Below are 72,089 nucleotides of genomic sequence, written 5' to 3' on the forward strand. Positions count from 1 at the left end.
CAAAGAGACCACACTTCTGATGTTAGAGGATTCTCACTCGGTAAAGTCTGTTGAATTGAGCCTATCTGAGCCACTTGAGCAGACTCCGAGGCATGTTTCTTCCTCCCTTGCCCTCACCCCGATGGAGGATGCCACCTTCTCCTAAGAGAATGGGGGCGAGTCTGTTTCAGTTTCTCCAGCACCAAGTAGATGCCCCTCTAGAATTTTAATTGCTCCCTCAGGGTTGAGCAGCAGTTCCCAGAAATGTCATTGAGCCCTGAATGGCCACAGGAATAATTGATACTGTCAATTTCCCGTCCAGTGGTGAGAGAAGCCCTTTATTCTTTAGCGGAAAGCAAAAATAGACTGGTTTCACAGGGTAAGTGAGCCCAAAGAGAAGGCAGACCGAAGACTGAATAATTATAAATGCAGTCTGCAGTCCCTCACTAAATGTGGCACTGGATTAGGAACTTGGAACGTGAATCTAGAACTCTCTAGTTACTACAGTAGTGTAAACACCAAGGCAGACGCATTGGGCAATGCTCGCGTTCAGTTGAGCATGAGGTCGTGGATAATTGGAGGACAAGGCAGGCAGCGATGGAATCTCAGAGCTGCAAAACAAGTAGAGCTTTTTAGACTGAGTCTCTGTCTGCACATGGGAATAAGGCGATGGCTCCGTTAACAGAGGTCACAGTCAAAGATAACCCGAGGTACCAGGTACTGCCCATCTGCTCCCTACCCCACGCTCCTTCTCCAGGCAGAGCTCCCTCTGCGTGGAGGTGCACTCCTGTTCTTTCAGCGCCATCTCACATTCACGCCGCTCCAAACCTAGTAAACACGTGGACTAGTGGATCCTTCGGATCCAAAGCTCTTTCCCAGGCTTCCTCTTGTGCTTCCAGTCACAAAACAGGAAGAGCACAACCCAGGTCTAATGCGTTGTCAGAATCACATTTCCTTTCTGCAAAATGGAACCCGCGCCTGCCATACCTACCACAATTCTGAAATGAGAGTGTGGAAGGGAACTGTAATGTATTTTGAAACTATAAAACATAATGTTAATATCATATAATCTTCTTATAAATCAATTCTTTGCAAATTCAGACTGGGGACTTGGAACCTGTGTAGCAAGGGGAACTCATTTGTAAGGTAATTGGAGGAAACCCATCTGAATGGTGAAACTCACATACTGTGACCAGAGAACATAGCAGGTGATGCCAGGCGGTGGTCTAGGTCAGAAGCCATGGCCTACGGGTCTGATGAAGAAGTTGTTTAGCGAATGACAGCCTCAGAAGCAGCAGGAGCCTGAGCCAAACCCATGCTCATTGCCTCAGAGGGAAAAATGCGTTTAGACTGAAAGCAGACAGAGCCCCCAAGTCTTCCAGGCTTGTTTCCAGAGGCCTAAACTCCATAGGCACTGAGTGTGAACAGGTTGCCAGAAGCTTAGCCCAGAACTTATGCGTCCCCAGACTAGAAAAATTCTTCCATGATGGGGGCAGAGGTCGGGGGAAGACTACAAGTTGTAGAGGTAGAAGTGAGAGAAATGTACCCATCAGATTCCTGGCTAAACCCCATGAGTGGGGACAGGCAGCAGGCATCGCTGGGTAGCGCAGCTAGTGGGTGGTGCAGCTAGTGAGGAGTGGAATTGCTGAGTGATGCTTTTGTCTGGCTGCATATAAGAATCTCCTTGGAGGAGCTTTATAAAAATCAGTGTCCAAGCTGCGAGGACAATGGGATGTCCACATGCAAAAATAATCTCAGCCATATCTCACATAATATACAAAACTTAACTAAAAATGGATCAAAAACCTAAATACTAATATAAGAGCTAAAAGTATGAAAGTCAGAATAAAACACGGGGTAAATCTTTATGACATTCTTAGATATGACACCAAAAGCACAAATGATGAAAGCAAAAATAGATAAATTGGACTTAATTAAAATTAAAAACTTTTGTGTAGAAAAGGGCATTATCAAGAAAGTGAAGGACTTCCCTGGTGGCGCAGTGGTTAAGAATCTGCCTGCCAATGCAGGGGACACAGGTTCGAGCCCTGGTCTGGGAAGATCCCACATGCCACGGAGCAACTAAGCCCATGCACCACAACTGAGCCTGCGCTCTAGAGCCCGCAAGCCACAACTACTGAGCCCGTGTGCCACAACTGCCGAAGCCCACGCGCCTAGAGCCCGTGCTCCACAACAAGAGAAGCCACCGCAATGAGAAGCCTGCGCACCACAACGAAGAGTAGCCCCCACCCACCACCACTAGCGAAAGCCTACGCACAGCAACAAAGGCCCAGTGCAGCCATAAATAAATAAATAAATGTATTAAAAAGAAAGTGAAAAGACAGCCTACAGATTCGGAGAAAATATTTGCAAATCATAGATCTGAAAATGATCTAACATGCAGAATATATAAAGAAGTGTTGCAACTCACAACAAAAAGACAACCCAATTTAAAAATTGGCAAAGGACTTAAGGGGCTTCCCTGGTGGCGCAGTGGTTCAGAGTCCGCCTGCCAATGCAGCGGATACGGGTTCGTGCCCCGGCCTGGGAGGATCCCATATGCCGCGGAGCGGCTGGGCCTGTGCGTCCAGAGCCTGTGCTCCGCAACGGGAGAGGCCAAAACAGTGAGAGGCCCTTGTACCGCAAAAAAAAAAAAAAAAAAAAATTGGCAAAGGACTTAAGAGACATTTCTCCAAAGAAGATGTACAAATGGCCAATAAGCACGTGAAAGGATGCTCCACATCCCAAGGCACTAGATAAATGGAAATCAAAACCAGAGTGACATACGAGATACCACTTCTCACGTACTAGGTTGGCTAGAATAAAACAGCAACAAGAAGAAGAAACAACAAAACAGAAAATAAGTCCTGGTAAGGATGTGGAGAAATAGGAACGCTTACACATTGCTGGTGAGGATGTAAAATAGTTCATCCTTGTGGAAACAGTTTAGCTGTTCCTCAGAAAGTTAAACATAAGATTACCATATGACTCAGCAATTCCACTCCTGTGTATGTACCTCAAGGAACTGAAAATGGGCACTCAGACAAATACTTGTAATTGGATGTTCAGGGCAACACTATTCACAATGGCTGAAAGATGGAAACAACCCAGATGCCCATCCACAGACAGATGGGTAAACAAATTATAATATACACACACTGGAATACTATTCACCCATATAAAGGAATGAAGTACTGATACATAATACAACAGGGATGAACCTCAAAAACATGCTAAAAGTGAAAGAAGCTAGGCAAAAAAGTCACATATTGTATAATTCCATTTATAAGAAATGTGCAGAATCGGTAAATCCTTAGAAGCAGAAAGTAGATTGGTTGCCGGAGGGCAGGGAAATGGAGATTAACCACTTAATGGGTACAAGGTTTTATTTTGGGGAGATGAAAATGTTTTGGAACTAGATGAGGGGGACGCTTGCACTGGGTGTTGCTGAGTGGTTCTGTTCTATGAATTTCACCTCAATAAAAATAAATTCACACCCAAGACCAGGTGAACTCAGAGGAACAGTATTTCAGCATCAGTATTTTTTTAAAGTCTTCCAGGCCATGTGACCTTGTAGCTGTGGCTGAGACCTGCAGATCTAGGTGGAAAGGAATGCCGCTGTCCATCCAAGCATGTCAGAGGAGGGGGAAGGGCTGCGGCACACCCAGGATCGGGTGTCTCACTGATCACCACGGGGACCCTGGCTGAGACCAGATTGGCAGGTTCGTTCCCCTTCTTATGGTGCTGGGTAAGAGTCTAGAATCACACTGTAGTCCGGCAATTGAAGGGAGCCGCCCACCCAGAGGAAAGATGATCTGAACTGTAATTAAAGTGATATTTTGAGCACATCTGACTTTATGGGCTGACCTTAAATGCTATATGTCCTTGTACATTTTAATTCTACACCTGCTTACTCATGCCATAAAGTTCCTGCAGGATGTTGCTGAGGGGAATAGGTGTCTGGCTACCATTTATTCATTAACACGTTTATTGAGCTGCTACTAAGTGCTGGGCACTGTTCCAAGCACTGGAGTTATAACAGTGAACCAGCACATGATAACCTTGTTTACACTCTAGCGGGAACGCCACTCTGACCCTTGTCCATATTCTGATTGCCTGCAGCCCATGTGACCACGGTGTCTGTGTCTAGTTTAAGGAGTTCTGTTCCTATTTTTGGTTTCCCTCTGGTAGATGAGATAACCCCAAGGTTATGGTTTAACTGCGCCATCAGCCTTTAACCATCTTGTGCCACTTTCGTATAATAAGACAGCCCTCTAGAGTAAGGCTGGCAAACTTTTTCTAAAGGGCCAGATAGTAAATATTAAAGGCTTCATGGACCAAGGGGCAATACTGAGAGTACTGGGTAGGTGCCTACAGAAGCCTGTAAGGTGTGAACATTTACAAATGGAAAAGCCATCGTTGGCTCATAGCCCGTGTGACACGCAGCAGGCTCTGGAGGGTCCCTTGCTGGAAAGTGTTTCTGGCGGATCGAGTAACAGTTTACAGTCCTTCTCTCATCTTCGGTCTGAGAATGAGGTGGGCTCTCGTGGCTGCCTCGCTGCCGCAGGGAAGCAGTTCCTGGACCTGGTGCTCTGGCCGCCCTTGGGCATGAGGTCTCTCCATCAGGAATCTGTATGCAGGGCCTTCATTGTCTTCATCTGCATTACTCACCTTTCATTGGTGACTGCCCAAGGCTGCCTCCAGAACACAGTGAGATCTGCTGTCCTAGGCAAAGAGAGGAAGGGGATGGGAGGGAGGAAAAGTATTAAGCATAACTGGGGTTGTACCATATGACTTAGTGAGCTGATCAAAATTAATACTTTGTCATTTGGTTGTCATTAATTAATACGTTTTCTTCATCAGTGGGGCAGTTCAGTAGCTGCCTTTAACCATCTTTGTCCTATAACAGAACTTTCATTTTGGGGCAACTTTTAATAATATTCATTCGCATGTTTTCCCCTTGGACATTAAGAATAAGTGGAAACTTTGCCCAACGAGTAGACAAAGATCATTGGCTACATTAATTGAAGTTCAGAGTTTTGTCTGTGACTTCAGATGCATCAACTGAAGGCAGATTAAAAGGTTTAAAATGAATGTTTCAAACTCAATTGAATTTTTGAGTCTAAAACTCCAATACCACTCAGTGGTAAGCGAAAAGTGTTGCCTTTGTATACTCTTAGCATAATTGCATATGTAATTAATCAGCTTCAAAATAACCTGGGATAGAAGCAAAGGATTAAAACACCATTAAAACATCTCCTCTTTATATTCATCAATTCAGAGCTGCTCCATAGGACAGTCCAGTCTCATAAAAGGAAGTCCTGTCAACACTTTTTTGTATTCTTATGTCATGAATATTCCAGTGTTTTAAAAAGTCTTAGCTAAAAGTAGTTTGCTATCAGCTAGGGCTGAGTAGTCCTCTGCCTTTCCCCCCATTTTTATCTACTAAGGTCCTCTGTAAAATGAGTCATTCCTACCATGGGCTGATGTGCTGGCCTCCCGCTCGTCTGTACTGCGGACCTGTCCTCCTCACACCTTTCACCCTGGAATGCCTTCCCCTCCCTCACCCTGGGAGCCTGGCATAAATCTCACTTCACTCTCTTTTTCTAATCTCTTCAGCACACAGAAATTCCTGCCTCCTCAATTGCCGTCACTTACCTCCAGGTTGAGATTTTGCGGTTTTGGAGGCAGGGGGCACTGATTTGTAAGCTCTCATGTATTCCACAACCAGTAACCTCTACTTAGACACCTGTTAGGTTTAACTGGAATTCATTGCTATGCCTTTTCCAAATCCTTCAATGCTCATGTTCTCATTCAAATATTTGAAGATGAACCATGTGCTGGATGTTAGCAAGATGGAGGGAACAGAGGCTGCCTCTCTTAAAAAAACTCACAGTCGGGCTTCCCTGGCGGCGCAGTGGTTGAGGGTCCGCCTGCCGATGCAGGGAACCCGGGTTCGTGCCCGGGTCCGGGAAGATCCCACATGCCGCGGAGCGGCTGGGCCCGTGAGCTGTGGCCGCTGAGCCTGCGCGTCCGGAGCCTGTGCTCCTCAACGGGAGAGGCCACAACAGTGAGAGGCCCGTGTACCGCAAAAAAAAAAAAAAAAAACAAAAAACTCACAGTCTGCTGAGATGAGTGTTATGAGAGAGACTTGCCAGTGTTCAGAGGCGTGGAGAAGGGTCCCAGAGAGGAGCTTATGTGGACTGTCATGGTCCATGGCTGCAGGTGACTCCTCAGTGGTCTTGGGGGGTGCAGACCTCATATCCAGGGCCTCACATCCAGCCTAGTGTGTTCTCATCGCTGTAGAGCCCAGGTGTGTTTCCTCGCCTGTGTGTCACAGGACGAACTGGTCCACTGAGAAGCTCTGCGAGGGAAGGGCGGAGTTACCTCTCAGTACGTTTAGGCCGGCGTTTCTCAACCTCAGCACCGTTTACCTTTGGGGCCCAATAATTCCTTGTTGGGGGTGGTCCTGCACCTTGTAGAATGCCACCAGCCTCCTGAACTCTGCCCACTAGGTGTCAGTAGAGCACCCCTTCCCCCCACAAGCCCCCATTTTTAATGAAAAAGCTGTCTCCAGACGTTCCAAGTGTTCCCTAGGGGAGAAATCCCTTACAGAATCTCAGAAGTTCACAGTGTAGGCTTCCACAGGTTTGGTTTTTTTTTTCTAGAAACTTAAAAGTGTCATTTTACTCAGTATTTCCTAAACTTATTTGGCTATAGATGCAGAACACTTCTGTTCGCATAGCAGCTATTAATATTCCTTGGAATTAGGGTTTTATTAAACACCTTGAAAAAGATCTGGTTTCTTCCATCTGTAAGGGTTATGATGGAAGGTCATATGCTGAGGAACAGTATTGCTAAGTGCTACTCGGAGAGCATCCATCAGAGGACTTTCCTGAAGCAGATGCTGCAAGGAGCATGTCTCATCTACCCTAAGCTTGCTTTCCTTCAAACTGTTCCTTGGAAACCCCTTCTCCTTCTGCAGGTGGGCGCACTGACATCGGGACAATTTGCATTCTCTTCCCGGGGAGGAAAAGTGTGGGAGGAGGTAGTCTTATCAGTGTCCTACTGGGACTCCAGTGCCCCATGCAACAGCCAGATGCTCTCCTCTAACTGCAAACCCCTCTGGGGACACTTTCTTCTGCTTTATCTTCTTCGAAGGCTTCAACTGTTGTCTTAAAGGCCATATTTCACTATATAAGAATGTTGTGGGGAGATTTCCCCTTCCCACCCCAAACCCTAAGAACAGCCTTGAATCTGCTAAGGGGAGCATGGCTGAAATTGTTTGTTAGCATCATCTTATCCAGGTGAAATCCTGCACGGGTACTCACACACTGATATGTCTCAGCTGGACTTTCATGTGAAGTGTCAGAAGATTCTCTTCTCCTGCAGATCTTGGGCCCAGGCAAGAAGAGATTTGGGGTTGACAAGTTGTTTTACTCCATGAAAAAGTACTTTTTCTGCTCTACATAGAGCATTAGGGAAACCAGATGTATCCCCTTGAATATTTATGGTTGCACAGCTTCTGCCATGAATAATTCATCACACATAGTACTGTCTACCCATCAACAAGGCTGCACAGGCGAGGATAAGGAACAGAAAAAGCTCCCTCCTCCCCCTTTCCCTGGAAGCCCCAGTGCCCGAAGCAGACAGATGGCGAGCCGCATGCCTTGCTTGGATCACCCTGTGAAAGAAAATAAAACACACTTCGTTGGAATTTTCTACAACAAGCCTTTATTACTTCAGTAAATCACGGGGGGCAATCGTCAGGAAAAAAGCATTGCTTTTCCAGCCAAACTTCTAAGAGGAACGTTTGGCTTCTTTTCTTATTATGGGGCCAGATATCGTTACTAAATCAGTCTATTTCAAATACATAAGGAAGCTTTCTGCCTCATAGAAGTGAGCTCTGTCTCCAGCTTATATAGCTCTTAAAATTACAGATATCTTTGTTTCTGATTGTAATCACTGCAAGAGTGTTAGAAGATATTTTAAAAGTTAAGATAAAGAGTCACCTATAACCCTAACACATAAAGATAAGTACCCTTTATGTCTTGCTCTGTAACTTTCTAGGATATACAACCCTACTTATATAAATATGTGCTTAAAAACAAAAGTATTTTTAATACATCTTTATTGGAGTATAATTGCTTCACAATGCTGTGTTAGTTTCTGTTGTACAACAAAGTGAATCAGCCATATGCATGCATACATCCCCATATTCCCTCCCTCTTGAGCCTCCCTCCCACCCTCCCTATCCCACCCCTCTAGGTCATCGCAGAGCACCGAGCTGATCTCCCTGTGCTATGCGGCTGCTTCCCACTAGCTATTTCACATTTGGTAGTGTATATATGTCCATGCCACTCTCTCACTTTGTCCCAGCTTACCCTTCCCCCTCCCCGTGTCCTCAAGTCCATTCTCTACGTCTGCATCTCTATTCCTGTCCTGCCCCTAGGTTCTGTAGAACCTATTTTTTCTTATATTCCATATATATGTGTTAGCGTACGGTATTTGTTTTTCTCTTTCTGGCTTACTTCACTCTGTATGACAGTGTCTAGGTCCATCCACCTCACTACAAATAACTCAAATTTCTTTTTATGGCTGAGTAATATTCCATTGTATATATGTGGCACATCTTCTTTATCCATTCATCTATCGATGGACACTTAGGTTGCTTCCGTGTCCTGGCTATTGTAAATAGTGCTGCAACGAACATTGTGGTACATGACTCTTTTTGAATTATGGTTTTCTCAGGGTATATACCCAGTAGTGGGATTGCTGGGTCACATGGTAGTTCTGTTTTTAGTTTTGTAAGGAACCTCCATACTGTTTTCCATAGTGGTTGTATCAATTTACATTCCCACCAACAGTGCAGGAGGGTTCCCTTTTCACCACACCCTTTCCAGCATTTATTGTTTCTAGATTTTTTGATAATGGCCATTCTGACTGGCGTGAGCGGAAACCCCATTGTAGTCTTGATTTGCATTTCTCTAATAATTAGTCATGTGGAGCATCTTTTCATGTGCCTCTTGGTCATCTGTATGTCTTCCTTGGTGAAATGTCTATTTAGGTCTTCCGCCGATTTTTTAACTGGGTTGTTTGCTTTTTTGATGTTGAGCTCCATGAGCTGTTTGTATATTTTGGAGATTAATCCTTTGTCTGTTGTTTCATTTGCAAATATTTTCTCCCATTCTGAGGGTTGTCCTTTTGTCTTGTTTATGGTTTTCTTTGCTGTGCAAAAGGTTTTAAGTTTAATTAAGTCCCATTTGTTTATTTTTGTTTTTATTTCTGTTACTCTCGGAGGTGGGTCAGAAAAGATCTTGCTGTGGTTCATGTCAAAGGGTGTTTTTCCTTTGTTTTCCTTTAAGAAAAGTGTCTGGTCTGCCATTTAGGTCTTTAATCCATTTAGAGTTTTTTTTTGTGTGTGTGTATGGTGTTAGGTAGTGTTCTAATTTCGTTCTTTTACATGTAGCTGTCCAGTTTTCCCAGCACCACTTACTAAAGAGGCTGTCTTTTCTCCATTGTATGTTCCTGCCTCCTTTGTCGTAAATTAGGTGCCCATATGTACGTGGGTTTATCTCTGGGCATTCTATCCTATACCATTGGTCTATATTTCTGTTTTTGTGCCAGTACCATACTGTCTGGATTACTGTAGCTTTGTGGTATAGTTTGAAGTCAGGGACCCTGATTCCTCCAACTCCATTTTTCTTTCTCAAGATTGCTTTGGCTATTCAGGGTCTTTTGTGTTTCCATACGAATTGTAAATTTTTTTAGTCTAATTCTGTGAAGAATGCCATTTGTAGTTTGATAGGGATTGCAATGAGTCTGTAGATTGCTTTGGGTAGTATAGTCATTTTCACAATATTGATTCTTCCAGTCAAAGAACGTGGTATATCTCTCCATCTGTTTATGTCATCTTTGATTTCTTTCATCAGTGTTTTGTAGTTTTCTGAGTACAAGTCTTTCGCCTCCTTAGGCAGGTTTATTCCTAGATATTTTATTCTTTTTGTTGCAGTGGTAAATGGGAGTGTTTCCTTAATTTCTCTTTCTGATTTTTCGTTGTTGGTGTATAGGAATGCCAGAGATTTCTGTGCATTAATTTTGTATCCTGCAACTTTACCAAATTAATTGATTAGTTCTAGTAGTTTTCTGGCGGCATCTTTAGGATTTTCTGTGTATAGTATCATGTCATTGACAAATAGTGACAATTTTACTTCTTCTTTTCCAATTTGTATTCCTTTTGTTTCTTTTTCTTCTCTGATTGTGGTGGCTAGGACTTCCAAAACTATGTTGAATAAGAGTGGAGAGAGTGCACATCCTTGTCTTGTTTCTGATCTTAGTGGAAATGCTTTCAGTTTTTCACCATTGAGTATGATGCTTGTTGTGTGTTTGTCATATATGGCCTTTATTATGTTGAGGTAGGTTCCCTCTGTGCCCATTTTCTTGGAGAGTTTTTATCATAAATGGGTGTTGAATTTTGTCAAAAGCTTTCTGTGCATCTATTGAGATGATCATATGGTTTTTGTTCCTTAATTTGTTAATGTGTTTTGTCACACTGATTGATTTCCATATGTTGAAGAATCCTTGCATCCCTGGGATAAATCCCACTTGATCATGGTGTATGATCCTTTTAATGTTCTGTTGGATGCTGTTTGCTAGTATTTTGTTGAGGATTTTTGCATCTATGTTGATCAGTGATATTGGTCTATAATTTTCTTTCTTTGTGATATCTTTTTCTGGTTTTGGTATCAGGGTGATGGTGGCTTCGTAGAATGAATTTGGGAGTGTTTCTCCCTCTGCAATTTTTTGGAAGAGTTTGAGAAGGATCAGTGTTAGCTCTTCTCTAAATGTTTGACAGAATTCGCCTGTGAAGCCATCTCGTCCTGGACTTGTTTGTTGGAAGATTTTAAATTATGGTTTCAATTTCATTACTTGTGATAGGTCTGTTTATATTTTCTAATTCTTCCTGGTTCAGTCTTGGATAATTGTACCTTTCCGAGAATTTGTCCACTTTTTCATGGTTGTCCATTTTATTGGCATATAGTTGTTTGTAGTAGTCTCTTATAATCCTTTGCATTTCTGCAGTGTCAGTTGTGATTTCTCCTTTTTCATTTCTAATTTTATTGATTTGCATCCTCTCCCTTTTTTTCTTGATGAATCTGCTGAGGGTTTATCAATTTTGTTTATCTTCTCAAAGAACCAGCTTTTAGTTTTATTGATCTTTGCTATCATTTTCTTCATTTCTATTTCATTTATTTCTGCTCTGATCTTTATGATTTCTTTCCTTCTACTGACTTTGGGTTTTCTTTGTTCTTCTTTCTCTAGTTGTTTTAAGTGTAGAGTTAGATTGTGTATTTGAGATTTTTCTTGTTTCTTGAGGTGAGATTGAATTGCTGTAAACTTCCCTCTTAGAACTGCTTTTGCTGTGTCCCATAAGTTTTGGGTCATCGTGTTTTTGTTGTCATTTGTTTCTATGTATTTTCTTATTTCTTCTTTGATTTCTTCAGTGATCTCTTGGTTATTTAGTAGTGCTCTGTTTAGCCTCCATGTATTTGTGTTTTTTACAGTTTTTTTCCTGTAATTGATTTCCAGTCTCAAGCGTTGTGGTCAGAAAAAATGCTTGATATGATTTCAATTTTCTTAAATTTTCCGAGGCTTAATTTGTAACCCAAGATGTGGTCTATCCTGGAGACTGTTTGGTGTGCACTTGAGAAGAAAGTGTATTCTGCCACTTTTGGGTGGAATGTTGTATAAATATCAATTAAATCTATCTGGTCTATTGTGTCATTTAAAGGTTGTGTTTCCTTATTTATTTTCTGTTTGGATGATCTGTCCATTGGTGTAAGTGGGGTGTTAAAGTCCCCTACTCTTATTGTGTTACTGTCGATTTCCCCTTTCATGGTTGTTAGCATTTGCCTTATGTATTGAGGTGCTTGTATGTTGGGTACATAAACATTTATAATTGTTATATCTTCTGCTTGGATTGATCCCTTGATCATTATGTAGTGTCCTTCTTTATCTCTTGTAACAGTCTTTATTTTAAAGTCTTTTTTATCTGATACGAGTATTGCTACTCCAGCTTTCTTTTGATTTCCATTTGCATGGAATATCTTTTTCCATCCCTTCACTTTCAGTCTGTATGTGTCCTTAGGTCTGAAGTGGGTCTCTTGTAGACAGCATATATACGGGTCTTGTTTTTGTATCCATTCAGCCAGTCTGTGTCTTTTGGTTGGGGCATTTAATCCATTTACATTCAAGGTTATTATCAACATGTATGTTCCTATTGCCATTTTACTAATTTTTGGGGGTTTGTTTTTGTGGGTCTTTTCCTTCTCTTGTGTTTCCTGCCTAGAGAAGTCCCTTTAGCATTTGTTGTAAAGCTGGTTTGGTGGTGTTGAATTCTCTTAGCTTTTGCTTGTGTGAAAAGTTTTTGACTTCTCCATCGAATCTGAATGAGGTCCTTGCTGGGTAGAGTAATCTTCGTTGTAGGTTTTTCTCTTTCATCACTTTAAGTATATCCTGCCACTCCTTTCTGGCCTGAAGCGTTTCCACTGAAAAAATCAGCTGATAACCTTATGGGGATTCCTTTGTAAGTTATTTTTTGTTTTTACCTTGCTGATATTAATATTTTTTCGTTGAATTTAATTTTTGTTAGTTTGATTAGTATGTGTCTTGGTGTGTTTTTCCTAGGGTTTATCCTGCATGGGACTCTCTGTGCTTCCTGGACTTGGGTGATTATTTCCTTTCCCATGTTAGGGAAGTTTTCAACTATAATCTCTTCAAATATTTTCTCAGACCCTTTCTTTTTCTCTTCTTCTTCTGGGACCCCTGTAATTCGGATGTTGGTGTGTTTAGTGTTGTCCCAGAGCTCTCTGAGACTGTCCTCAGTTCTTTTCAGTCTTTTTTCTTTATTCTGCTCCTCGGCAGGTATTTCCACCATCTTGTCTTCAGCTCACTTATTTTCTTCTGCCTCAGTTATTCTGTTATTGATTCCGTCTAGATATTTTTCATTTCCGTTATTGTGTTGTTCATCTCTGTTTGTGTGTTCTTTAGTTCTTCTAGATCTTTGTTAAATATTTCTTGTATTTTCTCAATCCATGGCTCCATTCTATTTCCGAGAGTCTGGATCATCTTTACTAGCATTACTCTGAATTCTTTTTCAGGTAGACTGCCTATTTCCTCTTCATTTATTTGGTCTTGTAGGTTTTTACCTTGCTCCTTCATCTGTGACATATTTTTTTGCCATCTCTTTTTTTTTTTCATGAGTGGGATTGTGTTCTGGTCTTACTGGATGTTTGGCGCTGAGATGAGGAACTCCGTGTGACCTCACTCCGATGAATATTCCCTGGGGTCTGTTAGTCCAGTGGTTCAGACTCGGAGCTCCCACCACAGGAGCTTTGGCCCAACCCCCGGCTCGTGAACCAAGTTCCCCCAAGCCACGCAGGGTGGCAAAGAAAAAAAAAAAGAACGATAACAAAGTAAAAAATAAAATTAGACCAGGAATCTAACAGGTATGTTAGAAAGAATATAAAAATAAAAGTGTATGTGAATCAACATCTGCAAGGTACAGTATCACCATAGTTAAAAAGAGGAGGAGAGAAAAGATAAATAAATTAATTAATTAAAAGGGGGGAAAAGGCCTAATAAGCAAGGGTGAGATTTGGGTGGTGGGCAGGGCCTATGCTCAGGACCCACAGGGCTGGAAAAGGCCCTGGGGGCTGTGGGGGGCGGGGCTTAGGCTCAAGGAGCAGAAGGGCCCAGGCCTGCCCCCCACCCCTGGCCTCAGAGTGCGGGGACCTCTCCTGGGAGCCCAGCAGACTTCCTGCGCCCGAGTGGGCGGGGCAAATGCCCACCGCTCCTCTCTGGTCCTGGAGGGCCCCTCCTGAACTTCCCGGCCTCAGGGGCGCCAATCCTGTCTGTCCCCCACTTCTCCCCACCCTCAGTTCTCCACGTCCTACCGGTTCACCTTGGGGTTCTTCCTGTCTCCTCGGGCGTCAGAGTCCCCCACCAGCGCGGCAGGCGCCCTAGTTGTGGGGAGACACTAACTCCGTGTCCCCCCACAGCGCCATCTTGACTCCTCCGAGCTTACGGGTTTTATTACAACAGTTATCTTATCGTCTGGTTTTCTTACAAGCTGCCTCAAAATGTTCCAAGGACCAAGGAGGGGATTTTTTTTCTTGGCTAACTTAACACTTCAAGTAAAGCACAGAAGCATAGCTAGGATAGGAAGTGGTGAATGAAATGTTTATTATTTTTTAAAGTAGTCAGCCTTCACCAGGGAGGAATTACTAGTTCAGGCTAGTTCTTCTCTTCCCAAGGTGTTTATATTAGAAGCCTACTTTCTTTTGTATCTAGAGAGAGAAAATTCATAATTTTTAGGATGTCATCACCTCAGAAGAGTCTGCATTGGGATTGTGGCCACACGGAGCAGAGAAATACTGCCTCAGTACTCGTGAGGCAATAACTAAGCCAGCATGCTTTATGGCTCCTTGTTATCCAGTGATGGGAGAGAGGAAACCGTCTGAGCACAGTGTCTAGTTTCTTCTATTAAGACTCTTGCAGAGAAGGCATGCACTTGATGGAAGGGTCCTATTGCTAAACCAGTTTGAAAGCCAGTCACTTGAGCTATTGATCTCTGCCTAGAGGAGTCACACCAAAATCATCCCTAAAATGAAAGCCAGCTGCCCTGGGATGGGAGCCCACCTCACCGGCTTATCCTTCCACACCTCGCTCGGCCTGGGCTTTAAGACAAAGCTGGGGTTGGGCCCTGTGGGTCAGAGAAGACGTCTCCTTCAGTATATTCTTCACTTCTTGCTCCCTTCAAATCACAGACAGGGTAAAATTGTAGGGGGTCTTCTTTTAAATGGCTTTTCTTTTTCTATGTGTGTAAACAGGTAGAGCTCTGGCTCCCATTCCCAGTCTGAGCCTTTCGGGAAGGTTCTCCCTCAGCATCAAGGCTCCATTTATCTTCTAAAGCCAGGCTCCGGATTCTCTTGAATAATCCCCCAAGAGTGAAGTCTCAACATTCCTTGCTTCTCCTCCCCTGACGGAAAACCCTGAGGCCCAGCATCCCAGGAGCGGTCCGTGCAGGGTGGCCCTGATCAGTGGGGAGTGTGATTTGAACAGCCACTGGCAAGGTGGCATATTTTGGGTGATATGGGTATTGCCCACCACCCACAGTTGCTGGGAAATGCTACAGCCAACTTCTCAAAAGGAACTGCCCTGCTGATTTCTAAATAAGTTCAGTCTGGGTTGTCTGTGCCTTAAGCCACGTGTTAAGCCCCACATCCTACTGCTTGCTGTGGAACTCGGTGCTGACTGAGGGGTCAGAATGGCCATCAGTAACAGGTGAAAATCCTTATAAGTGCTGTGTGATGGAGCAAGGCCTGCTGGGAGAGGGGCTGTGTAATTCTGGCTTCTACTGCCAATGCAGTGACCTTTTCATGGGCTTAATCTCGGAGTCAATTCAAGTTTCCTAATGGCCTACCGTGAATTTCGAAGAATTCATGGGAAAGGAAGGTGGCTGCCAAAGGAAGATGAACCTCTGTCCCAGAATCTGCTGTGAGTCAGGAGCAGGAAGCGACGGGTAAACATGCTTTTCTTGCTCCAAGTAGCAACACTCAAACTTTGACTTAAATATGAAGGGAAATGTATGATCTCTCAACACAAATTTGAGGGGCAGCTGGGCTTCAGGCATGAAAATTACAGTTTCGTTCCTTCCATCTGTGGAGAGAGAATAAGCCGGCCCCCTCTTTGTGAAAGGAAAGCCGCTCAGGTTCTCTAGAGGTGATGCTTACTGAGGGCTCGGGTTTGAAGACTAGCTCTGCCTCATTGAGACTTAGCCGTTAGTAATCGTTCCTCAGGATTCACAAGGCTCCCCACCTCAGCTGAGGGCACGTCATAAAGATGACAGTCTTCCTAAGTCAGTTTAAGCATGCGGGCATTTTTTAATGCAATCCTCATTAAAAATGCCGACAGCATTTTATCTGGAGCCAGACAAGTTGATAGTAAGGTCCAGCTGGAAAATAGTATTTAACAATAATGGGAAAACCGTGACCATGAAAAACAATAAGAACAATACCTTGATACCTACCGGGAATCCTAAGAAACCCTGAAGGCTGTGTGGGCAAAGAGCCTGGCACCGGTGCAGGAGGAGAGGAGTGGCCCAGCGGAGGAGAAACTAGCGCCCGGGAAGAGAGAGTGTTAGGCTTCACGGCTGGAGCCGACGGCTCAGGGCTGCAGGTGTTGAAGCCGCTCTGCTGCACGGAGGGCTTCGTGTTCTGCTTCTTGGTTGTGTTGAAGCTCACACAGCCTGGGGCCCTCTTCCTGGCTGTTAAACTTTGCAGCCTTGTACGTTCTCTGTAAATCACACGTGTGTATGCGTGCGTGCGTGCACGCGCACACACACACGAGTCATCTTCACGTTCACTGTATTTTCAGTGACCTTAAGAAACCGTTGGCCCACTTCTCTCTCATATACACCTGCTGGCCTTACTTAATACCACAACTTAATGGACAGAAGAGCTGGGCTGTTATTTGTGTTCCTCCAGCGTGGCTTTGGGCTAACCGACGGCACTTTTCTCCAGCTGCACTTGTGAAACGTCCTGCGCGTGGCAGGAGTTATTTCCCTAGGTCCTTCCTTTCTTTGAACTGATCAGAACATTAGATTGGTCCTAAAATACAGAAAGAAATTTCAGCTCATAAGATAAATGGTGCATTGTCAAAAGGATTCTAAAAGACTATATTTAAACTGGTCCTGTCAAAAGGCTTCCTTGAGAAGGGATCGTATTAATTAATGGCGTGGCTTCTTGCTGACCCTAGACCAGCAGGGTGGTTATAAACGTCGTCTGTTTGTCTTACCTGTCCTGCGGCCCCCGTAGTCCAGCCATAGGAATAACTAAATGTCCTGGGGAAAACCCTACCCACCTCGAGGAGCAGGAAAGAGGGGGAAAGCCAAGTGAGAGATGGCCCCTCCTACTCACCTCTGCCCCCTCATGCTGCAGCCCACCTTCTCCAATCTGGGGCCAGGACCTCCCTCGCATCTTAAGGTGCCTGGTCAAGACAGAGGCACCCTTGGTGGGAGACAGGCAGCCTGCCTGAGGCCAAACAGGGGGCCTTGGTGAGCCAGACCCCCTTCTCCTTCAGCTCACGGTGAAACTCCGACCTGTGGGACTCCGACCTGCCCTCCTTGCAAGTGAGGATACACCCCCTGCAGGAGTGTGCCCGGCCTGCCTCAGCAAAGCGCCACAGACCTAGCAGTTTAAACAAAAGAACTTCATTCTCTCGCACTTCTGGAGGCTAGAAGTCAAGGTCAAGGTGTGGGCAGGGCCAGTTCCTCCTGAGGCCTCTCTCGGCACACGGACTCCATCCTCCCCGTGTCCTCACAGGGTGTCCCTCTGTGAGTGTCGTTGTCCTGATCTCCTCTTGTAAGGACACCAGTCTTACAGGATCAGGGCCCACCCGTATGACCTCATTTGCCTTAATCACCTCTTCAGAGGCCCATCTCCAAGTACAATTAGATTCTGAGGAACTGGGTGTTAGCACTTCAACATATGAATTCTGGGGGCACATAACTCAGCCCTGACAACCCCCAAGCTCCGTTTCCAGCAGAGCCGACTGGAGAGAAGGTGGAGACGGGAAGACTGAAGTGACCATGTTAGGCCACCACTCTCAAGGCCTCCCGTGGATGTCGGGGACTCGGCACTCTTCACTCCTGTAAACAGAAGCATCCAGAATACAGCCAGAGGCAACATCTCTGCCCAGAATATACGCAGGAAGTGTGAGCCGCTCTGCAGCCAAAGGGCACGACAAAGCAGTGCTTCCGTGCTGCTGGGACAGACCCTGCAGCAGCCAGACACGGGCCACCCGGGAAGGACACAGCCCTCGTCAGGGCTGAAGGGCTCCCGAGACTGTGCAGGCCCAGCCTCTGAGCCGCGCATGGCCCTGTCCCCTGTGTCACTCAGAGCCTGGCTGGGACAGAGGGAACTCAATATGAAGAATTGCGCATCAGGTAGCAGAGAGCTGAAGGGGCCAAAGGCTCGTGTCGGTATCACAGAGGCGGTGACTAGAGGATCAGCTCATCTCAGGGCTGTGGGGAAACAGGACGAGCTGAGAGGAGAGCCCAGGCGAGCCACCGCTGAAGCCTGCGAGGAGGGCCGCACGATGACTCACTATAGAGAGACCCGTGGAAAAGGGTGCTGCCCCCCGGAGCTTGGGGGGCCTCTGCAGAGCTGGGATTAAGACCTCTGAGGGGAGCTGCGGCTGGCCGGTGCTGGCATCTTCGAGGGAATCCCACGAGGCTAGGAAAAACAGCAGCGTGGAACCCACTGCTGATGGCATCACCCCGTTGCTGCTGGGGTGAAGAAGCACGCTGTGGTGATGCTGGCAGGGCAAGAAGTCCTCCTTCCCCTCCAGTCTCACAGCTGCTCTCCGGTCCTCCCCAGGGCAGAGCGTGATGCATGGGGGGGCTGGTAAAGCAGGAACGTCGTCCGCAGAGTCTGAGCTCCGGCCGCACAGAGCAGAGCTGCTCCTGCCACCAGCAGCGTGTTTGCAGAGTGAACAACAATTTAGAGAAGCTTATTATGAGGCGTCAGGGAGAATCTCCAGCCTATCATTTCATAGAAGATGGGAAGGGCAATGGGAAGATGGGAAGGGATGGGCAGCACACTTCGCCGAAAGTCATGTGGTTTAGGCATTTGTGGTACAGAAGTTAACCTCAAGTATCCTTGCGTATCAGCACAAGGGGGCCAGGTCACTTTATTGACGTGATCTACAGCAGCTGAAATAAAGGGCGCAGGAGAAGTTCGTCTTAGATACCTGTTTGAGGACTTGCTAGAAATCCGCCCACTTCTCTGAGTACTTCATCCAGTAGAAGTGGTTATGACATCATGGCACAAGGAGTAGGGGCTGAGCTTTTCACGTTACCTACTGTTTATGATTCACACTGTTTACCTGATAAGACACTAGCAGTCAAAAGTAAGTGAAAGTGTTTCACAAATACTGGAATCTCACCCTGGACACCCAAGCTCAGTCACCATTTGCACCTTGTAATATTTCCTACCCAGACATAAAGAATTTTCGGTATTGAAATAGAAGCAAAATAACTCAGTAATTGCCACTTCCTCCTTCTTGTGTTTCTTGCTCTGGGTCGCACATTTGGAGTGTGTTTTATACGATGTATGCGTTAAGTAACACCTGGGAGGTGCTAAATATATATTGAACAGCAATAGTAAAGGGACTTACTCATCTTATGGAAATACTAGTAACCTCAGTGGGAGATTGAAATTGATATTAATAACATATGTCTCCAACGAAGTGTACAGAATCCTGGAGAAGTCAAGGAGTATTAGAAGCCACCAGACAATGTGGCACATCCTCCTAAAGCTTCACTTTAGTAAAAAGTTTGAAGGAAATAAAGCTTTTTTTAAAACAGTAAGCATAGGTCAGACACTGAAATTATAGAGTAAGATGAAAAATTTCATGTGGGCTTTCAGATAGAATAGACTTGAAAAAATTTTACCCTTGATTCTGATGTCGTATCTCCAGGTCCTCATGTCTGAATTTATTCTTCTCTGCTGTGGGGGACTTAATGAAGTTTTGGAAGTGGGGAAGGAAACTTGAATAAGTGAACAGTTTGTATTTTAAAATATTTGTGGGTTTAGTGCTTCAAGTGATACATACAGAAAGAAGGAAAAATCTAAGGATTTTTCCAAGTAAATTCTTCAAGGAATTGCTCCAATGTGTAGATAAGATATCTGCATTTAGCACTGTCAGTCACTATCAGACTTCACAAGTGGTGTAACATTTCCTTATCTGATCACATTCTTTGAATAAAAGCCATCTTTGCAGTAAATGCAAGACTAAACTTCAAAGCAAGACCACAGATGGACATAAATTTCTTATTTTTAATATCTTAATTGATATAGCTTAGTATGTACAAAATAACACATATAATAATATATATGTGTTGTAATAATTCAAAGACTTATAATACATAATTTTAAATCCATGCATTCAGAGAATCAGGAACATAGCAGACCACAAGCGGTTTTATTGTCCAAGGTCTTTTTAAAGTTTTGTATAATGGCTAGGGTTTTGTAAGATCATATAAACACTGCATCTTCATTTAATTGTCTTGCCTCATGGTTATATAAAAGTGTTAATTTTCAGAGGACTGAGGCCACCTTTTACCATTTTCCTGCCTTCTCATTAGTTACCAGTGTTGGCCTCACAGCAGGTATTTACCTACCAATGAATAATAGCAGCTATAGCCAATTAATCAGCGATCTCCCTGCAGTGCACGTGTTTGCTGAACATGCCTTCATAGTCCTTGGGTATGAAACTATATTTAAGAATTCAACAACTTCGTGACAGTTGTGTTACTCTAATTTCATGATCTGAGGATAAAAGTCTTTGTTCAGCAACATTTGAATAAATCCCACACAAATGGAACCCATAGTAAGTAAGCAAGTTTGACAGATTCTGCAGAACTAGTAGATATTTCTGTGTTGTGAACAGTTGCTTTAAAATAGAAGGAGGTATTTGATTTGACTTTTAGTTCCTGTTCCAAGTTGATGGCTTGCGTTTTAGAATAAACTCGCCAATTGGAACATTTGTCTCCTCAGTAGGTTTGGGGGGGGGGTGTGTGTGTGTGTGGTTGCCATAAATAAAACCATAAAGCCGTATTGCTTGGCCTTGCAGGTGCGGCTGTGTACTTTAGTATGTCTGGAGACAATCCTTTGTGGCCAAATATTGGGACACACACAGTAAGTATTAGGGTATACTTCCTAGGACTGTAGGATGGAATACTCGAAGTGGGGGCTCTTCCCGGAAACTTGCAATTATGGTTTCCTGTTCCCCAGATGTCCCCATTGTGACTTCTTATTCATTGTTTCCTGTCTGTTCTCAACCTGCCTATATGGATTTATCTCCTCCCTTTCATCTGCCTGGTTGGACTTCCCTGGGACCAGGACAGTAAGCACGCTGGAGTGGGTTTTGTAAAGAAAGGGCACTTTGTGGGCCAAGTCCGTGGCTGTTCGGTGAGGAGTGAGGAATAGCAGATAAATTGGATAAACGGGGTCCCCAGTACTGCCTGTGGAGACTCGCGTTCCTGCCCGGAGTGCAGAAGTGAGGTGCTCAGCGCCGAGGACCACCCTGGGGAACTTGAAGGCTTGTCTCTTCCAGGTGGTGCCGGGTGGGGATGGGGAAATAGATGGAGCTCGGGGAGACTCCCTGCCTGTGCCGGCCTCACAGTCACTGGCGCCTGGAGAAGAAGTTCTTGAAGGCGCTGTTGTAGGTCTTGTTGAAGGCCGTGTAGATCAGGGGGTTGAAGAAAGAGTTGGAGTAGCCGAGCCACAGGAAGACGCTCTTCCAGGTGGCGGGGATGTCACAGGAGCACAGGGGGCTGATGAGCTCCGTGGTGAAGAAGGGGATCCAGCAGAGCACAAACACCCCAATGAGGATGCCCACCATTAGGGCGGCTCTCTGCTCCTTCTGTTCTCTCCACGTGGCCCCTTCTGTCTGGAAGGTGACAGTGGCGTGGCGGACGGTGAACACCATCTCGGGCTGCCGAGTGGAGGCCTTCACCTGGAAAAGGTAAGCAGAGGCTTCAGGAAGAGCCGCCTCTTCACGCCTGCTGGGTCTGGGCGGGCTGAACCTAGATGCGGGTGGGCGTGAGCCCCGCACATCCACTTCAAGAGAACGTCCTCAGTTGTCCGGTGCAGGGGCCGGGCAGCATGTGGGGACCACCCTCGGCTATGAAAATGTGCTGACAGAGCTGGGTGTTCGCTTACATCTTAGAAATGGAGGGAAAATAGGAACGTCTGCAATAATGCAACGACGATGGAGTCCCTGTTGCCGTCTGTTCAACAGGGAACAACAGAAGTAAGCAGGTCATGCGGTGTCTACAGTTTATGACCGCGGAACACGAGTAATCAGGAGCCCGCTAAATCCTTATCAAACCCCGTACACGCAGGACCCAGTATTCCAAAATCGAGAACTTTCTGGGTTGCTGTGAATCCCCTCTAAAAAGTTAGAATTTTCTAGAACTTTTCTTCTGGTATAAGGTTCCTACTGCTGTGCTTCCAGAACATATTCTACTGTTTGGGACAGTTCACTCACCAGGATGTTTATCTCCCTGTTTATTCTGTGTTCCGCCCCCTCCCCCGACTTTTATGGAAAACAGAGGCTCTAAACTCAGAGTCCCTCCACGTAGGTTCTCTCAAGTCCTCTGGAAGGCAGGTTCCCACTGAACTACGTTCTCCAGCTTCACACCCCTTCTCTAAAGGGGTGGAATTCCTGGGAAAGGAAGCTCTTTCCTCCATTCCAGCCCTATTTTTTAGATCTTTGGGGAACTGGAATAAGGGGTGTCTGATGATGAGGCCCCCTAAATATAAGGAAATTGCAGTGGGCTGATTTGCTAAGTGAGCAAATTAGTTTCTCCAGTCACAATGTGGGACAGTTTCTGGGTCGATCAGTCATTCACTAGTGGTGAGACTACCCTGACATTAAATCCTCTTCTTCCCAACTCCAGCCTTCTGTGACCCCCGTACGCTTGAAAAGGAGAATTACCCAGCTTGCGCCCCAGCAGCTTCCCTATCGTATAGAGTAAGTGAGCTGAAAATAGGAACACTATAGTTAAGGGAATGTTAGCTCATGTATGAATTATTAAATTTATGCGATAGCCTTCCTGTCATCTGTTTGAAAAACAGTGAAACCCCAAGCATTATACAATTAAACAGAAGATCGTGAATATTGAAACAAATAGTTCCTTTTTCTGCAACCCTTAAAAGCACATACAAAATAAGAAGTGAAAATTTCTCTCTCCCAGTCTCACCCCTGGATGGAACCATAGTTACCTTTCTTATTTATTAGTGTGTATCTGGGAATGCATTTCATGGAGTTAATTTATAGAAATGCAAACACAGTTTTAGTTTCAATTTTCAGCATAAAGAAAATAGGGAAAACTACCCATTTCCTTAATAAAACTCAATCCCAAAATGGCATCGAGGCAGCCATTTCCCAAAGATGGCAATGGAAGAATAATTCTGGTTCTGACTCTTAAATCCCTAAGAAATTCTCCTTCCTTTCAGACCTTTTCGCTGCTAAGACTGGCCACTCAGGGTTGTGACGCCATTGTGACCACCCGTTAATTCTCTATAGCACACCTGGTGTAAAAGTGGAACATTTAAACCAGACTCAAAGGCCCTGGGGTAACAGTAGAAATAAATACAGCAACACGTAACTAGGTATTCTGGCTTTTGAGCTACGACGCACTCTAGGGAATCTCTCCACCCCTCCCGTCCCCGCTCCCTGTCTGCCTTCCCTGTGGTCAGTGCCTTTTCAGGTTGACTCCAGAAGCCCATGCTTAGTCCTTCAGATACTCAAATTCCAGTGGCAAGACACAGTGAGCCCCACGATTGGACTACCAGTGTATGCCCAGTCTTCTATGAAGGGTGAGATACACCCCCAGTGCTACATGTTCTATTAGTAGGAGTTTGCTCTTGCATAATGGAAAAAGCTGCAAAGTTTCCATTCTGAGGAGCCGTCTTCTCTCCTAATGATTGACACTGAGAATGTCTGCCTCTTTTGAGACTCTGCTGGTACCTTCAGACACAGTCCTGACCTGTATCCAAAGGGGCTGCCGTATCAGAATGTAGCACAGTACCTCATCATTCGCCCGAGAGACACAGGATCACAGGGTTGTTTGCTTTCCAGGTGTAGCGTAGGATATGAATATTTCTATAGCCCAAGTATTATAAGACAGTTTTATGGAAACCCATCACTTCCAATCTTGGTCCTCGTAAGGGAATGTTAAGTGCCGTTAAGTGTGGGCCTGCTTGTGTGGGTATTTGGCAGCTGTACTATGAAATCCTGGATTCTTCCAGTATAAAGTACCCGGGTTCTTATGAGCTGTTGCCAAACATAGCATGCATTCATTGTATCTACAAGAATTTTCCACTGTGTGATAGTTCTAATGTTGCATAAGTGTACTCTTGAAGACTTCCCAGTTACTCTATTCCTAAGCTTGTCTTCAGGATGATTTCTCTCTGTCAGTAGGACCCACAGGCATTCTACCCACCGTCCTTTTCACTGAGTTCTTAGCGCAACACTCTGGGAGCACATTCGCGGGGCCCCTTTCCAGCAGAGAATCTAAATTCATTTTTAACAGTTCTTTTAATGTTCCATGGGGTCTTCTCCCACTTCTTAGAATTCTATTTTGAATTCCAATTAAACTTTTTTTCCTAAATACATTGTTTTTATGGTTTGCTTTGAGTAAGGAATTTTCATAGGTTAGAGAACTCCATGTTTCTCAGAAAAGCACACTCTCTATGACCTTGGTGAGAAACGATGAGCATTTTATGGGTCCCTCTCTTGTGTGTGTGGCATTCAATACCAGCTCCCTTGGTGAGAGTGTCATTGGTCTGAAGTGGCTCTTCCGGGACAGCAGAGGCTCAGCTGCGGGGAGGGGCTTTGCCGTTGGGGAGTTTCGGGCTCCCGATGCCGGCAGGTGGTTGATTTGGCTGCTCACCCTATGGCTCTCTGACTTACAGACTCCTTAGCTCTTTGCTCATCGACGACTGCAATAAGGCACTTAATCAAGTCTGGAGAATAGACTCTATTGATTACTCTGTCAATTACTCATCATGGTCATTAGTAGATTCACAGAAAGAGGTAACGGGGCAAAAAAAGGTGAACATTCAAGCCGAATTGCACCTTTCCCATCTATCTTTGAAGTGCTGTATCATTTAAAGCACAAACCTCACAATTTAAGATTCACATGAAAAAATTTTCTAAGTGAACACTTAGCCTCACATCTCCAAATAAGCGAATTTTGGGGGGAACGTGTACCTATGAGTTAGACTTCTCATTCTTCCAAAATGGTTATGTGTTAAATAACTATTTACTGGTTAATCATAAATCTAGCATGTTCTTTTATTTCCTCAAACTATTCTGCTTCACCTCCCTATTAATATCGCAGATAATCAATAGATTATCATCAGTAGTGCGTATTGAAATTAAGGGGTGAAGACTCTTACCTTGGCAGTGTGGCTTCAGGTGATTTGCAGGTGGGATCAGGTCACTGTCACGATGTAAGATGTACTGATGATTCAGGATGTTCAAGCTGGAAATGATCTTACCCATTTAAGGAGGGCTCCACGAGGGGCAGAATAAGAACGTCCCCACAAACTTAGCAAAAGACCAACTATTCTGTAGCTGTGGCAACAAAGAGCCTTGCTACTTGCTTAAACCCCTTCAGTGGATCAAGGACAATGCAGCTCTGTGAATATACACCTGCAAACCAACCAGTCGGTGTCAGCCCTCACTTCTGAACGTCAGCCAGTTAGGGCAGGACTCACCCCAATAAGTGCATCTCTGAGCTGCAGTCAACCAACAGCAGTCTCACGCAGTAACCCCACTCTGGGGGTGTCAGCTCACTGCTCCCCTCCATGTCCTCCAGTCCCTGAACTCAACGCTGTCCCCAGTCCCCATAGATGATGGGCATTCTGCTCTGTCAGACGGTGCCTGACAAGTGTAGCTTTCTCTTACTGTATAGTAAGGAGTATTTTTATTTCAGATACTGTGTGGTGGTTGTATCATCCTTGGACATTCTAGAGAGTCCACCGAGATCATTTTGTGGATCCTCCCCAGGATCCTCGGACTGCAGGTGCATTCACTGTACCCCCGACTCCAGCTGCCTTTGGATCTGCAGATGCACATCATTCTCAGTGAGCTGAGTTCCAGCCAGCTCCACCGGGCTCTTCTCACTCTGTGTGTTTTGTTATACAAGGATTGTAACCAAGTGTCTTTGAATAAGATCATTCAGCTTAGGTCTTTGTATCAAGTAACTAGACCTTTGTTTGAGAGGTGCACCATTTGGTAATTGACTTATGTTTTTTGTGTAAGGCTATTAGATCTCTTGTCTTGGAGGTATACCATTTAGTGAAAATTTTTATGACATAACCTACTTACTATATTGTTGTTTTCTTTGTTTTTGCTGTTGTTTGTCTAAATATGCAAAGCCTTGTTTTCATAGGTTGGTTGGTTTGTTTTTTGTGCTGGAATACCTTTTTTTTTTCTGTTGAATATAAAAAGGATTGTTCTGTAAGGCATTGGCTTGATAAGCTCTAATCCATTCCAAGGCAGATCTGAAGGCTAATGATTTGGGGACTGTTAGACTTATGACCAATTTGTGAAAAAGCAATTGATCAAACTTTGCTTTGGGTTCTTCACAAAACTTAAGTGAGGGCACTTGCTATCTTGTCAATTTATGAAAAAAAATGTCACCTTGTCTAGTTGGTATTCCAGCTCATTGGATTGGTGGTCATATGGCCCCCTCTTGGCCTGTGGTGAAGGATTTGAGACACCATTCACAAGCACAAACTGTTGGCCAACTGTAGTGGCCTTTTTCTTGTGTGTCATGGTTTGTCTAAGTCAAAGTCGCAAGCTTCTCCTTTGTGAACTTCTGTTTCCTATTTTAAATTGCACTATAATGCTAATTCTTGCATTTCTCTTGATAAATGTGAAAGAAAATTTTTTTACTTAATGAGGAATTTCTGAAAGTCAAAATCAATAAATTAACATATTTAAGATCAACTCTAGAAAAATTAGAAGACAAACACTAAACAGTTGAGAGTCAGCTTCTTTACTTCTGCTAAGACCTTAAAACAAAATTCTAACTCTAAGTTAGTCTCAAAGATTTTGTAACTTTCCAAAACCTCCCCACCTTGCACATCTACATTTCCCATATTTCTACTCAGCTTTACCTGACCTCCTAAATGAACTATCCTTTCTTCAGGGATTTTCTCAGGAAAAACAAAATCACATTGTAAAATTGCCAGACAAGAAGTCAAATCTATAGAATTTCAGTTAAAACCTTGGTCTAGAGCTAAGATATAGGCTATAATTAAGAATTTTTCTAAACTTCAGGGAGAAGGGCAAAAAATTGCTGTAGAATTTAGACTTCCTCTCCCGTTGCGGAGCACAGGCTCCGGACGCGCAGGCTCAGCGGCCACGGCCCACGGGCCCAGCCGCTCCGCGGCATGTGGGATCTTCCCGGACCGGGGCACGAACCCGTGTCCCCTGCATCGGCAGGCGGACTCCCAACCACTGCGCCACCAGGGAAGCCCGAATTTAGACTTTTTTTAAGAGTATTGAACAAAATTCTTATTGTCCTGGACTACAGATCAGCAGCAACTAGTTAATTAAAATCTCCCTCAGATGAGGAAAAGTATTTAAAACTAGAAGGATAGAAAAGAGAAGAGCTGTATAACCCAGCTGTGGAAATTTAAAATATAAAATACATAAAGCAAGTTCAGAAGGCTTTTTTTAAGAGAAGATTAAATAAGGATTCAAAATTATAAACTAAGTATAGAAAATAGACTTCAGAAAACTTTCAAGCAGTATTCTGATGTAAACCCAACAGCTGAAGTATAATCTTGTCCTGTCTTTCTATAAATGGGCTCAAACCTGAATTAGGGAATTTAATAAGAAAAAATAAATTTAAATGTGAAATTGCCAATTTAGAAAATATCCAATATGGGGCTAGACATTGCCATATATCCTTAGAAAGTAAATAATACAAGATATGGCTCTCTAGATAAAACATTCAAAAGCACCTCTGTTTTCAAAGATTTGGGAGCCTAGACAAGAACACCTGTAAATATTGTCAGCAGAAGAATCTTTGAAAGAATCAATGTCCCCTATCGGCTAAAGATCAAAATGACAACTATCTAAAATCTGTCCAGTGAAGTCACTCCAAGGCAGATATTATCACCCAACAACTTCCTGTCCTTCTAAACTTCTAAGGGGAATTGCCTATAATTACAGATGTACAACAGTACAGCTTTCTTGTTTATATGGGTGTCACCATAACTACCATTATCCCCACAATTATAAAACAATAGCTCCTTCAGCCTAAAATTTTAAAGCCATCTGAAAAGGAAACATGCAAATCAACTTGTAATAAGTTTTAAAAAGTTGAAAACAATGATTGGTTGTACAGATGCTGAAATAAGACCATGAGAGACAGATTTATGGTGTGGCTATTTGAAGGGCTTAAGGGAAAGTAAACCTTAGTTAATACAAAAATTCAAGCAATGAAAATCTTTAACAATCCTGTGTGCCAGCTTGTAACTGATATTTCAGGATCATTATCAGAATACTTTAGTTTCTGTAACACAACTGCAAATTTAATAAGTAGAACCCGCTTCCAGATAAAGTGTACTGCTGTCCTTACACATTATGAGATTATAGCTGGTCTGTACATGAAAATGGGTACACTGTATATAACTCAAGACATTACTGAAGAAATAGCACTGATCCTGGAGTCCTTACGGACAAAGGACACCACAGACAGAAAAATAGATTAGACCAGAATGCATGAGAGTCCAGATTGATTCTTCCTAGGTTATCATGAATGTGCCTTTTTGTACCAACGTGAAAAGGCTGGGCCGTACTCAGGTGGATTAATTCAACCGCATGACACCTGTCTAAGAACTATTGCCTACTGAAGCCCACCCCTTAATTCAGTAATTAAGGCTTTGACTCCTTGCCTCAGAGAAATTACAGGCATCAATTAAACTAGTGTCAGCACATCTTCAGAACTTATATTAAGCCTTTGAATCTTACGTTATCATATGTAGTAAATCCCCATTGCTAACTGAAACCAGCCAACATTTTTCTACTGATCGGTTCACTGTGATTCAGTATCTGTTGTCCAGAGCTTTAAAGGCTTCTGCACAGTGCTGTTCTGACAGACGGGTATGTTGATTGCTGCGCAGTCTGAACATCAGGCCTCCACAGATAAAACTTCATCTTCAAGGAGGAGCAACAACAGTGGTGGCGATCTGGACAGTCCTCGATGGTCTCTCTTGAAGCTTTGGCTGAATGAGGACCCAGATCAGGGGGATGAAAACTAAACTTAGGGCGAGTCTGCATGTTCTGCAGCCTGGGTCCAGTCTTGAACGTACTCTGTCGGTCAAGGGCAGTTCCTCTCAGGGGACTTGGTCTTGCAAGCCGTGCCAGTCCCTCACTTCTGAAATTCAGGCATCCACGGACGGACTCACTCCAATAAACTCCCACTGGAGTAACGCCCAACAAAAGCTGCTCATACAGACGATGTCAACCCACTCAGACCTCGAAAGTGCCGCAATCCCTTACACTGGCAAGGCACAAATCCAGCTCTGTCTTCACGTCAGCTCTTCAGTAGTGGTTTCATCAGACTTTGTCAAGGGTGCAAGGCCTGCCTCTCTTGTGTTTCCTGTTTTCATCTTGGTATCTGACAAGGGTTAGGCTTTCAGTATGTATTTGAATAAAACTCTGAAGATACAGAACAGGGAAGAAGCGTTGTGTTTCCCTAGGTAACATAGCTAGTTGGTGGTAAAACTGTATTTAGAAACGTTGGCACCTGCTACCACCGAGAAGTCAGGAAGCCTGGTTTTTAATTAACCCTTCACAGTAACATGAGGACAGAGGCAGTGCCGCATTTTATGCAGAGCCCTGGATCACTTAGAGGCTTTGCAAAGCCAAGGGACCCATTTTTGAAAGTTATCCGGCAGAGAAGGAACATGAAACAATGCTTTGCTTCTGCTCTCTCCAAAGCTGAGCAGTGAAAACCCCTCTTCCTTCCACACTAAGCCCTCTGAGACAGAAGTATAATTGCTTTTCCCTTCTAAAGCTGTTTGGTATTAATTATAAATTGTGTTTACCTGGATAAGCGCCCTGGCAGAAGAGGATCTGTGTAAGGAGGGCCTTGGTGGGCAGCCAGCCTCCTGTTCCTGACCTGGAATCGGGGTGGATGCACACACACACGGGCATTCCAGGCAGTTTGGCAGCACTCTTACCCATCAGCACTCTGTGTCCAGTTTAGAAATCTAACAGGTCAGGGTTTCCCAAATTTGGCACTATTAACATTTTGGTCTGAATAGTTCTTTGTTGTTCAGGGTGTCCTGTGTGTTGTACCACGTTTAGCAGCATCCCTGCTCTCTACACGCTAGATGCCGTTAGTACCCTGTCCCCAAGTCTTGGTAATCAAAAACATCTCCAGACATTCCAGATGTTCCCTGGGGTAGGGGAGGGTAATTTGGGTGAGACTTTTGTTCTAGATAAAAGGACAGGTGCCCTCTGACCCCTTTTTCCTTCTTGTTTCTAGAATGATGCCCTCCCCTTTCTCCCATACCTACACCTCTGGTTCCTCTAAGCTTGACTGACTGGTTATACTTGGAATTAGCTACTGACTCGAAAAATACAATCATATTGCAATGTTCACAATGCATGTCTCTCTCACTAGACCAGACTCTTCATGGGCAAAGATGATGTCTTTATCATTCCTTGACCCCTTGCAGCAAGCCTGTAGTATGTGCTCAGTGTGCTTAATTGAATTTCCTTTGTTGTCCCAGAACCAGGAACAGAAATGGGTGCTGCATAGTATTCTGATCTAACGTAAATGTGTGAAGCAGGTTCAAGGGATCACCCTTGGCAATGAGTGCGGTAGGGGGTGGGCAGCCTGCACAGCCGGTGGATTCATGTGAACTCTTATGGTCCCTGAATCTTGAATCATAGGGTCAGATTACCAAGAGTGAACAAAAAGCAGGAAAGCGTGGATGGAGAGAAGATGAGAAAAGAGCCCTCACGGGTGCTGTAGCAGTTGCCGTACCTTAAATGCCACTTGTAAAGAGCTGGGGAAGTGTCTGCCTTAGCGTTTTAATTTCCTCCTGCAGCTTTACTCATGTCCCGGGAGGCAAGCAAGTGGTCCTCAGCTGCACGGACAGTCTGATCAGGGGTGGGGACAGGCCCAGAAAGCAGCACCACAGGCAGCGGGTGCATATAACAAGGGCAGAGGCTCTGAGACAGGTGTAAACAGTATCTTTAACCTTGCGTGAGGACAGGAGGATGCTGGGCATGACAGTAACCCAGGAGATACCACACTTCGCAAAATTAATTGGCAAAGAGAAAATAGACTGGGTTGAAACACTAACCTGCTTTGCCTGATGTATGGCAGTCTTCCTGCCAAGTCAGATGACCGTCCCTCCCTTCCCACCTCCTCAAACACCCCCCACTGTAAATGCAGGAAGCTGCACTTTTCTCTAGTGCAGCCCCAGACACCAACTTCCTCAGGCGTTCTAAAGGATGTTATAGATCCATAGAATTTTCAAGCCTAGTGGGACCCTGTAGAATTCTGTAGTCCAGATCCCTCATTTTATATATAGGGAAAGAACCCATGAGAGATGACCTGCTCTGTGAATCTGAGCATGTCAGAGCAGAGTCTGTGATGCTTTCTTTCTCTCTCCCAGTCTACCTCCGTCCCTTCCCCACCAGCCCCCACCAAAATACTAAGAAGTCCCACTTTCTACGGATGTGTGGGGAGATGTGCTGGGGATGAGGCCTGTGCAAATGCAAGCAAAGTTTTTTAAGGATCACGTTAACACCCACCTCCACAGCTTCGGAAACGGGGGAGACGCTGTTGGCCTTCCAGGGGCCCACGCGGAACTTGGCCGCCTTGTAGATCTTCCAGTATACGAAGAGCACCACGCAGAGCGGCAGGTAGAAGGCGCCCACGGTGGAGAACACGGTGTAGGAGGGCTCGCGGCTCACCTGGCACTCCTCGCTGCCCTCAGAGTAGGTCTCCCCCCAGCCGAAGAGCAGCGGGGCTAGGGAGATGACTGCGGAGAGCGTCCAGGTGAGCGTGATCATTACGTTGGAGATGCGCTTGCGGGCACGGAGCGTGTATTCCAGGTGACGGGTGATGGACCAGTAGCGGTCCAGCGCGATGGCCGTCACATTCCAGATGCTGGCCGTGCAGCAGAGCACGTCGCATGCGATCCAAAGCTGGCACAGCCGCCGGCCCAACTGCCAGCGGCGCCCGGACAGCTCGTGCACCAGGCTCAGCGGCATGACCAGAGCAGCCACCAGCACGTCCGAAATGGCCATGGATGCCACCAGGTTGTGCGGAACGCGATGGAACGTGCGCACGCGGAGAATGGTCGCCAGCACCAGCAGGTTCCAGGCGAGCGTCGCGGCCACCAGGAAGCCCAGCAAGGTGAGGACGAGCACGCCGAAGACGGAGACCAGGGGCAGACTGGCGCGCGAGTCTTCGGCGTCGAAGCTGCGGTTGGTCTCCAGAGGGGCGGGGGTGGGGAGGGTAAAGTGGGTGAGGTTCGGCGGCAGATCCATGTCTGGGCCAGGAGACGGGCTCGCCGGTGTGCGGAGAAGGGGCGCTCGGGAGGAGGGGTGGTGACCACTGTGTCGGAAGCCACTCCGGATGTTTGTCACCTCTGGCCAGTGGCAGGGTTTCTGGAGAGTGTCTTGGAGTTTGCCCCGACCCCCCGCCAGCGAGCCTCCGTGGGAGACGGTGTGTCGGAGAGGAGAGGAGGGCGCTGGGCTGCGAGCCGCGGCGGGTCTGAATCCCTCAGGCGCTGGGAGAGCAGAGGCGAGGGGCTGTGTCTCGCAGCCGGGGCCCGTCTAAGCTGTCACATGACCAGGGCTCTTCGCCTCGGCGGAGACAGCAGTCTAGTCGCCCAGAGTCGGGCATCTCCCAAGTGGAGGAGGAGCTGGGCGCCCCCGGAGCGTGTGGGCGCCGAGAGACGGGCTGGTGCGTCAGAGCGGCAGTTCTCGCCGCGCGGCCTCCCTTCCCGCCCCTCTCGCCCGCGGCGGCAGCGGGCTGCAACCTCAGCTCCGTGCTGGGGAAGCCAAGCAGGGACCTGCTTTCTAGGTCCTGCCTTCTGCTGTTCCCCCGCCCCTTCCCCGCCCCGTCTGGGGCTGCGGCTCCGGCTCCGGAGAGCGAATGCTGGCGCGCCCACCCAGACCTGGCTTACCGAGCTGGGGATCCAGCCTACGTAAGGTATCAGCTGATAAGGCCGCCTCGCGCCCGGGGTTCGCGGCGCCAGCGCTGGCGCTGTCCCCGGTGCTGTCCCCGCCCCAGCGCGCTAGGCTTGGTGCTGTCCATGGTGCTGTCGCTTCTCCCCGAAATGAGTTCCCCCGGTGGAACAAGTTTACCAAAGAACTTTCCTTGAAACGTTTCTCTAGCCACCGCCTACCCACGTCCTTCTAGGGGCGGTCTGGATACCTTGAGCGGGTTCTTAGCTTTCCACAGGTCTTAACCTTTGCTACGTGTGTTCCCAGTTAAGGGTCTAAGATGATTTCGCTGGCTTTTTTTGCTCTGGGTGAGTTCAGTGCATGATTGCGTTCTTACACAACACCTGGTTCTTCCCTTCAAGGGTTGTTTTCTTTCCAGGAGAAAAAGCAAGATAGCAGTTGCTGCTGCCCTAGAGGTGACTGAGGTATTGGAGCTAGAACGTTTAACCCGTTTCCTCCGAGTCACAGAGAAGGTGCACAGTCTCCAGTGCGTTCTGTCACGTTTGCTTTTTGCAAAGGGAAAAGCTGGATACAAGTTGCTATGAAAGCTCCATCTCACTCGCAGAAAGAGAGGGCGCGCGTAACTCTTCCCCACACACACTCACATGACCACACGTATCCACAGCAACTGAGAAAATATCAAAAGTTCCTACCCAGAAGCTGTGACGAAAAATAGACACATGATATAGCAAGATATAATAAATTAAAATCAGGAAAGTGAGATGACAGAAAGGAAAGTAAGGTGGCATTAAGCTTTCCTTTTTTTAAAAGTACATACAATGGGTGTCATGGAATCCTGTACATTTACAAGTGGTTGGCCACAAATTTGGTTGGAAGCTTTTTAGCTATTTGAACATGAGAAAAATGTTTTGTTACAAGATTCCATTTCTAACAGAGTAAAACAAGCATCAGGAGACTGCGCTGAGAAGAGAGAAGCTCCTCCACTGGAACCCAGAGGAGAGGACACTGTTAGGAAATGTTGAAGAGAACGTTATTCATTAAATAAAGATTGTTCGCAGAGCCGCTTCACCAAATATCTCGTAAAAACAGCTGACAGTGGCTGCTTTGCGCACTGCTACTCTGCGTGGCTCTAGTCAGGGGGCCGACGTGCTCATTTAGAGCACATCCCCTTTTTGGAGTCACAGAACTAATTAGAAGGAGATGTAAATGATTGATCCCCTTCTTTCGGGGGAAAAAAAAAAGGTCTGAACCATTCTGCATTCCGTTGCCAGGGCCCATGACCAGGAGGAGTGGATGAGCTGCATTTCTGGTAGTCAGGCCTTGATGATGATATCTCTGAATACAGAGCTTGGAAGGCATCATGGGCTTGAAATTATATCCCCCCCCACCCCGCAGCACTGCCTGGCACAGCTGTCTGTACTGATAGTGAAGTGAGTAGCTGTCCAATAAGGGACCGAGCCGGGGATAACTGAGTATACTGTGTGCAGATCAGAGCATCATAAACTTAAGAACTGAATGGAACATTCTAACAAAGAAGAGATCCAATGGAGTATTTCCAGAAGAACCAAATTCTGTTGAGAAATTCTGGTTTATCTTCTTATACAGACACAAAGGAAAAATGAGAGCATTTCAGCTTTTTAATCCTAAAGCATGGTCACACTTTCAGCTTGAAAAAATGCAAACAGGTGTAAAACTCCCATCTGCCATAAAGCACCTCTGAAATGCCAGTTTTGAGGAAAACATTTTCTTTTTTACCACCTATAGGCTGAACTGTATCCCTTCTCTCTTAAAACTCACGTGTTGAAGTCCTAATCTCCAGTACCTCAGAATGTGACTGTATTTGGAAATAAGACCTTTAAAAAGATGATTAAGATAAAACGAGGCTGTTAGAGTAGCTCTAATTGAATCTGACTGGTGTTCTTACAGGAAGAGGAAATTGGACACAAAGAGACACCAAGGATGTGCGCGCACAGAGGAGACAACGTGAGGGCACAGCAAAAAGGTGGCCATCTGGAGCCAAGGGGGAGGCCTCGGGAAACCGCCCTTGCTGACACCTTGCTTTTGGACTTACAGCCTCCTGAACTGTGAAACTGAAAGGAAATTTCTGTGGCTTAAGCCACTGCATGGTATTTTGATATGGCTGCTCTGGCAGATGAATACACCATCCAGCAAAAGATACTTGCAAAAGGGCTTCCCTGGTGGCGCAGTGGTTGAGAGTCTGCCTGCCGATGCAGGGGACACGGGTTCGTGCCCCGGTCCGGGAAGATCCCACATGCCGCGGAGCGGCTGTGCCCGTGAGCCATGGCCGCTGAGCCTGCGCGTCCAGAGCCTGTTGCTCCGCAACGGGAGAGGCCACAGCGGTGAGAGGCCCGCGTACAACAAAAAAACACAAAAAAAACAAGAACAACAAAAGATACTTGCAAAAGATGCAACCAGATTACTAAATAAGTAAGGTGACATGCTGTGTGGTGGTTTTACAGACATATTAACAAATTATAGGACACCTACTAAAACATGTCTTTATAAAACATACTCTGTGGCCATTCTAGCAATAATTAGATTGCAGGCTCAATTGCCTCTTGAAGTTACTTACAGTTTGTGGTTAAGCCAAATAAGCACATAGAAAACTGCTTATTTTACGTTTTCTCATTTTCTTAGTGGGAAAGTATGCATCTGTTTCATTCAAGTAGGAGCTGATTCTGAACTAAAAGTTTGAAAGTAAGAAAAAACTGGAAACACAGAACAGAACCTTATTCTACCCCACTTGCAAGGATCTGATGGGTAAGATTATTCCTACCACAATTTTATGAAATCAATAATTCGTTAAAAGGTCATTCTTATTATATAAAATCTATATTATATACCAGGCATTAAATAAGTGTACCTGTATGATCATACCACAAAAATTTTGTGAGAAATTGTTATCCCTATTTTATAATTGAGGAAACTGAACCTTGGAGATAAAGTAACTTGCCCCCAAATCACATAGTATTTGAACCTGAGTGTGACTACAAGCCTGTGCTCTTTTTTTTTTTCTCATCACCAACCATTTATATTGTGTATTCCATCTCTTTTCATAAGTGTCAAAGGGAAAAAAACAACAATACCACCAAATGCTAGCAACCTCTCATCCTTAACCCTTCAGACAGAGGGAAACGCTATCACTAATAAAAATAGTAAGTGTATTGTTCACATAACCATTACATGGAAATGTCTGTTCTCTCATAACTTGGATGTTTAAGGTTGGATTATGGAAGCTCAAAGTGTTCATTAACATTACAAACACAGGGCTGTGGCAGTAGGCCTGGTGCATAATCACATGGATAAACTCCTTTCACTTATAGGATCAGGAGAACTCACGTTTTCATCTTCACATAACAATACAGACCTGTGCTTCATTTTATAATCACAGTATGATGACCGTCTCTGAATACAGAAGAATCATAAGGTGTAGAACGTCAGTATTTCCTGGGTCTTGGGCTCATTATACCTCTGAGGGCATACCAGAATGAAACGGCTTGGTGGACCAAACATTACAACATTTTAGGAACAGGCTGAAGTAAGACAAATAACTTCACAAATTCAGTTGAGAAACAAAGCTCTATAAGACCAACATCAGCAAATTACCTGATGATAAAGCAATATTGCCATTCCACCAAAGAAGCTTCTTTATAGAACCTTGTACCAGCCACATTCTGGGGTGATTTTTTTTTTAACATCTTTATTGGAGTATAATTGCTTTACAATGGTGTGTTAGTTACTGCTTTATAACAAAGTGAATCAGTTATACATATACATATGTTCCCATATCTCTTCCCTCCCTCCCACCCTCCCTATCCCACCCCTCTAGGTGGTCACAAAGCACCACGCTGATCTCTCTGTGCTATGCGGCTGCTTCCCACTAGCTATCTATTTTACATTTGGTAGTGTATACATGTCCATGCCACTCTCTCACTTTGTCACACCTCACCCTTCCCCCTCCCCATAACCTCAAGTCCGTTCTCTGGTAGGTCTGTGTCTTTATTCCTGTCTTAACCCTAGGTTCTTCATGACATTTTTTTCCCTTAAATTCCATATATATGTGTTAGCATACGGTATTTGTCTTTCTCTTTCTGACTTACTTCACTCTGTATGAAAGACTCTAGGTCCATCCACCTCATTACAAATAGCTCAATTTCGTTTCTTTTTATGGCTGAGTAATATTCCATTGTATATATGTGCCACATCTTCTTTATCCATTCATCCAATGATGGACACTTAGGTTGTTTCCATCTCCGGGCTATTGTAAATAGAGCTGCATGAACGTTTTGGTACATGACTCTTTTTGAATTACGGTTTTCTCAGGGTATGTGCCCAGTAGTGGGATTGCTGGGTCATATGGTAGTTCTATTTGTAGTTTTTTAAGAAACCTCCATACTGTTCTCCATAGTGGCTGTACCAATTCACATTCCCACAAGCAATGCAAGAGTGTTCCCTTTTCTCCACGTCCTCTCCAGCATTTATTGTTTCTAGATATTTTGATGATGGCCATTCTGACTGGTGTGAGATGATATCTCACTGTAGTTTCGATCTGCATTTCTTTAATGATTAATGATGTTGAGCATTCTTTCATGTGTTTGTTGGCAGTCTGTATATCTTCTTCGGAGAAATATCTATTTAGGTCTTCTGCCCATTTTTGGATTGGGTTGTTTGTTTTTTTGTTATGGAGCTGCATGAGCTGCTTATAAATTTTGGAGATTAATCCTTTGTCAGTTGCTTCATTTGCAAATATTTTCTCCCATTCTGAGGGTTGTCTTTTGGTCTTGTTTATGGTTTCCTTTGCTGTCCAAAAGCTGTTAAGTTTCATTAGGTCCCATTTGTTTATTTTTGTTTTTATTTCCATTTCTCTAGGAGGTGGGTCAAAAAGGATCTTGCTGTGATTTATGTCATAGAGTGTTCTGCCTATGTTTTCTTCTAAGAGTTTGATAGTCTCTGACCTTACATTTAGGTCTTTAATCCATTTTGAGGTTCTTTTTGTGTATGGTGTTAGAGAGTGATCTAATCTCATACTTTTACATGTACCTGTCCAGTTTTCCCAGCACCACATATTGAAGAGGCTGTCCTTTCTCCACTGTACATTCCTGCCTCCTTTATCAAAGATAAGGTGACCATATGTGCGTGGGTGTATCTCTGGGTTTTCTATCCTGTTCCACCGATCTATCTTTCTGTTTTTGTGCCAGTACCATACTGTCTTGATTACTGTAGCTTTGTAGTATAGTCTGAAGTTAGGGAGCCTGATTCCTCCAGCTCCGTTTTTCGTTCTCAACATTGCTTTGGCTATTCGGGGTCTTTTGTGTTTCCATACAAATTGCGAAATTTTTTGTTCTAGTTCTGTGAAAAATGCCAGTGGTAGTTTGATAGGGATTGCATTGAATCTGTAGATTGCTTTGGGTAGTAGAGTCATTTTCACAATGTTGATTCTTCCAATCCAAGAACATAGTATATCTCTCCATCTATTTGTATCATCTTTAATTTCTTTCATCAGTGTCTTATAATTTTCTGCATACAGGTCTTTTGTCTCCTTAGGTAGGTTTATTCCTAGATATTTTATTCTTTTTGTTGCAATGGTAAATGGGAGTGTTTTCTTGATTTCACTTTCAGATTTTTCATCATTAGTATACAGGAATGCCAGAGATTTCTGTGCATTAATTTTGTATCTTGCCACTTTACCAAATTCATTGATTAGCTCTAGAAGTTTTCTGGTAGCATCTTCGGGATTCTCTATGTATCGTATCATGTCATCTGCAAACAGTGACAGCTTTACTTCTTCTTTTCCAATTTGGATTCCTTTTATTTCCCTTTCTTCTCTGATTGCTGTGGCTAAAATTTCCAAAACTATGTTGATTAAGAGTGGTGAGAGTGGGCAACCTTGTCTTTTTCCTGATCTTAGTGGAAATGCCTTCAGTTTTTCACCATTGAGGACGTTGTTAGCTGTGGGTTTGTCATATATGGTCTTTATTATGTTGAGGAAAGTTCCCTCCATGCCTACTTTCTGCAGGGTTTTCATCATAAATGGGTGTTGCATTTTGTCGAAAGCTTTCTCTGCATTTGTTGAGATGATCATATGGTTTTTCTCTTTCAATTTGTTAATATGGTGTATCATGTTGATTGATTTGCGTATATTGAAGAATCCTTGCATTCCTGGGATAAACCCCACTTGATCATGGTGTATGATCCTTTTAATGTGCTGTTGGATTCTGTTTGCTAGTCTTTTGTTGAGGATTTTTGCATCTATGTTCGTCAGTGATATTGGCCTGTAGTTTTCTTTCTTTGTGACATCCTTGTCTGGTTTTGGTATCAAGGTGATGGTGGCCTCGTAGAAGGAGTTTGGGAGTGTTCCTCCCTCTGCTATATTTTGGAAGAGTTTGAGAAGGATAGGTGTTAGCTCTTCTCTAAATGTTTGATAGAATTCGCCTGTAAAGCCATCTGGTCCTGGGCTTTTGTTTGTTGGAAGATTTTTAATCAGAGTTTCAATTTCAGTGCTTGTGATTGGTCTGTTCATATTTTCTATTTCTTCCTGATTCAGTCTTGGTAGGTTGTGCATTTCTAAGAATTTGTCCATTTCTTCCAGGTTGTCCGTTTTATTGGCATAGAGTTGCTTGTAGTAATCTCTCATGATCCTTTGTATTTCTGCAGTGTCAGTTGTTACTTCTCCTTTTTCATTTCTAATTCTATTGATTTGAGTCTTCTCCCTTTTTTTCTTGATGAGTCTGGCTAATGGTTTATCTATTTTGTTTATCTTCTCAAAGAACCAGCTTTTAGTTTTATTGATCTTTGCTATCGTTTCCTTCATTTCTTTTTCATTTATTTCTGAATCTGATCTTTATGATTTCTTTCCTTCTGCTAACTTTGGGGTTTTTTTGTTCTTCTTTCTCTAATTGCTTTAGGTGCAAGGTTACGTTGTTTATTCGAGATGTTTCCTGTTTCTTAAGGTAGGATTGTATTGCTATAAACTTCCCTCTTAGAAGTGCTTTTGCTGCATCCCATAGGTTTTGGGTCATCATGTCTCCATTGTCATTTGTTTCTAGGTATTTTTAAATTTCCTCTTTGATTTCTTCAGTGATCACTTCGTTATTAAGTAGTGTATTGTTTAGCTTCCATGTGTTTGTATTTTTTACAGATCTTTTTGTATAATTGATATCTAGTCTCATAGTGTTGTGGTCAGAAAAGATACTTGATACAATTTCAATTCTGTTAAATTTACCAAGGCTTGATTTGTGACCCAAGATATGATCTATCCTGGAGAATGTTCCATGAGCACTTGAGAAAAATGTGTATTCTGTTGTTTTCGCATGGAATGTCCTATAAATATCAATTAAGTCCATCTTGCTTAATGTATCGTTTAAAGCTTGTGTTTCCTTATTTATTTTCATTTTGGATGATCTGTCCATTGGTGAAAGTGGGGTGTTAAAGTCCCCTACTATGAATGTGTTACTGTCGATTTCCCCTTTTGTGGCTGTTAGTATTTGCCTTATGTATTGAGGTGCTCCTATGTTGGGTGCATAAATATTTACAATTGCTATATCTTCTTCTTGGGTTGTTCCCTTGATCATTATGTAGTGTCCTTCTTTATCTCTTGTAATAGTCTTTATTTTAAAGTCTATTTTGTCTGATATGAGAATTGCCACTCCAGCTTTCTTTTGGCTTCCATTTGCATGGAATATCTTTTTCCATCCCCTTACTTTCAGTCTGTATGTGTCTCTAGGTCTGAAGTGGGTCTCTTGTAGACAGCATATATATGGGTCTTGTTTTTTTTTTTTTTTTTTTTTTTTTTTATTTATTTATTTGGCTGCGTCAGGTCTTAGGTGCAGCATGAGGAATCTTTAGTTACGGCATGTGGGATCTAGTTCCCTGACCAGGGATTGAACCCAGGCCCCCTGCATTGGGAGCGTGGAGTCTTAACCGCTGGACCACCAGGGAAGTCCTGGGTCTTGTTTTTGTATCCATTCAGCCACTCTGTGTCTTTTGGTGGGAGCATTTAGTCCGTTTACATTTAAGGTAATTATCGATATGTATGTTCCTATTCCCATTTTCTTAATTGTTTTGGGTTCGTTGTTGTAGGTCTTTTCCTTCTCTTGTGTTTCTTGCCTAGAGAAGTTCCTTTAGCATTTGTTGTAAAGCTGGTTTGGTGGTGCTGAACTCTCTCAGCTGTTGCTTGTCTGTAAAGGTTTTAATTTCTCCATCAAATCTGAATGAGATCCGTGCTGGGTAGAGTAATCTTGGTTGCAGGTTTTTCTCCTTCATCACTTTAAATATGTCCTGCCAGTCCCTTCTGGCTTGCAGTTTCTGCTGAGAGATCAGCTGTTAAGCTTATGGGGATTCCCTTGTGTTTTATTTGTTGTTTTTCCTTTGCTGCTTTTAATATGTTTTCTTTGTATTTAATTTTTCACAGTTTGATTAATATGTGTCTTGGCATGTTTCTCCTTGGATTTATCCATTTATCCTGTATGGGACTCTTGTGCTTCCTGGACTTGATTAACTATTTCCTTTCCTATATTAGGGAAGTGTTCAACTATAATCTCTTCAAATATTTTCTCAGTCCCTTTCTTTTTCTCTTCTTCTTCTGGAACCCCTATAATTCGAATGTTGGTGCGTTTAATGTTGTCCCAGAGCTCTCTGAGACTGTCCTCAGTTCTTTTCATTCTTTTTTCTTTATTCTGCTCTGCAGTAGATATTTCCACTATTTTATCTTCCAGGTCACTTATCCGTTCTTCTGCCTCAGTTATTCTGCTATTGATCCCACCTAGAGTATTTTTAATTTCATTTATTGTGTTGTTCATCGTTGTTTGTTTCATCTTTAGTTCTTCTAGGTCCTTGTTAAATGTTTCTTGCATTTTGTCTATTGTATTTCCAAGATTTTGGATCATCTTTACTATCATTATTCTGAATTCTTTTTCAGGTAGACTGCCTATTTCCTCTTCATTTGTTAGGTCTGGTGGGTTTTTATCTTGCTCCTTCATCTGCTGTGTGTTTCTCTGTCTTCTCATTTTGCATAACTTACTGTGTTTGGGGTTTCCTTTTCGTAGCCTGCATATTCGTAGTTTCCATTGTTTTTGGTGTCTGTCCCCAGTGGCTAAGGTTGGTTCAGTGGGTTGTGTAGGCTTCCTGGTGGAGGGGACTAGTGCCTGTGTTCTGGTGGATGAGGCTGGATGTTGTCTTTCTGGTGGGCAGGTCCACGTCTGGTGGTGTGTTTTGGGGTGTCTGTGGACTTATGATTTTAGGCAGCCTCTCTGCTAATGGGTGGGCTTGTGTTCCTGTCTTGCTAGTTGTTTGGCATAGGGTGTCCAGCACTGTGGCTTGCTGGTCGTTGAGTGAAGCTGGGTGCTGGTGCTGAGATGGAGATCTCTGGGAGATTTTTGCCGTTTGATATTATGTGGAGCTGGCAGGTTTCTTGTGGACCAGTGTCCAGAAGTTGGCTCTCCCACCTCAGAGGCACAGCACTGACCCCTGGCTGCAGCACCAAGAAAGAGCCTTTCATCAAAAAGAGGAAAAGGGGAAAAAATCATAAATCTTGCTCTCAAAGTCCACCTCCTCAAATTGGGATGATTTGTTGTCTATTCATGTATTCCACAGATGCAGGTACATCACGTTGATTGTGGAGCTTTAATCCGCTGTTTCTGAGGCTTCCGGGAGAGATTTCCCTTTCTCTTCTTTGTTCGCACAGCTCCCGGGGCTCAGCTTTGGATGTGGCCCCGCCTCTGCGTGTAGGTCGCCGGAGGGTGTCTGTTCTTCGCCCAGACAGGACGGGGTTAAAGGAGCCGCTGATTCGGGGGCTCTGGCTCACTCAGGCCCGGGGGAGGGTGGGGCACGATGCGGGGCGGGTCTGCGGCAGCAGAGGCAGCGTGACCTTGCGGCAGAGGGCGGCGTGACGTTGCACCAACCTGAGGCCCGCCGTGCGTTCTCCCGGGGAAGTTGTCCCTGGATCCCGGGACCCTGGCAGTGGCGGGCTGCACAGGCTCCCCGGAAGGGGGGTGTGGAGAGTGACCTGTGGTCGCACACAGGCTTCTTGGTGGCGGCAGCAGCAGCCTTAGCGTCTCATGCCCGTCTCTGGGGTCGGCGCTTTTAGCCGCGGCTCGCGCCCGTCTCTGGAGCTCCTTTAAGCAGCGCTCTTAATCCCCTCTCCTCGCGCACCAGGAAACAAAGAGGTAAGGAAAAGTCTCCTGCCTCTTCGGCAGGTCCAGACTTTTTCCCAGGCTCCCTCCCGGCTAGCCGTGGCGCACTAACCCCCTGCAGGCTGTGTTCACGCCACCAACCCCCGTCCTCTCCCTGCGCTCCGACCGAAGCCTGAGCCTCAGCCCCCAGCCCCGCCCGCCGCGGCGGTTGAGCAGACAAGCCTCTCGGGCTGGTGAGTGCCGGTCGGCACCGATCCTCTGTGCGGGAATCTCCCCGCTTTGCCCTCTGCACCCTGTGACTGCTCTCTCCTCCGCGGCTCTGAAACTTCCCCCTCCGCCACCCGCAGTCTCCGCCTGTGAAGGGGCTTCTAGTGTGTGGAAACCTTTCCTCCTTCACGGCTCCCTCCCACTGGTGCAGGTCCCGTCCCTATCCTTTTGTCTCTATTTTTTCTTTTGCCTTACCCAGGGACGTGGGGAGTTTCTTGCCTTTTGGGAGGTCTGAGGTCTTCTGCCAGCGTTCAGTAGTTGTTCTGTAGGAGTTGTTCCACGTGTAGATGTATTTCTGGTGTATCTGTGGGGAGGAAGGTGGTCTCCACCTCTTACTCTTCTGCCATCTTCCCCTCGTCTCAAGCCTGTGCTCTTAATCAGTATGTTTTACTAAACTAATCTAATAATCAGGATTTCAAAATAGTTGCAAGCTAAACCCTTGTCTTAGTTGGTTCAGTCTGCTGTAACAAAATACCTTTGGGGCTTAAACAACAGGAATTTATTTGCTCATAGTTCTAGAGTATGGACATTTGAGACCAGCCTGGTGAGATTCTGATGAGAGAGGTTCTGGTGAGAGAGAGAGAGAGAGAGAGAGAGATCTTCCTCTGATAAGGCCACAGTCCTACTGGATGAGGGCTCCACCCTTATGACCTCCTTTAATCTTCAAAGTATTCTATCTCCAGATAACAGCCACATTGGGGGTTAAGGCTTCAATATATAAGAATTTTGATGTGTAAGGGGGTACAGTTCAGTCCATTTGCAGCCCTAAAAGACCAGTTACTGATAAGGGAATGAGCCAAACAATTTACAGAACTTAAGGTTATTTTCCCAAAGGTGATAGAAGATAAGAATAGCTGGAGAAGCCTTTCCTAATATTGATCTTTTCTATATGCCAAACAATGGCCAGAAAAATCCAGGCTTGCTGTTTTGTCAAGAAGAAAACAGAACCGTATTATGGATGGAATGACTAGTGTGCACTCAAGCTGCAGCGTACGACGTGGGCCCCACGCTGTCGTGAGCAGTTGCTGCCCCTCTTCATGTGAAAGGCTGTTTTCTTGCCCATTTAACTCTTCAGAGTAGAAAACAACCGTATGTCACAGTACTGAAAGGTCAAGAAGGGGAGCACACTGTCACCCGGCGGGGAGCCCTACTTTCATTGAGGATATCTTAAGCTCTATACACACTGTGTGATTAACACGGAACAGTGTGCTAGTCACAGTCTAGATTAAATGCGATAAAGTGGCATTTTTTCCTTTTTTCAAAGGATGAAAATATACAAATAGAAGTTATTTTCAGCTGAAAGCCCCATTGAGTGCCTTGCCCACACCTGTGCACGTGTTTGGGACTCTGTGGCTCCTACGCAGGGACCTGGTTAGAGTGAGCGCAGTGTGGCCAGGGGTCATCATTCAGCACAGCTCCAGGGTAGTAAATCCCCTGCTGCACTGTCTCAGCTTGAGCACACAGTGTGGGCCCCTAAGTCCATGTCTTCCTGAATCTGCAGAACGGTTTTTTGACTGCGTGAACTGGCCACATGATCCCAGCCAGCTGTAGGCAATTCATTAGGCTAAACAATTTCTCAGTCGGAAAACTTGCCTTGTTATTTTCCTATCACAGGCAGCAAAGAGCCTTAAATACATTAGACTCCATAAATATTTGCTGAAAGAGCAAGAAAAGAGTTTTTAATTATCTCTTGAGTAAACTACTGATTTTGGCTTAAACATGGGCAGGATATCTGAGCAGAAGCATTGTAATATAGAAATTAAGTGGGAACCTCAGAACAGTGATGCTTTACAGTTTTAAAACATAGTTGTTACAAGGAAGGTGAAATGTTAGGAATGAGTAGATGCTAACTTTTACTGAAATCCTATAAAATAAGGTTAGGACATGGTTATGGAAATTGCACCTCTTGGGTTATATGATGTTCCTCCCATAATTATGGCAACAAGTCACAAGAGCAGAGTGGCAGCCAGAAGCCAATTCACAGAGAACTATGGAGGTGGTAAAAAGAGCACAGTGACCTGAGAGGCTGGGTAGATGGGCCATTGGCAAGAGCATCGCTCTTAACTTAAGCACTCAAAACAAATCACATGTGGATGGTTAGGAGACCTGAAGTATTTAGCCTAATAAAGAAGCCACAACCCCCTGCCCCGTTGTCAGACCTAAACCACTTCTCAGGCCCAGAACCCGTTGACCGAAGGAGAGGCCATGTGCCTGTGATGAATGATCCTGCAACACAGTACTAGGTGTAGTCACTAGAAATACCCTCAGTCCTCCCCCCAGAGAACTTATGGCTGTGTTCAGTTTACTGTGCGTGGAGGAGAGGAAACATCCATCCTTACAGGACTGATAGGCACAAAATCTGAGCTGACACTAATACTCAGGAATCCAGAGTGCCGCTATGGTCTCCCTGTTGGAGCAGTGGCAGTTGGAGGCCAGCTTATAAATGGAGGCTGGTCAGGGTCCAGCTCAGAGTGGAAGCATTGGGTCAGTTAACCTCCCCCCCCCGACCTGGGGTTATTTCTCCATCCCAAGTATATAATTGGAATGCACTTAATGGTAGTTGGGAGACCTCCACATTGGTTCCTTGACCGGTGGGGTAAAAGATGTTTTTTTAAGGAAGGCCAAGAGGAAGTCTCCAAAACATCTTCCCCAACCTGGCAGGCAAGACAGCAAACAACAAAAACAGCAGCAACACAGGGAGGGGAAATGGCAGAGGTTATCGCCTCCCTGTCTTATCCACATGCAATTCACTAGTTGGTCCCTACAACACCAGTTGGGTCCTGGCAGATGACAGTGATCTACCACAAGCTCAGTCGCGTATTAGCACAGTTGCGCAGGTTGTGCAGGGCTGGTAGAATTGCATATTTGCTAGAGTCGGGGAGCATAGCCTTCAGTACTTGGTATGCAGCCACTGCTCTGGCTACTGAGCTCTTTCCGTTCCCATCAGACAGGAGAATCAAAGCAGCTGCAGCTCACCCGGAACAGCCAACGGCAGCCATTTATGTGCCTGTTCCGGGGCAGGGTTAACTTGACCTCCCTCTGTCATAACATGGTCTGAAGGACCCTGGATCGTCTAGATCAGGATCGTCTAGATCAAAGCGTGGTTCACAAACCCCAAGGAGCCCCTGAAGGCCCTTTCAGTGGGTCTGCAAGCTCCAGACTGTTTTCACAATAATAGATAGATACTGTTTGCTCTTTTCGCGGTGTTGACATTTTCATCGAGGGTGCAGACGTGATGAGGAAACCTGTGGACACCTGAGCACAGATCAGAGCAGCGGTATGAAATTGCAGCAGTGATCACTGGCGTTCCTCGCTGCCCTGCTCACAGGAAGAAAAGAAAAAGCTGCCAGTTTCACTTAAGGATGTCCTGAGGAAGCAGTAAAGTTATTAACTATATTATCCTGACCTTTGAACACACATCTTTTTAATACTCTGGTAACAAACTGGGGTGTGCACACAGCATTTCCAGTGTGCTCTGAAAGAAGGTGGTTTTCTTGAGGAAAAGCACTTGTGTGATTGTCTAGAGCAGTAGTTGCAGCTTTTTTTTCTTTCTTTCTGAAACACCTTTTTTACTTGACAGAACTACCAACAGAGAGTAACTGTCATTATTCAGTCTAGGGTACTTGGCAGATACTTTCTTAAGAAATGAATAAAGTGAGCCTTCACTTCAAGGAAAATGATAGACAGCACTCACTGCCCGTAATAAAATGTGAGCTTTCAAGTGAAAACGAGAATTTTGGAAAACTCATATCCACCATGGTGAACCACTTCCCAGTACTTTAAGAGTTTTCTGATGAGTTTGGTGGTGATACTAACAAAAGTGACTTCCTGATATTATATAATGAAAGGTGTCAGTATCTGGAAGATCTGGGTAACTCAGTGAGCCTTTATTATCCAAATGACCGGTTCATGATGCTTACAGGATCACAAGAGGGTGAAATATCCATTTCATAGGGCAAAACAGATCAGTGGATTTTAATCTAACAGAGTACGAAAGGTGCATGATATGGTTTCAGATTCCACGTTGCAATAAACCTTTAATAAACCACCACTTACTGAGTTTTGATGTACCGTCACAGAAAAATATCTGTAATTGTCTGAAAAGACTATTAATATAGTCCATTTTTCTGCTATATATTTCTATGAGCCTGAATTTTCCTTATAAACTTAAACTAGAATAACATACCACAACAGATGGAATGCAGAAACAGATATGTGATTCCAGCTGTCTTGAAAAGATTTGCAAAAATGTTAAACAGTGCCGCTCATAACTTTTTTGTTTTGGAAAATATAATTCTTTTCCTAAAGACATCATTTATGTAAACATTTAACGGGTTTATTCTTTTATTTTAATGAATTAATACACAAAAATATTTTAAAATCTCCATTTAAATTTATATTCCACCAAATATAAATAGATGTTACCCACGTAAACAAAAGCTCTTTGGGGTAATCCATAATTTTGAAGAATGTAAGGGGGGCCTGAGACCAAAATGTTTGAGGACCGCAGTTCTAGGCATTCATCAGAACCTCACGTTGGTCTGCTGTTTTGATGCAGAGTGTTAAAGCCCGAGGTGAATACGTGTCCTACAGAGGGTGGGAATGAGCCATTTGAAGATTCAGGCATCTGCAAGGTGAAGTAAATATGCTGGGATTGAGTGGTCTGGGGCATGCAGGACATTCCTTCTAATGTGAAGGAAAATGGATGCACTTCTCGCCACTAAAAGGAAAGCTTTTCTTGGGGCCAAGAGCAGGAAAGGGCTCCACCAGGGGTCCTTCTGCTTGGGCCTGGAGACTCGGCAAACCTGTGGTTCTATATGCATCTGTAATGGGAAAAGACTGCACGCAGATTTGATGGTGAGCACTAATAAGAGAGTCACGGGGTCGGGCTGTGTGTCTGCTTCTAAGTGTAAAGAGATGGATGCGGCTGGCATGGCTTGGAAGGAGCTTGGTGACCAGTGGATCAGTCGCTCAGGGATGAGGGCTCACCTGGCGGGGCACCTCTGACATCCAGATCAACAGAGGTGCAAGCAGAGGTTCAGGGGACGAAGAATAGTAGTGGAGGAGACGTATGAAGAGGAGCCTCCGTGAAGCCTGGAGACCGGCTGCAGTGGGGGCAGGGGGCTGGACCTCGGCTGGGAAGAACTTACTGAGAAGAACCCTGGAGCGTAAGAGTGTGCAGCAGTGGACACCACACTGTTTCTCCAGCTCCCTCCCTCTGCGCCAGGGCTGCCTTCCCCCGGGGGTGGTGTGTCAGCTCCTGATGTCTCATAGCCACATCCCTCACTGGGACTGCTCTCTGCTGCAGGAAACTGCCCTGCCCAAGCTTGCATACCATCCCAGTGGGTGGCCCTCAGCCATTTTCCATCCGATGCAGGGAGACAGAGTCCCAGGCCCCTTGCCTCAATTTGGGCCAACTCCAGCAGGCAGCTCCCGCAGGCTTGCCTGAGGCCTCAGTTACAAACACACGGTGGTCAGCTCTTTCTCCCCCAGCCCTGCTTTCCTCGCTTCCTTGTGGGTGTACCTCCTAAGAGTGTTCCCAGTAAACCTACACGAGACCCTCTGTCTCAAAATCTGTTTCCAGGGAACACGATCCAAGAGCAGCACTTCACACAGTGTTCCTTCAGGAAAGAGTATTATTTTGTTAAAAGATGGGTCCCTAACACTGTCAACGCCTATCACAGTACTTGGCAAGCGCAAATGCTTCGATGAACATAAGCACTGGAGAGGCACTTTTCTGGAGAAGAAAATCTTGATACTTTTTTCTTTTTCTGCTGGCTGAAGTTGCTCACTGGCCTAAAGCTAATGAACTAGAGCTAATGATTGTGACGAGACTTTTGAACTAGCTTATGCTAGAAGAACAGAACAGTTCTTACTTGTTTCAGCCTTGAAGTTTCGTACGATATAAGGGGCTGAGCGTGAATGCTCAAATTGTCATTACATTTGTAAAATTAAGTTACCCGTCTTGGGAGGCCTCTAAGAGTGGGATGAGTAACATTTCCTGTAAACAAGCAAGTATGTTTTACACCTGGAGCAGGTGCAGAAAACACAGATAGTTTTAGTTTACCTTCCCCAGCCCCCTGTGTGTTCCTCAAGTATCTGAAAAGTGAGAAAACAGTACCACCTGGGGAGAGGGTAGAATAAGCTGCATTCTTTTCCTCCTGCCTGTAGCAGGTGATTAATTGCTTTGTTGGTTGACCAGGTATATTTCAGGAAGCTGCTTTAAAAACAGGCATTTGCCCTGTTGGCAGTGGGGAAAGCAGCAACAACCTGGCATTGGTGAGGCCGTGTCTGTTCTCAGTTACTAGAGCCCTCTGGCTTTTTGGACTATGTTTTAAAGTCTTTATTGAATTTGTTACAATATTGCTTTTGTTTTATGTTTTTGGTTTTTTGTCCCCCGAGGCATGTGGGATCTTAGCTCCCCGACCAGGGATCAAACCCGCACCCCCGGCATTGGAAGGCGGAGTCTTAACCACTGGGCTGCCAGGGAAGTTCCCCCCTCCCCCCATCTGGCATTTTGGAGGATGGCCTCGAAACTCAAATAGCTGAGTGCACTGTTGGGGAAAATCCATGCAGAGAAACGTTCTTCAGCACAGCCTCCTTTGCACAGAAAAGGACGTGGGTCCTTGAGAATCCCTGAAGCCCAGAGCTCACAGATGTCACCTTTCTCAAGCCAGTCTCTGTAGTGACCACCCCCGCCCCGGCCAGGCCTGGGCAGGAGGCGGGCGGGGGGTGGGGACAGTTCCACATGCCTTCACTCCGCCCTTCCTTCCCATCCTGGTTTGTACTTTGTGGATCAAGGAGTTGACGTGGATATTCTGCGACTTGCTGGCTTCTCCATTCTGGCTGATCATTTGGAAACTGTGTCTCATACTCGCCGGACCCCTGCTGTGAGGGACTGGGGCTCAGGTTTTATCTCCTGGCCTCTGTAATCCCCACTCTGGCTGGTGGACCCTGACGGTGTGTGGAGGCCCCAGAGATCCACGTCAGTAGGATACAGTTTCTTATCTGAGTTGCGCCCACAACAAACCTGAGATGGGGCCTTGGTACAGGTAATTTTGGGGGAGTTGATCTCAGAAAGCAGGGGTGAGGGAGCAGGGAGAGGGGACAGGGAGAGAGCTGGCTCCCTGCAGACATCCAGGGCTCCACCCGCCTGGAGATGAAGAGAGCCCTTAAGGTAGTGTTCACTGAATGACAGGTGTCAAATATTCATCCCCTGACTCTCAGACCCCATTGGTTGAAGTTTGCCCCAGGGGTGTCAACTTCACCACCACCCCTACTTCTGGGCAGGCCTCTGTGTGCAGACCAGGTAAGTACCCCCGGTAGGAGAGTGGGGAGTGGGGAGCAGCTCACACGGCCATGCTGTCAGCGGTCAGTGTGCACAGGTTCTGTCCACCCATCTGCAGCTGAGACCACAGCTGGACCCAAGGGCCTTTGCAGCAGCCAGAGCTAGCACTTCCTGTAGAGTCTGAGGGTTTTCCTTGCGCCCTGTTACAGGGCCCCAGGGCCCCCTGAAGAGCCTGAAGGAAAAGTTGTAGTGTACGTGTGCGGCCACATTGCAGGGATTCCTCAAAGGGGCCCAGCCTGCTCCTTGGTCAAGAGGCTCTGGTCTGCCTGTGATCAGGCTTGGGTCTGGGTACCGTATCAGGGGCTCTGAAGCTTCAGCATGGCAATTGGAGTCAAATCTCGCCTACCAGACCTGGACTGTTTTCTGATGAAAGTAACACCTTATTGGGTTGCCCTTGTATTTATTTCTGGGGACCCCGTGATCGATCAGCTACCACCTGGGATCCTGTCGGTTAAAACACTTTGATGGGCTGTCTGTCCTCATGGTCTGTTAGATAAAGTTGTCAACCATGTCTCTGCCAAGTGTTTTCCTTTTGGGACCCCATTTTTTCAATTCAAAGCAGGGAGCTCATTTCCATATGCCATTTTCCTTTCGCCCTCTGTCTCACAGAACTTCTCAAGGATGTCTGTGCTTCCTTTAACAATGCATTTCTGATTCCGTAAAATTTTCTGTTATGGAAATTTATTTTTAAGATTTTTTTGATGTGGACCATTTTTAAAGTCTTTATTGAAGACTTTAAAGACTTTGTTACAATATTGCTTCTGTTTTGTGTTTGGCCGTGAGGCAGGTGGGATCTTAGCTCCCTGACCAGGGATTGAACCCCAACCCCTGCATTGGAAGTCGAGGTCTTAACCACTGGACCACCAGGCAAGTCTCTTCTGTTGTGGAAAAGGTTAAACATACTCAAAACTAAAGAGTTTAGTATAACAAACTCCCACATACCATCATTCCACTTCAGCACATCAATTCCCGGCCACTTGTGCCTAGCTGTACCCCCATGTGCTTTCTCCCCTGTACCCGTACACTCACTGAGTTATCTGGAAGCAAACCCCAGCATATTATTACATCCATAAATATGTTCCTATGTATCTCCAAGATAAGGACTGTTTTAAAAAACATAATCACATGCATTATCACACCTAAAAAGATGAACACCAGTCCCTTAATATAAGTTGAGTGAACAGCCATCATCTCATATACATACAAAATAAGAGAGAACAGTTTCTCCTGTGATGAGAACTCTCAGGGTTTACGCTCTTAATGACTTTCATACATTAACCCACAGTGTGTGTTAAACAGTTAAATGCATCTATCACATCGCGCATCACATCGCGAGTACTTACTTGTCTTGTAACCGGAAGTTTGTACCTTTTGACGGCCTTCATCCGGTTCCCCTCCCCCACCCCAGCTTTGATAACTGCAAATCTGATCTCTTTTTCTATGAGTTTGTTATTGAAGTATTATTGATATACAATACTATGTTAGTTTCTGGTGTACAACACAGTGATTCAATATTTCTCTACATTTCAAAGTGACCACCACCATAAGTCGGGTTACCATCTGTCACCATATAAATATATCAAATTATTATTGACTGTATGCTCCACACTGTGCACTTCATACCTGTGACTCATTTATTTTGTAACTGTAAGTTTGTACCTCCTAATCTCCCTCACCTATTTCTCTCATATCCCTACCCACCTCTCCCCTGTCTGACTTATTTCACTTAGCATAATATTCTCTAGGTCCGTCCATGTTGTCACAAATGGCAAGATTTCATTCTTTTTTATTGCTGAGTAAAATTCCAATGTATGTATCTTGTATATATCACATCTTCTTTATCCATTTGTCTACCAGTGGGTGCTTAGGGTGCTTCCATATCTTGGCTATTGTAAATAATGCTTCAATGAACATAGGGGTGCATATATCTTTTTGAATTAGTATTTTCATTTTATTCAGGTAAATATCCAGGAGTGGAATTGGTGGATCATATGGTGGTTCTGTTGTTAATTTTTTTAGGAGCCCTCATACTGTTCTCCATAGGGGCTGCATCAATTTACATTCCCACCAACAGTGCAGGAGGGTTCCCTTTTCTCCACATCCTCACTAACACTTGTTTTTTGTTGTCTTTTTGATAATACCTATTCTGACATCTGTGAGGCATTATCTCATTGTGGTTTTGATTTGCCTTTCTCCAGTGATTAGTGATGTTGAGCATCTTCTCATGTGCCTGTTGGCAATCTGTATGTCTTCTTTGAAAAATGTTTGTTCAGGTCCTCTGCCCATTTTTTAATTGGGTGGTTTGTTTTTTGGTGTTGAGTTGTATGAGTATTATATATACAAATATATTCTTTGTATATTTTGCATATTAATCTCAATCAGATATATCATTTACAAGTATCTTGTCTGACTCAGTAGGCAGCCTTTTTGTTTTGTTGATAGTTTCCTTCACTGTGCAAAAGCTTTTTAGTTTGATGTAGAACCATTTATTTATTTTTGCCTTTGTTTCCTTTACCTGATGAGACATAACCAAAAAACTTTACTAAGACCAATGTCAAAGAGCATACTGCTTATGGTTTCTTCTAGAAGTTTTATGGTTTCAGGTATTACATTTAAGTCTTTAATCCATTTTGAATTTATTTTGTGCATGGTGTGAGAGAGTAGTCCAGTTTGATTCTTTTGCATGTAGCTGTCCAGTTTTCCCAACACCATTTATTGGAGAGGCTGTCTTTTCCCTATTGTATATTCTTGCTTCCTTTGTCATAGATTAATTGCCCAGATAAGTGTGGGTTCATTTCTGGGCTCTCTATTCTGTTCCATTGATCTATGTGTGTCTTTTTGTGCCATTACCATACTGTTTTGATTACTGTAGCTTTGAAATCACGGAGCATGATACTTCCAGCTTTCTTCTTCTTTCTTAAGATTGTTTTGGCTATTCAGGGTCTTTTTGTTTCCATACAAACTTTAGAATTATTTGTTCTAATTCTGTGAAAAATGCCATTGATCTTTTTTTTTTTTTTTTTTTTTTTGTGGTACGTGGGCCTCTCACTGTTGTGGCCTCTCCCGTTGTGGAGCACAGGCTCCGGATGCGCAGGCTCAGCAGCCATGGCTCACGGGCCCAGCCGCTCCGCGGCATGTGGGATCTTCCCAGTCCAGGGCATGAACCCGTGTCCCCTGCATCAGCAGGCGGACTCTCAACCACTGCGCCACCAGGGAAGCCCGCCATTGATCTTTTGTTGGGGATTGTACTGAATCTGTAGATTGTCTTGAGTAGTATGATCATTTTAACAATATTAACTCTTCCAATCCATGAGGTAAGTATATCTTTTCTTCTGTGTCATCTTCAATTTCTTTCATCAGTGTCTTATACTTTACTGAGTACAAGGTTTTTTATGTCCTTAGTTAGATTTATTCTGAGGTATTTTATTCTGTTAGATGCAGTTGCAAGTGGGGTGTTTTCTTAGTTTCTCTTTCTGATAGTTCATTGTTGTGTATAGGAATGCAACAGATTTCTGCATATTGATTTTGTATCCTGAAACTTTACTGAATTCATTGATGAGCTCTAGTAGTTTTTTGGTGGCATATTGAGGATTTTCTATGTATCATGTCATCTACAAATAGTGACAGTTTTACTTCTTCCTTTCCAATTTGAATTCCTTTTATTTTTCTTGTCTGATTGCTGTGGCTAGGACTGCCAGTACTGTGTTAAATAAAAGTGGCAAGAGTGGGCATTCTTGTCTTGTTCCTGATTTTAGAGGAAATATTTTCATCTTTTCACTGTTGAGATGATGTTAGCTGTGGGCTTGTTTTATATGACCTTCATTATGTTGAGGTATATTCTGTCTATACCCACTTTGTTGAGAGTTTTTCACAAATGGATTTTGAATTTTGTCAAAAGCTCTCTCTGCATCTATTGAAATGACACAGGATCTTTTTCTGGGGGGTACGGGGTGCGTGCCATGTGGCATGCAGAACTTCCCTGACCAGGGATCAAACCCATGCCCCCTGCATTGGAAGCACGGAGTATTCTCTGGACCACCAGAGAAGTCTGAGCACAGGATCTTTATTCTCAAATGTGTTAATGCAGTGTATCACACCAATTGATTCATGGATGTTGAACCATCCGTGCATCCCTGGGGTAAATCCCACTTGATCACAGTGTATGATCCTTTTAACGTATTGTTGAATTTTGATTTACTCTTGGGAGATTGTACACTAGGAATTCATCCTTTTCTTCTGTGTTGTCCATTTTATTGCATGTAGTTGTTCATCGTAGTATCTATGATCCTTTGTAATTCTGTGGTGTTGGTTGTAACTTTTCCTTTATCATTTCTGATTTTATTTATTTGGGCCCTCTCTTTTTCTTGATGAGTCTGACTCAAGGTTTATCAATTTTTTTATCGTTTCAAAGAACCAGCTCTTATTTCATTGATCTTTTCTATTGTTTTTTTAGTCTCTGTTTCATTTATTTCTGCTCTGATCTTTATTATTTCTTTCCTTTTACTAATTTTAGGTTTTGTTTTTTCTTTTTTTTCTAATTCCTTTAGGTGTAAGGTTAGGTTGCTTGTGTGAGATTTTTCTTGGTTCCTGAGGTAGGCTTGTATTGCTCTAAACTTCCCTCTTGGAACTGCTTTTGCTGCGTCCCATAGATTTTGGATCATCATGTTTTTATCTTCATTTATCTCCAGGTATTTTTAAAACTTCTTCTTTGATTTCTTCAGTGATCCATTGGATGTTTAGTAGCATATTATTTAACCCGCATGTATTTGTGGCTTTTTTGGTAAGAATACTTTCTGGATTGTGTTATAAGAGACACATAGTAAATTGTGATAAGATTAATCAGGGTTCAGGTGTTGTCAGCCTGATCAATCCATTATAATGGTCCCCCTCAGCTTTTCACTTATCAGGTTTTTTTAGCCATTAATAATCATCGCCTTGATCTGTTATTTCACTTTAGGTTGCAAAATGGTAATATTCTATCATTCCTTCTTCAATTAGTAGCTGGAATCTTTTTGTATAAAAAGATTTTTTCTATCAACTGTTTTTTTACCTTGAAGTACAGTTAACATAGCAAGGTAGGATAAGTGCTTTTTTCTTTCTCTTTATTTATTTATTTCTGGCTATTGAATACTTGAAATGTGGCTATCCCTAATTAAGATGGGCTATAAGTGTAAAATACACACCAAATTTCAGACTTGGTGTGAAAAAAGAATGCCTAATATCCCATTAATTATTTTTTATGCTGACTAGAAGTTGAAGTGGTAATGTTTTGAATATATTGAGTTTAATTAAATTTCACCTGTTTCTCTGTACTTTTTTAAAAAATGTAGCTATAGAAAAATTTTAAATTACATAGTGGCTCACATTTATGGTTCACATACTATTTAAGTTGAACAGTTCAGTTCCAGAGTATGTCAGGGAATGTCCAACATCTGTACCTCATGGAAGCCAATCAAGGGAACTAGGAGCCATTCCCCATGGCTCCAGTGAACCCTGAGTCCTGCGAGCGGATACCTGCATGAACAAAGTCACCGGCAATCCAATCATGTATTTTATCTTTCTTAGTCTGGCACCTGGAATACATTTCCACAAATCCTGTCCTGGTTCCCGCCAATACAAATTACCTAGACCCTGAAATTCTTTTCCTATAAGAATGTCTTTTCCAGGAGCCAAGTTGGAGTTCTGTGTAAGATCTTGTTTTAAAAATAATTTAACACCATTTTCTTTGATAATCTCTTGGGTCTCTCCCTGATTCAAAGTCCTCCAGTCCCATTATCTTGACCTCATTAATACCAAGCATTCCTCAACGATGCTCACTGGCAGGGACCACAGTTCTGATGCTGACTGTGTGCTAACAACCTCGGGCAGCCATCACCAATTTGGGAAGGATTGTTCTGCAAAACCGGAGACCTAACCATAACCATGGGAACAGTTTCCTCAGCAAAAACAAGCATTTGCTGCACACGCCAAATGCGGGTCCAACCAGCGCTTCGTCTTTTGAATTGGTTGGAAAATCTAATAAAACGAGAAAGAAACTAAGTATAGTTGGTGTCATGGCTACCACAGGCAATGTTTGAAATTTTTGCCCCACCAAGACTTGGCCCACACGAGGGAGAGAGGGTTACTAAACTTCCATCTAGTGGAGTGTTTCTCGACATGTAACTCATGCCCTAATCTGATAAAAGTCTCACGTCTGGGCTTCCCTGGTTGCGCAGTGGTTGAGAGTCCGCCTGCCAATGCAGGGGACACAGGTTCGAGCCCTGGTCTGGGAGGATCTCACGTGCCACGGAGCAGCTGGGCCTGTGCGCCACAACTACAGAGCCTGCGCTCTAGAGCCCGCGAGCCACAACTACTGAGGCCTGCATGCCTAGAGCCCATGCTCTGCAACGGGAGAAGCCACCGCAGTGAGAGGCCCGCGCACCACAACGAGGAGTGGCCCCCGCTCGCCACAATTAGAGAAAGCCCACATGCAGCAATGAAGACCCAACGCAGCCAAAAATAAATAAGTTAAAAAAAAGAAAAGTCTCACATCTGTGCCTGTTTCCCATCCTCATCTTAATATGAGCACCTGCCCCCTTCCTCAGTAAACGAGCAATGCGTGAGTTCCCGACTCTTGGACCAAAGAAAGACGTTGCATCTGTATCGAATGTCCTGGTCTTAATTTTGTCTCTTTTCATCTTAGGCCATCTTCTCACTGTCCCACTAAGACTCCCACCTCTGATTCAGAGCGAGAACTGCACCACAATCAGAATGCCTCCTTGTTTTCAGCCTCAAAAGGTCCGCTTTCCTTCCAGCTCTTCCAGGAGGAAACAAGGTATGAGTACATTCTTTGAGGCTCATGGACCAGTGGCTAATGCTCATCTGAGTAGAAGATGAAGTGAAACCATGAAAATGGGTCAAGTTCTTATACTCCACACGTGAGACTTATTAGATCTCTCCAAGGTTAAGCTCAGTCATACCAGGAGGGGATCTATAGGCATAGTTAAGTAAGTGCTGTATATGTTTTGAATATATTCATATATATGCATAGCATATGTAAATATGCATAAAATATTTAAGAAATCGAATTTTCAAGTCTTTGGGCTCAGATTCTCCAAAGCTGACAAAACTAATATATTTCTCTCTCACATTAGTATTCAAAAATCACTTTTCACAGGGAAAACATTTCAGATTTCCGTAGTTCTTTTAAAGAATTTAATGTACTTCACCCAGAAAAAGAAATCTCTATAAATGAAAGAGGCGGCAAACTATTAGAACATGATGTCTCGAAGCTTTAAATTCCAAACACTTCACGTTTTCCTTACTAGTTTTATACTGCACTTCATTGTAAAAGGGGGGAAATACTTTGCGTAAAAAGTATAGTTTCCAACAAAATTATATTTGATCAGAAATCAGTAAAGAGATGTCTAAAACTAACTTTTAACAACTTTAACCAAAATGTTGTACCGGGGATAACAGTTCTGAAACATCTATTGACGTATTTCCCTCCTCAGTAATCAAGGCTAAGTATCCAGAGGGCCCAAGTAGACATGAGCGTTCCAAGAGAACTTGCGGGTCATAGTAAGGATTCCACAGAAGATGGCAGAGCCTGGGACTGCAGCAGCAGTGGACAGAACAGGACTCCCAGGGTCACGGCCAGGCTAGTCACAAGGAAAGACAAAGCTTCATCCCAGTGCCGTGAAGCTATGGGGTGGGGAGCGGGTGCAGAATTTTAAAAACATGAGTAAAAATACAACAGACGCTTTATATATGAAAATAGCCAAATGGCCAGTAAACACTAAACAAAGTCCTCAACCTTATTAATAAAGGAAATGAAAATTAAAACGGTAATGCAGCACCACTTCTCACCCACCAGAATGGCCAAAATGCGAAAGACAGCACAAGCTTCGGCAGGAAGGAAATGGTACAGCCACTTCGGGAAACTGGTTGGCAGCATCTGTTACACATAACACATGCACATTCTACAACCCAGCAATTCCACTGCCAGACTATATGTGTATCCAACGTAAACACATACGTCTAACCACCAGATGGCACGTATGGAAATGCTCATAGTCGCATGTTTGTAATAATGAGAAACTGAAAGCTGCCTAAATGCCCAGGGATAGTTACATGGCTAAACTGTGGGGCGTTCACCACGGATCTCTACACGGCAGTGTGGATGAAGAGCCCGTAATGACGTGAAGTAATGCGATGGCCCTCACAGACATAATTCTGAGCAAAAGACAGACACGCAGCATGTGGCTCCAATATATAAATTTAATAACCAAGACTATAGGAAAATGGCTGTAAGGTGTCAGAAACCAGGACGGGAAGCTGTGCTCTGGGGTGCGGCAGGAGATGCTGGCAGTGTGCTAGTTCTTGCTGGTTACACAGGTGTAACCACCTTGTGAAATGCTTTGAGCTCCACGTGTACGGCTTGTGCACGTTGCTGTATGTCCATGTGATGCTTAGGTTCTGCTTTAATAAAATCTTCAACAGGAAGAGCGGCTTGCGTCTTGCAGGGTATTACCCACTCCAGCACTGCTCCCTGCCGCAGGATGAGCACGCGTGACTATTATGAAACCACTTACTTAAAAGTATTGAGAGTGTCACGTATCGCACTCCCCTTGGCAATATTGTTTTACCCTACTTCAGTGGTTATAATAAAATTTTAAAGTCATGATGCCATGCGCCCACCAGAACCACCTGCTGCTTTATGTGTTATTTGGCGGCCCCTGTAAAACCACTGTAGAGAACCAAGAATGCGCTTGGCCACGAGTAGCAGAGCGCCCGACGAGCAGTGACTCCAAGTTGGATTATCCCGTGGCAGTGGTCTAGGGTCGGAGCCGTGACTTGGTGATATCCTCGGGACGCAGCTCTTTCTGTCCTCACGCCCTCCCCTCTGCAGGCTGGCTTAACACTCCCAGCTGCACGTAGGCTCTGCACATCCGAGCAACTCGTCCACTCCCAGGAAGAGAGGAAAGGGTGATAACGAGGGCAGCGCTCTCCTCAGCTCGCCTGTGCCTCCCCCCTCAAAATCAGGGGTGCACATCCCCAGAATGCCTCCTGAGGAGTCTTCTATTTATAGTTCGTTGGCAAGAACGTTATTACGTGGCAAGGAAATTTAGTAGTTAGCTTTCTCGTCTGTACAGTAGAGGAAGGAGAGGACACAGAAGGTTGGAAGTGACAGTGAAGTGAGCCAGCTTGCAGTGCTTGCTACTGTACCATGCAGTTTCCTCCTGCTTTTTTAAAATTTAATATTATATTATATATGTTTCTTTTACTATACCCAGCACTGATCAACTCTAGAACTCTTAACAGCTTGATCCCTAAGATCCAAAAAGTGGTCCTGGCAAGGTGACCCCTCTTTCAGGGGACAGCACCGCAGTCCACTCATGAAAGAAGCATTGCCATTGGATTTTCACAGGCAAGGCGTCCATCCTGCGGAGAAGCCAGATGGCACCTTCCCCAAGAGCTGGAGCTGGAACCGCAGGTTCATCGGCTTCAGGCCTGTGCTTCTGACCGTAGTCTGTGCTCGGTAGATAATCACGCATCCTTTGTCTAGGAACCAAGAACCAATGTCATGGTGGAACTGCATCGGCTGCCGCCGCCTTTGTCATTGTGGCCTCGGCTTCCTAGCCCTCTCTGCACCTCATTAAGCTTTATGTGCTGAAGGAGCATTTAACTAGTCAATGAGTTAGACCTGAGGCTGCCGTGGTTCCCACCACCCATCACTGCCAGCGACACCTGTTTGTTCGACTCTAACGCTATCTGTCTGGACCAGTTTGTATCCAGTCACGCTAATCTCAAATTGGTGACCACAAGACAGCTTTGAAGAATAGCTACTGAGCTTTTCGTGGTAAAATAAGAGAAAAGTAGATCTTCCCGTAAAAAGCATTTTTTGAGGCCCATAATGATGTTATAAGTAAAAATTCTTGTTTTAAATATTTTTCTTCAGGTCATAAAACTTCTTTGAGTGGCCCTTTCCCTAGATGTGTAAATGTCCTTTCAAAAATCTGTCTGAAGCCCGTTTTGATTAACATATTCGTGAAAACCACTTCCTCACAGTTTATCCAGACTCTGAGATCTCGTGGCTTTAATGCAAGTCTGGCCTTGGGTGGTGGGCGCCGTCTGCCCACCCTGAAGTGACAATCTCACTTTAGGACAGCAGTAGCAATCCTCGGGCCAACTACTCAGTTAGGAACTTTGATTGGCTGCTCCTTCGCAGTGCCGTGGAGGTGGCAGAGACTCTCTCCTCTGCCAGGCTTTACATTAGTCCTGTGTTTGGCCTGCCCAGCCCAATCTGAGCAAGAATCATGCTAAGTCACCCCTTCACCCTTGACATCTGACCACCCTGTCACCTGATCAGGTTTCTCATCCCCGCTTTTGACGTCTGAGTCTTGGCCTGTCTTTAGCAAGAATCCTGTTAGGTCAGTTTAGCAGCCCCCTCCTCCCTTCATGTCTCCTCTTACTAATTTTCCATCCCCTGACCCTTCCCTCTGCTCCTTGGCAAACCCCCAGCTGTCTTTGCTGTATTCGGAGCTGAGCCCCATCTCTCTCCTAGATTGCAATAGTCTTGAATAAAGTCTTCCCTGCCGTTTTAACAAGTGTTAGAATAATTTTCTCTTTAACAGAGATTGAATAGGCAGTTTTTAGAGTGACCAAGCATCTCAGTTTGCTCTGGCCTGCGGGGTCTCCCAGGATGCAGAACTTTTCGTTGTAAAACCAGGGCAGTTCCAGGCAAATCTGGACTCTCGGCCACCCTGGAGCTTATGCTCAATGAGTGTAACCTGTACCTGACACCCCTTTGCCCGGGTCCCCCAAGCAAGTCATAAGGAGAGGCCTGGCTCCCAGAGAAGACATGCTAAGCTTTGGCCATCTGCATGAACTTAGCCCATGGGTGGCATTGGAAGGCAAGTGAAAACCAAAGGCTGAGACACTGCACGGATCAGGGGCCAGGAAGGCTGGAAGCTGAAAATGAGGGGACACATAAGATGATGGACAACGAAGTCGGGCAGCCTGTGTCTAAGTCTCGGAAAACCCAGAGGCACGAGAGATACCACGCTTGAGACTGGAGAGACCACCTTTCTCCCACAATGCATTCTGAAAAACGTTCAGTCATAACATGGAGCACTGATGGAAACGTTTTGCTACATTGTCTTTCACACAAACGGGTATATGCATGTATACATCCATATAATTTCACTTTTTCATTCACAGGACACATACACACATGCCAAGAAAGATACCTTACGAGCATTGAATTTGCAAGGCATTCCTGATAGAGGACTTGAGTTGAAAATTAGCGTTAACTGGTATGCTAGAAGCAAATTAATACAGGAAAGATGCTGAACCTCACTTGCAAATAGGGAAATGCTATAGTTTACTTACTTTCTTTAAAAATTTAATCTATTTATTTGACTGTGTTGGGTCTTCGTTTCTGTGCGAGGGCTTTCTCTAGTTGCGGTGAGCGGGGGCCACTCTTCATCGTGGTGCGCGGGCCTCTCACTGCTGCGGCCTCTCTTGTTGCGGAGCACAGGCTCCAGACGCGCAGGCTCAGTAGTTGTGGCTCACGGGCCCAGTTGCACCGCGGCATGTGGGATCTTCCCAGACCAGGGCTCAAACCCGTGTCCCCCGCATTGGCAGGCAGATTCTCAACCACTGCACCACCAGGGAAGCCCGGTTTACTTACTTTTTTTTTTTTTTTTTTGCGGTACGAGGGCCTCTCACTGCTGTGGCCTCTCCCATCGTGGAGCACAGGCTCCGGACGCGCAGGCTCAGCGGCCACGGCTCACGGGCCCAGCCGCTCCGCGGCACGTGGGATCCTCCTGGACCAGGGCACGAACCCGTGTCCCCTGCATCGGCAGGCGGACTCTCAACCACTGCGCCACCAGGGAAGCCCCCAGTTTAACTTTTAAAAATCTTTTTCATTTTCCTAATTTGATGGGTGAAAAACGTATAACATCCAAAGCTGGTGAGGGTGTAGGGAAATGATCTATCTTATTCATTGCCAAGAATAATAAACATTTCTGGTGGACATATAAATTCATTTGGGGAGGAAATAATCTAGCAGGATCTATTAAGACCAACGATACTTAAGTTCTGTGATTTCAGCAATCCTTCTCAGAGGACTAGAATTTGATCCTACAGAAGTAAAAGCCCCAGTTCTCAACTGCAGCACGGAGCTGTTTACTGCGGCATTGTGATGGCGAAAGCTAGCGCTGCGTCTATAAGTGAGCATTCGGGTTGTGGTTCTAGTGATCATGGTAGAACCACAATAAGGAATATATAAGAAATTTTTAAGTGAGGTACACACCCATATTGAGTCACGCCGTGACGTATTAAGTGGGAACTAGCTGTATAGTTACATTTTTTAAATAAAAGGGAACAGAAATCTTCACGATTATGTTTTGCATATCTGTATACGCAAGCAGAGAAAGGCATAGAAGATACACTCGTTTGCCTGCTGTTGCCACAATAATCCACTTCTCCTTCCTAAGAGAAAACCTCAATTATTTGGGAATAATTGCCATCCTCCACTGTAGATAGTTGTTAGGGAAACAAGAAATTGAGACACCTGCCTAAACTAAAGGTGCTGAAAGACTCAAAGCCTCCCTCTGATGCCCGTGGTCCAACCAGGATAGCACTGAGCCAGGTCTGCTGAGTTAGATGCTCTCTCCAAGGACTGGATCTTGGGAGAAAGGTGGGGATGTGGGAGCAGTGGTTGTCTGTCATTTATCCCGGTGGGTGGGTCTGCTTGGATGCTGGCGGGACTGTCCTCAGTTACTGTTACGGCGGCTGAGAGCTGGCTTGATTCCGGGCCACCCTTACACTCGCGTCTCCAGGCGTCCCTTTAAGGCCAGACCCTACTGCAGCAGCGCTGGCGTCTCCCCGGCTGACAACCTTTTCTGACCCTCACGCTGCTTCTATCATGAGCTGCTCTTGTGGTCGCTCAGAATCCACGCCCTTGTAAAGTGGGAAAGTTTAAAGCCTGAGCCTATTTCAAAGCTTCTCGGAGGACCCAGTAAAGAGGCTGCACATACAGGGGAGACGAGGGATACCTGATAAGTTCCTGAGGACGTTGGCAGACGGGAAAGGCTCCAGGCTGCAGGGGCTCAGGACAGTTTCTCTGTGGTAGCAGAGCAGAGGACAGGAAGCTGCATATGCAGGTGAAGGAGTGTGTCACAGACGCCGAATCTAGTGCAATCAGAGAGGCAGCAACCAGGAGGCGTATCAGGAACTTATTCTGGCGACTGAACCTTACACCACAGTGGAGCTGATAAAACTGTCGCGGTGAGGCAGTCATTGCTGTGTCTGGGCCGGCCTCTGAGGCCTGCGGGGCTGGCAGTCGGGAAGTGACACAGGAGAGGCAAGGACAGACCAGAACACGCACGGCTGGGCCCCTCACTGCCAGGGTGGCCTCAGCGAGACGCTGCAGGACTGAGATACACCCCAGGCCCAGGGGGCGGCGGAGCTGAGGGAGGACCCAGCTGCCACTTGTGCCCCCCCCCCCCCCCCCCCCCCCCCCCCCACCCCCCCCGCCGCCGGTGAGCAGCAGAATGCTGCACGCGCTTTCACGCTCTGGGGCAAGAAAAGGAAACGGCTGCTGGTGCGACACTGCCTGCCAGGCCTTGAGCAGAGCCTCCTGTGGCCTCTGCTAACCCCAAACCATGCAGGGAAGACAGTTCTGGGAGGCGTGGTTCCCACTTAGCTAAAACGACATAATACAGATTCCAGCACAGTCCGTCCTTTGCCAGCTTGGCAAAGACAGACTCCACCTTTAACCACACTGGACTTCCAATAAGGACTGTAGCAAACCTGCTTCTACCATGTTCGTGTCAGGCAGTTATCCTTCACCGAAGAAAGACACGCTGATTCTTCCCCCCCCAAAACTGGGTATAAAGACTCTTATTCAACTTTAGATGATGATGATTCCTCTCCTAATTGATTCTTCACCTTTGATATCCTGTAAACTAGACACTGAGATATGAATTTAACTATACATCTTATGTTAGATAATATGAGGCTGGAAGGGAGGAGGGAAGAAACTCAGCTAATATATACACAAATATGGTCATATCACAATAAGGAAGAGATACGCATAGCTACGACGATCTTTGTTTCTACAGCCGGTCATGTGGTCATAGCTGGGATTGACAGGTGCTTTCTCCGGCTGCCCAGTCCACAGTTCCTTTGCCCTTAGCAAGCACCTTGGCTGGCCATGGGCTGTGTAGCTTTCCATTGGCTTTAATCACAAGGCCTGGGAGCACTGAGAGTCCCCTGCATTCCGAATGGAAATGTGGAGTTGTAGGGCAAGGGGTAAACAGGTCAGCTGTAGGCAGCAGTAGATGGCCCAAGACAATTATCGGACGGAATGCGAGAAAAACACGTCTGGGAACTTGATGAAAGTTAATAGAGACCCGTCGAGGAACTTGATAAGGGGCAGTACAGATAAGCAACAAATGTCAGCAAACGCTTAGTTATTACGAGCCAAGTTAGTATAGATAAGCAACAAATGTCAGCAAACGCTTAATTATTACGAGCCAAGTTAGTATTGCAGTGTACAAGGTGATAGCGGTTAAATTCCCCTGATTTAAACCTTCCTTGAGCACGTTTTACTTTACCAACTCCCAACTTCTCCAAGTTTCCCATCTTAGCAATAAAGACATGAAGAGGAAGGATGATACTGAGTCAAGCAAGACAGAGAGAGGGGCGGAGGGAGAGAGCCAAGGACAAAAGTGTGGAGAGAGGGAGGAAAGAAAAATCCTAACACGGGGCAGCGCAAGTCCCGGACAAAGTCTCTTCTTTTTTTTTTTTTTTAAATTTTGGATCTTTATTTCGAATTAGGAAGGCTGGAATTAATAATTTTATATCTGAAAATACCTGATGCACAATAAAGCAACTGCTCCTAGGATGGGTTCCAAGAAAGGACTGCCTAGAATAGCAAGCTACTGGCAAACATGGATGGGTTGGGTTTCAAGTGTGCTCTTTCTGATGACTCTATGGAAATAACACTGGTAAAGAAAGGATCGCTGAAGCTTCTTTCTCTCATTCCAATGAACATGTTGTAGATAAATGGAGTGAAATACATAAATCATAAAGCCTAAAATAAAATGAAAGTTTCCATTTATGATCATACTATACACATATCCTCCAAGACATTGAAATTTTCTATAGGAAAGGAACATGGAACTTAACACTACCTGCATACGTCTCTGCTTTTTTAAAAAATGCTTTTTTGAAAGTTCTCATAGCTGCCAGACATAGGCAAATAGATTGAGTGAATCCTCCGCCTTAGAGACATATTAGAATTGTCCAGAACTCTATTAAATCATTTAATGCTTGAAACGCCTGCCTGTGCGAAGAGCTGTAAAAAGAGATTGCTTTCGTGTTCAGTGAGGTGCTTCTTTACTTTCCATAGTCTCACCTTCCTTTCTCTGCACAGGCACAGAGCAGATGCTGTCTTCCATGTGAGTAACGCAGAAGCGGAAGGAGCACCGATATCCTTGACATTCACCCCAGGAGCTTGTCTCATATGATAGAAACAGCAGAAAGTCGATGACACCCAATGAATGCACACTGGTGCTTTCTTTTCTTTGGTTTGATTCTTCCTATGGCTTCCTCATCCCTGACCACGAATACTCTCATCCTTGTCTCTTTCTTTATAAGGAATAGTGTTTTAAGTGAGGAAAATGACTGGTTTACAACCGAGGAAAGGATTACTTTGAACCCTACTCAGGAAATAGAGTACCGCATTAGAACTTTGGTGTAGCTGGGTTTTTAATATCTCAAAAATTTATCTTCAGAATTGGCTGGAAATAGAATATTAATAAACAAAGAGTGACACTTTTAATTCATAGCCCCTAAATTTGTTCTAAGCTTAAAGCTCAAAATTCTTGGTCATGTTAGAAGACCAGAAAAAGTATTTTAACTAATTTAAGGAACCACATACCTAATTTTGCAACCAGTTTCTTTTTGGGAACAAATATTCATAAAAATGGTTATCTCATGTTGAAATGTCTGCCCTTTTTGTAGTGAAAATGATTTTTATTAATATCTTGGGACAGTGTTCCTAAAACCCCTATATTTATCTTGATAGGCACGGAATTATTTTAACTTCTTTTAGATTTTTAGTACTATTCCTTTTATCCATGAATTTCACTGCACAGTAGGCATCTGCATTGGATATATTCTGAATAAATTTCACTGACTTTATTCATTTTCACCTGTGCTGTGCTAATAAGTCTCAAATTAAACGGCTCCATCCAGTCTCAGCAGCTGGCATTGTGCCCCACTGAGTATCACAAACTGTACAAGGATTATTTGGGGAGGCTTCATAATTATACTAAGATGAAAATGTTGGCAGCCAGGAGATACATATTTTTCAAGATTTGAGAGAAAATTTAATGAAAGTGCCACAGATATATTACTTAGGATGATAGTTTGCACTTAATATGAGACCCTTTTCTCTCTGGACTTCAAAGTCTGGACTAATTAATTAGCCCTAATTCCCCTGTTTTCCTGATGGTCAAGCACTCAGACAGACCTCCCGAGACCACAGAGCACAGCCAAGTAGAAGTGCTGGCTGGGGGTCGGGACACCTGTGAGCTAGTTCACACCTGTTGGCTGTTGGTCTTTGGGACTGAGTTTGTGACCTTGGATGCCCCAGCCCAGAGGCGGCAAGCCAAGGCCCACAGGCTCAGTGTGGCCGGCCGCCTGCCTTTGTGAATAGAGTTCCACTGGAACCAGCCCCGCTTGCTGGCACGTGTCCTCTATAGCTGCTTTCGTGCTGCAGTGGCAGGGTTGAGAAGTCAAAACAGAGACTTCACGGGCCATGATGCCTGAAATGTTTTCTGTCTGGCCTGTTGCAGAAAAAGTTCACTGACCCCAGACCTAATCTCTCTGGACTTGTCTCCCTGTCTGTAAAATAAAATGCAATAGTCAAGGGCTTCCCTGGTGGCGCAGTGGTTGAGAGTCTGCCTGCCGATGCAGGGGACAGGGGTTCGTGCCCCGGTCCGGGAGGATCCCACATGCCGTGGAGCGGCTGGGCCCGTGAGTCATGGCCGCTGAGCCTGCGCGTCCGGAGCCTGTGCTCTGCAACGGGAGAGGCCACAACAGTGAGAGGCCCGCGTACCGCAAAAAAAAAAAGTGCAATAGTCAATAGCATAGCAACTTCCATTAGAAGAGGCAAGTTTCAATTTTGCCCAACTGTGACTGTCTGATGGTGCCTTAAAACCAAGGTGAAGAATCCCTAGCAGTGATGTTAATTCATTCAAAATGCACCCATCTACTCTTTAAGTTATTTACCCATCATCCACTTGGCATCAGGCACCACACTCTAAACACCTGAGGATATACTTGCTAAGAGCAGTTAAGACCCATTTCAGTTAGTAGAGAAAGGACTGTGTGGGTGTGCGATGGGGATGCTGTGTGAGATGGCCAAGAATTTTAAAATCAAATCTTTTGGTATTTTAAATGTAAGGGTTGGGAGGAGGGCAAGCTCCCGCATTGGAGGTCCTCTGCCATGAAAATGGTTTACAGACGCATCAAGCAGCCATTACACTGAGCTGAGATGAGCTTGCGCACCCTGGTCGGCTTAGTCAGCCTTGATCCAGCCAGAGAGCCCCCAGTTATATAACTTCTTCATAATCACAAATAGAAGGGACCAAAGAAATTCTTTCTCAAGGCACCAGAGATGTTTCATGGAGTGGGACGTTTGAGCGTGGACATAGGAAAAAGAGGTATGGTCTGCACAGGCGCGTACGTGGAGGGTTGTTCCATGTGGAGAGGTCCAGAGTCGACAAAGCCGAGGACGTGAGAAGTTCTGGATGTGTCTGAGGAAAGGCGAGTAGCCCAGGTTGGTGGGAAGAGGCCTGAGTAAAGGGGAGGGGAGCGGGAGAGAAGCCTGGGAGCCCGGGTTCTGGAGCGGGTAGGTGGGCGTATGCTGAAGGTCATGGGCGACTGTGCAGGTCGCGGACGGCGGGCTAGAAGGACTGAACTTCGCTCCGCGAGCAGTGGGAAGCTGCCGGAAGTTTTGGGACAAGAGCAGGAAGGGCTGTCTGGAGAGTACTGTTCTGAGTGTTGTGGAACTCGCAGTACTGCTTTGCCTGCTCTGAACGGGAGCAGGCATTTTCCAAATGGGATCAAATGAAAGGCCCGCTTCTACTGCCTCAGTTTCAGCGCCTACATTTTTGGATAGGGATTCCTGATAGATGGACCCTGCTCGAGAGAAACGTGGGCAGTTACTGTTTCTTCGCACATGGTTTTGCCCTGAAGGTCTGCAGCCTACTTCTTTGCAGTGTCTTCTCAGCTCCGCCCGTCGGGGGTCTGTGCCTGGTCTGCCGCCTGACGTTCATTCCAGGCCGGGCCTCTGCTCAGGCTGCTCCCCCACATGAGGGTTGGTCCCCTCCGCCCCCTCCCCTCCCCCTCCCCCGGAGCCCTCTCACAGCACACCTCCTCAGAGAGGCCCTCCGTATTCATCGCCGTCCCCGTGGTATCTCCCTGCTTTAAATTGCACTGCCTTATACTACTCATGCTGGCATGTAACATGCTGCTTCCAGACTGGAACTCAGTCATCCCGTGGGCGCCTCTTGCTAAGCCTTGCTTCTTAAGCCAGGCCTACTTGCAGTGCACCTAAGTGCCACATCAGTGTCTGTTCAACTGAAGTGAATTCCTGGTAACCAGACTGCTTCATTTTACTAAATATGTTCGGTCTGTGCTTACAGTTGTACCACCGCCCGAGCCTTCCTCATGTAACTCTCGGTGGACCTGGGCTTCTCCCGGGGAGCGGTGGTGTTCTGGACGAGTGGCAGTGAAGAGGCGTGGGTACGGGAGCGACTGAGCCCAGCAGCCCCGCCCTGCAGAGGGCTGACTGCTGACACCCACGCTAGAAGGCACTTGACGAGCTGGGGAAAAGAACAACTCGGCCATTTTGTGATACTGCCTCATTTTCTCTACAAAGTAATTATTTAATCTTTTTGGTGTTTCGCTACATTAGAACATAGTTATCCACAATTGTTTATATTTCTACATCTATAAATATGAAAGAACAGGCCTATTTGATTTCCATAAATCATACAGATATTAGACTTACGATTTTACTATGACTTCCCCAAATGTCATCCGTTTAGCGCATTGACAAATCTGAGGAAAAACAATATTGTAATATGCCATTATACCACATGATAATGTCAGAGAGTCTCCTTTTCATTAGAATTACTTAGCGTTATTCAATGATTCATGATTGTTTTACTGTCTATAATAACTAAAATCATGTGGTAGGGCTATTTCTTATAAAATCCTATGTTCTAGGATATTTTAACCTTAAATAAAGGATACATCCACTGAGTTCTAATTTGATAGAAATTATTGAATCCTAACTCATGTTTTTACCTGTACCATGTCTCAGAACAAGTGGGGAATAGCCTTTGCATGTATCCGATATCTCACCGAAAATTCCCTTCAATCTGTCCTATTCCTGCCACTGATCATAAAGCAGTAAGTCTAGAACGTGGCAGTATTCCCTCTTGTCATAGCTTTCCAATTATTGAAAATTAAGTAACTCCCTATAGAGGAGAAATCATTAAATATATAGTAAATAATGAGGTTAATTAATTTAACCCCTTCTAATTAGGAAACTAATTAAATCAGAAAATTAAAACTGACACAAGACATTAAAATAGGGAAACCCTGAACTTAGATCTAACAATCATCTCTTCGTCCTCAACCAGTTCCAAAAGAGGAATGAATATATATTAGCTACAAAAATATAAATCAGTGGACTATTTTCAACCTATATCAAGTTAAACTTTCCATACCACAAATACTATTTTTAGAGTTTACCTTTTTTCTACTTCTGTTATACGTGAAATTAAATCTTGTTTCTTTCAATTTTTTAAAAGAATGAATTAGAGTAAGTAAAAAAAGATGGACTTAGCCCCAAATCTGCTAGTAACTCTCATCATGAACAACTCACTTAAACTCTCTAGGCCTTAGTTTTCTCATCCTCAGTATATTCTAGTAAAAAGTGAGAGTGACTCACAGTGTCTTGGAGATGGAAATACATCTGAATAGGAGGAACAGATTAAGAAGCTAGAATCCGAGAAGATTGTTAAAATCTTTGTCAGTGTGTTACAGTAGAGAACCAGGTCCTAGCCTAGGATCTTCATGAATTAATTGGTGAACAATCTGAGATAAAACTAAGGATACATTTTCAAAGGAGCCCAACTCTCTCCACAACCTGAAAGTGTCATGCCCATCAACATGATCTTTGGATATAATTTCTAACCTCCAGGAAGAGTCTCAGAATAACAACAGAATTAGATTCAAGTCGTGGTGCTTAGTGCCATTGGCAATGGTGTTTCCAAGCTTAAAAATATCTAAGCAGGTAACCTGCTGGAAGTTTTTGGACTCTCCATCATTTTGACGTTGTTCTCACGCTCCACGCAATTGACAAGGACATGGAGCCTCGTGGTCCAGGCCCTTTTTTGGGATCCACTCTGGGAAGGTAATACGGATTCCTCAAAGCCAGCACCAAAGATCATTGACACAGAAGGAATCTCTGATAGACACTTGATCTACAGGAAAGTGAGTGGCCCCAGTTTGTAGGGAACCTCCCAAGTTTCAAGGCTCTCACTGCAGTACCTGGTGCCTGTGAACACAGCCAGAGATTACATGCAGCCAATGTGGGCTTGGTGGTTGGTATAAACCACTGATGGGGAACAGTTTCTTCCGCCAAATTTGAATACTTCATTCATTCATTTAACTACTATAAACAAATGTGTTCTAATTCCTTGGCATGTCAATGCTGCTGGGTGCTTGACATCGAATGGCCAATACAATTCGTAATGACTATTTTTACACACTTCAAAGGCCATAAATGAAGCAATGGTTAATTCGATAGCCAGCCTGCTACAAAGCAGTTAACCTTCAATAGCCAGTAAGCTGCTTTTTTTTTCTCCTATTACCAGAGCTACAGGATTATTCTACACCCCAAATTCAACCACCTGCTCTGGTGGAACTCCAGGATCTTCATATACTTGGCATTTATTTGGCATTATTCCCCATTTCCCCCTTGTATCAAATAGCCAATTACTTAATCTCTAAAACGTGCAACTTTTTATTCAGCAACACCAGCATTCTAACCTCACACCTCTTGTCTGTGGCCTCCTCCCCTCCAAGAATTGCTCCCTTCTCATCTGCCCCATCTACGAAGTTTGCCTCAGCTATCCTGGCATACAGAGACCTGTTGTCTAAATCTTTGCTGCATTTATTATTATTAATAATTCCACTAGTGTTAGGCTTGTGTATCCAAGTATTTGTTAGTTTTATGAGGGCAAACATACCATTTTACTTGAAAGAAAAAAATTTCTCAGTGTCCTACCAGGTTTTCATGTGCATTATATAATTAGGGTCACAAGTGAAGCAGCACGTTCAAATTAGGATCATCTGAGAAAGCTGATTTATAAAGGGATTGCTACACAGGTGTAGGCAGGATGTGTGGATGGTGAGGGAACCTAGGTCCAAAGGGATGAGAGGAAGGAAAGATGACC

The 72,089-nt window shown here is 44.7% G+C and overlaps 1 protein-coding gene across 1 annotated transcript; it reads right to left on the minus strand.

Moving 5' to 3' along the window:
- Positions 1–21,218: 21,218 nt before the first annotated feature.
- HTR5A (5-hydroxytryptamine receptor 5A) lies at positions 21,219–32,196 on the minus strand. The gene is made up of 2 exons (XM_027101284.1): positions 31,408–32,196; positions 21,219–21,561 (listed from the first exon to the last, which is right to left on the minus strand). The coding sequence occupies exons 1-2, from the start codon at positions 32,146–32,148 to the stop codon at positions 21,229–21,231; spliced, it is 1,074 nt and encodes a 357-aa protein (XP_026957085.1). The 5' UTR covers positions 32,149–32,196; the 3' UTR covers positions 21,219–21,228.
- Positions 32,197–72,089: the final 39,893 nt, after the last annotated feature.

Source organism: Aethalodelphis obliquidens, unplaced genomic scaffold (genome assembly GCF_003676395.1).
Source record: "Aethalodelphis obliquidens isolate GAN/ISIS:26980383/991018 unplaced genomic scaffold, ASM367639v1 scaffold5, whole genome shotgun sequence".
Classification (NCBI taxonomy): Eukaryota; Metazoa; Chordata; class Mammalia; order Artiodactyla; family Delphinidae; genus Aethalodelphis; species Aethalodelphis obliquidens.

Coding starts and splice junctions, on each gene's coding strand:
- HTR5A (XM_027101284.1), bottom strand. CDS start 32,148: ATGGATCTGCCGCCGAACCTCACCCACTTTACCCTCCCCACCCCCGCC. Junction 21,562..31,407: donor CCGTTTCCGAAGCTGTGGAG/GTGGGTGTTAAC, acceptor TACCTTTTCCAG/GTGAAGGCCTCCACTCGGCA.